Source organism: Anopheles bellator, chromosome 2 (assembly GCF_943735745.2).
Source record: "Anopheles bellator chromosome 2, idAnoBellAS_SP24_06.2, whole genome shotgun sequence".
NCBI lineage: Eukaryota > Metazoa > Arthropoda > Insecta > Diptera > Culicidae > Anopheles > Anopheles bellator.
In genome coordinates this window covers 54,367,091-54,439,179 of record NC_071286.1, presented here as the reverse complement: position 1 = coordinate 54,439,179, position 72,089 = coordinate 54,367,091, and the positions used below count along the sequence as shown (strand labels likewise).

Below are 72,089 nucleotides of genomic sequence, written 5' to 3'. Positions count from 1 at the left end.
TGGAAGATGTTCATTACGAGGGAAAGTATAATGCCTAAATTCAATTGCTCAATAAATGTTAAAGGGATGTTGGAGATTTATCTCCAATGCGAACGACACGCACGCAGTAAAGTTCAAACAGCTACATTGAGGTTAACGGTGAGGATAGAGATGCAGCAACCTGCAATGATTATGGCTCATTAAAATGCATCCGATATGCACGTGTACACACTTCGCACCAACTTCGAGTCGGTTCCGGATGAAAGAGCAGCGAAAACGGCAGCCAAAGAGCAACGCAAAAAATAAATTAGGATGCTAACCCCATCTGGGAATCTGTGACGCATGCAGCATAAGACAGTGACAATGTGCGGCAAATATTTTTAGCACAGCATCATCGTAATGCTGAGCAAACTGCGTGTCCACGTTTACGTTTCATTAAAATTCCTCCAACCTGCGAGGATGGCGTGGTCAGTGACTATTCACTTCGTTTAAGTTAATGAAATGCAGCCCAACGAAATTGTCAGTTTTCGCTAAGATACAGCAAAAGTGTAATAACTTTTGACAAAGTTTTAATGAGATTTGATTTATTTCTTAGCAACGGACGTTATTTCGTAAATTTCTTAAATTAGTCGACTTAACTCCATTAATAAATCTTGCGAGACGCTACATTTCATAATGTATTCATTTCATAACATTCATTTTGTTATCAAAAATCAAAATGATGGACATACAAATTGGCATTCTCCTTAATGCAATTTTGGCGGCAACATTAGTTGTCGTCGATCCATCAATGATCATTCTTGTGCCTTTCGAACAGCAGCGTTGGGAGTTGTGCATTCTACATTCTGCATGTGCATGCATTCTACAGAGCTGAACGGATTGCAACCATCTTTGTTCGGCTCAATAAATGTCTCAATGAGAACGTGCTTTCTGGTAAGAGCGCCTTGACCAATCCCACATTTACAGAATTGCATTTTAGATGCATAGGGAATAATTTGTTACTTAATAGGCACGTGGGATTGGATGAAGCAACGGGAACTATATTTGTTCCAATCTTCTTGTAATAATGAAAGAATAATTAATTAATAATGTAATAAATAGTGAAAAATTTAATTAACAGTTGTTTAAGAATTTACTTTTAACTACGAAAAAATATATTTGATAATGTATCATGGTTCTCATATAAATACCCGATTACAATCGCTGGTTGAAACAAATAGACTTGTAGAGCAAAACATTCGATAGGATTCGATAGGACCAAAATCTTACAAAGTTCGGAAGTACCTTGAAAATGGAATGAAAAATGAATTGAAGCTATTGTAGGTATTTCTTGACCAACAATAAGACATTAAAGAAATCTGCGCCAACTAGCCAATTACCACCATTCCATACCAAATACCACCCTTGCTCTATCTCTTGAAAGGAAAATGATAAAAAAGTAAAAGTTTCTGCAGCCAATAACAATATATTACTGGTGGTAGAAATGTTTAACCATTTGATCAACATCATTTACGCTCAGTCTTTTTCGCATAAAGTATTGAACAAATGAATCATGATTAATTGAGGTAAATTCTCTTCGCATAGGAAATTTTATTTAATGTTATGGTGGTTATAGTTTGAGATATTTTAAGCATGGATCTTTCATCTCTTTTAGTGAATTTGTTGGTTTATTATTTCTGACTGTTTCTTTGACAATTTTGCTTCATTGGTTTGATTATTTATATTTATAATAGAGGTTAGTTTCAAATTTTCTCAACAAATTTAGCTCTCGTACTGACCGACATAAAACCAAATGACACTTACTTATTAAATTTCAGTTGTCTTCTGAATTTTTAAATATATATGAAATGTTTGGAAACTATTGGTAACAGTTTTATTTAAACTGTGTCTTAAAAAACATTCGCTTGTCTACAACATTAGACGTTCTTCGCTCATCCTCTATTTTGGAACTACCGCACTGGAACGACCGGAGTGCGAACATTTTGGAAAGAGCAAACCATGACCAAGTCTTCCCGTTCCAGGGTCATGACAGGGATATGGTACTTTTTGATTCAGCATCCAGCAAGCATATCCTTTCCAACGAATTTTCCGGATCCTGTTACTCGTTAGCGTGCGCCTCGATGTATACTAGGGTACAATGTGAAGCAAGCCGGGCGCATCTTCGCAACGATTTCCTGTTCCGGTTGCACACCGAACACAACTGTTGCCTTCCATTTACAACCATCTTGCCGGAAGAAGACGAACGGATGCGAAACGATTCGGATTCTCGTTTCGAATTCGCTTCCGGAAAATGCAATTCATCACCCTAGCAAGGAGTGGGCTCAATTCAGGCGTAAACTTTGAAAGACGCCACAATAATGAAGACCAGTAGTAGAGGCCAATCATTGGCTTGATCCCTTCACGGAAAAAATGGCGATAGCGGATAAAATGATAACGATTGAATCGGTCGTACTTGCTCGTCCTTAGGATGCCACTTAGCCCTAGATTTCTGGTCGTGTCCATGAGTCATTGCTGTTTTTCGTTTCTTACAAGACATCTGCATTATGCTCCTGCAAAGGGTCCCCCATCGTTTCCGTCATTAGTGGGCTGTTAACGAGGAGCCAATGCTACATGATGTCATAATGTTAGCACGTTGTCAGTACTTTGTTTGTACATGCGAAGCTGAATTTGCAAGCAAGTTAAAGATTATTTAGCAATAAGCTTGAAAAAAACATTTGTTTTAAATAAAAATGTAAGACTTATCTACAAACTAATTAATTTATTCTTATATCCTGGGCGTGTCGATTTTGGGCTAACGTTGTCATTTGGTTTAGAGCATGTCTTCAAGGCGCTTCTAAGTCACGGCTTCTATGCGGATAAACTACTGATGTTGGACCACATTGCCATAATCTATTATCCTGATAGGCGATTGGACTCTTCATTATTCAAATTGAATTCGATTATGGATAGACGGGGATGACAAAAGTTGAAAAGTAAGCTTTGCTATTCTTTACTCTATTGTTTCATACAGAAAACGAACCCGTAACAACATGGGCATTGGCAAGCTGCGAACGACACGGGTTTTTGGTCGTCCGTTGCACGTGTCTGTTGCATTATCTAATATTTCGACACCCAGGTTCCATCAAGCAATAAACATGTAAATATGTATTTGACTCCTTTTTTTACTCATACGTCGTTTCACGTTATTTATAATACTTTTATCACAACCCTAAATGTAGGATTTTAGTTTTGCAATATACATTATTGTACACCTTCTGATACTTTTGCTTTTGTCGAATAGTTGCCGCTCATATGATATTCAAAAGACGTCATTTTCCAATAAACGTCTCGTGCACTTGTGGATGTTGTATTTGGCTTCTGAAACATTTCGCCAGCCAACTTTCTTACAATTCGTTTATTTTTCTATTGCTCTCGAGAAGAGCGACGAATCCCTGTAGCCCTTATCGACAATCCCTTCTGCAATGCTCTGTGTTCGTTTGAGTTTTCCATTCCGGTTAGGGTTTGTGGTTTTTCGACTAGCAACAACCAGACGGTAAGTTTATTCTAACCCTGACCGTGACATCGACTGGCAAACCATACTCTTGCTTCTGCCTCCATCCTCTGTGCGTTGGATTGTGAGTCCGGAACAGTGACATTCGGAACATGCTGGCTAGAACGGTTGGGGTTTTCGGCATGTCCGTTTGTTACTGCTTGCTAGCATCAACATTGCACTGTGTTCAAGGACACCTTCGTCAATCCGGAGTGCAGAATGTGTTGGCCATTGTCAGGGGCATAATTTTTGAAGCGTCACGAAACAGGGTGGGCATCATAAAGGCGCCAATGTGGGTCGCTTTACGCAGCAGCATGACGGTTGTGGGTGGTTTCATGTAGAAACCGTTGAACTCTTTACTGATGATTCTTTCATACTTGCCCTGGGTCGACCCTTTTTGGGTTACAACAGTCAACGGAAATTTTGCAAGTTTTTTATTAATGATAAGCCATTCTTTATTACACGTTGCAGAAGTGTGGATACTTCTGTGTGGAAACGGGATCATAATAAAAATTAATCAGTCATCCCTGTTATCCCTTTCGCGACAAAACTCTAAGGGGAATGATTGTGGCATTCTGATGAATAGAACTGCCATCATGCAACGTTTCGTTTTTGTTATTTCATGATATTGTAATACATTGTGATCAGTTGGAAAGTTGTACTTTTCACATCATTTTCCAAGTTGTTTTATAAAATCATGGTACGCAAAAATAATATGCACGGAAATATTGGTATAATATACATGGAATTTTTTTTAAGTTATGAAAAATTCCGAGGGATATGGTAGTCGCATATTAGATTATAAGATAACTTTTTATCGTGAATCATATTGTTGCTCCCAATTACAGTTAACCAATTGAATTAAATTATTCATGGATCATCATGCTTTCCAAAAATCGAAGGATCATGGTGCCAATAATTGAAATTATAATGTTTATAACTATCCAAATGAGAGTCGTAAGTAAACCTCAGTCCATGCCTCTTATACAGAAAATATAAAATCAGAATTGAAAAGGTTTTTAAATCTTAGAATAACGGACTGGGCCATATTTATTATGTTGTTTGAAATTAACAATTTTGTCATTACTATATTGAAATTTGAATAGTTTCAAATAAAATTAAATAAAAATTTAAATAAAAACGCACCTAGTTCTTCAATAAAAAACATAACTATTAAAAAAGTTCCATGTTTGTTATGTTTTATGTTGCATTCAGAAAGATTGTCGAAACTGTTGGCTTGACACCAACGAAACCATGTTACATTCGTGTTTTAGTTTCAATGAAGTACTACTATTCGGTTTTTCCCCCATAAAGTTCACGAGCCTTCGTTCAGCAATTCATAAATAGTAGATTTGTTCAGCCCTTAGTATTGTTTTATTATTCTGTTACTCAGCTCAAACTCATTACGTGTTTCAATTTCGAAAAACGCTTATAAATCATGCATACGGCCATCAGAATTCAGTGCAGGCAGCATAGTTCTCGGTTCAGTGTGTGTTGAAAATGCAGTTGGTAAAGATGCACTTTTGGTTACGGTTCTTGTGGCTGGCACCCATATCGATTCTGGCCACCAACAACCGCCTGAGGCTGATTGATTTTGTAAGCCAAATAACAGCATCACACTTTCAACACTGCCGGGAACTCGACTTCGTACAGTTAAACGACGTTTCCTTCATCAGCGAAGTTATGCACCGGTTTCCTTTATTGCCCAGGTTCACGAGTGATCGATATTTAAATCGAACTTCGCCCGACCGCCCATCTTGTGCTATGGTTTTTACATCAATGTTTAATGAACGGGTGAGTTCAAGGGTTGCCCGAGGACAGACGCCGTGTTCTGGAAGGTTAACATTCAATTTACTTACAGAACCACGGAACCAGAATTGGGTTCTCAAATCGGGCGCGCTTACTGTACGTTGTGGCGATCGATGACGACCAGGGTGAAGTGTTAGATCCTGTCTACGCCACCACTCAGCTGAGACGCAACCCAAAAGCTTTCCTCTACAACACAATCATAATACTTTTCAATGATTCGTTCGCCTTCTCCGCGTACTATTTCGATCCGGTTTGGAGTCGGTTAATGTCCATCGTGGCCCCAAACTGTTCAATCTACCCACCGGCCAGTGGGCTGAGTGATTTGCGTGGTTATGTGTTGAATTCGGCTTTCATTCCCGGAGAAGCTAACCTCGGGGTCATTTGGACCATCCTGCTCACGTTGGGCCATCACCGTAACGCTACGATCCTGCAGCCGATGGGTGTTCAGGCGAGTCAGCTGTTGACTCTCTCGGCCAAGGCGAAGTGGCAATTTACGCTTCTCACCTTCGGACCTCAAGAGCACGCGACGTGTTTCTTCGTGCCTCGGGCTGGTCCCATTCCGATTGGCTACATCCTTGTGGAGCCCTTCGATACCACCACGTGGATATGCATCCTGCTGTCAGGGGCCATCGTAGTGTTGCTTTTGAAGCGATGTGGTTGCCGCTACCAACAACGATCCTTGATTGGATCGCTCCTGATGCTGCTGCAAAGTGTCCTCACGTCACCGAACCGGCTGGCGAGAAGCCACTTTGAACGACGGTTATTGACCACCTGCATGGTTGGTTGCCTGGTGCTCACAACGACCTACCGATCCATTCTTGTGTCACTCATCTCCAACCCGGCCTACTACTCCGAGCTGGATACCGAAGAACAGATCAACGCCTCTTGCGCTCTTTATATGATTACGGATAGCAACCTGGGACTGAGCGGTCTCCCAGATTTCCGGAACACGTTCGCCGATGAAGCCAGCTTCCGTGCCGGAAGCTCGTGTGCTTGTGGCAGCTGTCGAATAGCACGGATACTACGAAGTTGACCCCCAATTGCCAACCTTTATCGCGTCTCGAGGCTACGCGTCCATCCGTTTCCGATGCTGATCTCGCTAGTGGACTGCCACTATCCACCCTTCAATTCACTTTTGGAGCTGTATGTAAGCACTTTTTTCGAGGCGGGCATCACAGAGAAGATATTAAATGAGGCCAGAGCACGGCTTAGCGATCGAGAAGAGACAGAGAAAGGTCGTGGCACTAGTTTGGGTATCCGGCAGATGACAGTATCTGATTTGTACATTGTTTGGGTGGTGGGAAGCATTGGCATGAGCATTGGTGCGTGTTGTTTCTTTGGCGAGATTTTGCTTCATTTCATCAAACACAAATCTAGAATTCGAGAAACATTTTGGTATACACGAGATATTCTGGATAAAAAGTGGAACAAACTTAAAAGAAATTTGAAGTTACGATAACACCAGATAATTTTTTTCTACAATGTGTAAATGCAATATATTACATCATGTTACATCGGGAGGTTTTGAACTTTAGTTGTACGCGAAAGAGAGCAGATGACAGCAACTGATGACAGTACAGATAGAATTCACTTATAGTCTTCATGAAGAACCTTCACAGGATCCTGAACAGAGTACAACAAAAGGCGCAGCATCTCAGCATAACTCACAAAAGCGCTCTGTTATTGTTTCATCGCTCGACCGAAAACAATATACACACATTACCTGCTGATGGTTGCGTTAACATGCCGAACAAAATGTTTCATTCGATGCTGGATCCCGAAGGTTCTTAGTTTTATGCTAATATTGTGCTTCCGTGAACTGCGTACAGCTCAAAGTTTATGCGTCAGATCGAGCAGCTGCAAGGTATGAGGATGCCTTTTGTTTCGAGAAAAGATACTTCCGTTTGTTGAAGCATAAAGAGCGACGTTTAATGCAAGCAGCCTTGTCGGAAGTCAAGTTATAATTCATTCCTCCTTCGCTGATTTCATCATGCCAGTCACATGTTGTGCTGAATTATCTCAAGCGTTTACTCTGCCATTTCATGTCACAAATGTGTAAACGGCAGAACATAGAATTTCCATTACCGAACATAGAGCAACGACCTACAGCCAACGAGCCCACAGGCTACGAAAACAGTTTGTAAACTATCTCTTCGCTGACAATAATCCTACATTCTCAAATACAAATGCCATACAGACAAAATAGAGCCAAAGGATCAATCACCAATCGATTTTCATCACCGTCAATCACGCGGCATCCAACTCGTGTTAGGACTAATTCTATCGTCTTTGTTGATAATATTGCATCGTTCAATGTCAAGTTTGATTTAAGTTCAACAATGCCCTTCGTTCAACCATGTAGATTCAATTTGTGATGCGTTTGCGGTGTCTACAAAACAGTTTCTTACAGTAGTGCAACGTGTTGGGTATTATCGTTCAATCAATGCTCAATTAAAGATCCAAACAACATTGTTTAAAACATTCGCACCTATTCTAATTTCTCCACGATTCAAAGAGTCGATAAATAACAGAATAATCCGAGCATGATTGAAAAGAGCAGTGAAGATAATGTATTCTAACAGTGCTAAATCCTTGTTCATTGTTCATTACCCTTCCTGATTTATTCTGGTTGTTTCCGAACTGCATACAATGCAAAGCATTTTAATTGCAAACAACAACAATTATGAAGTCGTTTTGTTGTGAGCTGCGTATGTTACCGTTTAATGTTTCGGTTATTGAATTACATTAATAATTGTGCAAATGGCGCATTCGTGCATTATTTTGTTTTGACTTATGTGAACAGCTTTTCGAAAACGATAAAAGTTCGTTTTTCTTCTTACCCGTCAATTACAACCGTTGAAAATGTTTGTTGTATCAAATGAATGATAGAAGAATTTTGGATCAAGCTTATTATGTTCCTTAATTATGTTTGCTCTGTATTTAAGTATACGGTATGATTTAGTCAAGATGACTTCAATCAAAGTCAAAACTAACGGACGGTGCCGTGCTATGCTAACAAACCATGATTTTAACTTTGATTAAGGCATACCAAGACGCGTAATCAAGCAGTTTTAAAAGATTTCCCCAACGGCTGCATCGACTGTCTAGTCTCCAAAAGAACTGGCTCTGTGGAAAACGAAACAAACAGCTAGCGGTACATAATTGCGTTTGATGTGAAGATTGTTTGCAATAAGGTGGCTTCTGTTCAAAGTGCGAAAAATTTACGCTTTCGTTTCGTTACTGACCAATTAGGAGTTTGTAAAGTGTACACTTTGAAACTGATGATTTTTCACAGCTTAGCTTATGTTCCTTACCGTTCCTTATTTTATGGTTTGTCGTGAATAGTAAATTGAAAATTAAAGGTAAATGTCTACAAAATATAATGCGTTTGGGAAACTGCAACGGTTTTTTAAGTTTTGAAGCTCTTTGATTTATTCAGCCATATCCTTTATTTGCTAAAGTACTTTACTTCATTTGGTGGTTTACTACAACTAAAAATTAAGCATTTGATCCTCGTTTCAAAGTCTTTTTTATGAAAAAAATTCTAGTAAATAGACCTAACGCAAACGCCATCAACACACACAAAAAAAAATTCTGAATACATATACTTTTGCTTTCTGCTTCTCCTAGTTATCAGATGGCTTCTGGTTTAGGAATGTAACTTTCCTTAAATCCAATTGCAGTTTTTCTGATCCACAGGACATCTGTACAGCATCGGTTCACTTTACATTTGCATGTCAGTGACACCATATTGTAAGTAACGTCTACTTCTGTGTCGCACTGATCCTTCTTTGCGGTTGAGCCGTTTGCCAAAGCGTCTCACATGCTTGAGACTCACATGCCTGAGAACTGTATTGATCCGTCGCAGCGTCTTGTTGGATCATTCCAACGATGCGTAGCAGAAGACGATTAAAAGACGGCAAACTATTTTCCACCGTAACATAAGCTTATCCTTGAAAGGGGAAGGAAACCTCGAAGGCAGCCGACGGAACTGGTAAAGTGAAAAGGGTTTATCGAAGACCACACGATGTGGTTACTGAAGCAAACACATCGGAACGACACTTGGGTTAATGGATTTAGTTTTGGGAAAGTTTAATTATATTTTACGGGAAATTACGCTATGCAGACCCGAATGAATCTTGCCACTACGGATTGCTTGTATGCAGGGGATTAAAACATCGAACGATAAACTAATCGATAAATATAGAGAAAATTATTAAGTTCCGTAGTTTAATAATGTAACAAAAACAGTGAATATTGATTGCCTACAAATCTTTTCTTCCTTCATTTTTATTTCCATATTTTTAATAAATACATTTACAACATAAATTATGTTATCGTCATAGTGAGAAAACAGTTCTTTAGTAATATTCTTATCAAATTTTTGAGAAAATGATATCTTTACATGCTGGCCCTATTTTGATCATGGAGATGTCATAGCAAGTTTAATAAACTGAGTACGTTAAATGAATGTTACAAAGTTGAATGAATACGGTAAACAAAAAATAGGTTAAGAATAAATGTTTTGAAGTATTGGTTGATTACTTGATTGTTTCGAACATAAAAAAAATGTTATTAAAAAAAAATTAACATCAATTCATTAAATTAACTGAACTTAAAAAAGAATAAACTAAGTTAATGCAGATAACATATTTTTATTTTAAAATGGGCGCAAATAAAAGTATTTTCGACATATGAATAAAGATGGATAGAAAATCAACGCTGATTGTTATCTCATTAAAGTAAAAGTCAGCATAATGGTACACCACATAATTGTGACACACTCTCTGACGCACACATGTTGACTCTAGTGTTCTTAAATCGTTCTCAAAAGTGTTCTTGGCCAATCATACAATCATCAATATTTAAAAAACATTTAAAATAGCCAAACGATGCTGAAAATTGTTCGTAAGGGACCGCAACGCTTCGCACTACTCCAATTCAAAAACTTTAGCCATTAATTAATTATTTTACGTTACTCGATTATCTACGAGGTTTCTCTTTCCATCGTTGCTATTTGTTGGTTCGTTGCAAAGTTTGTTGTTTAAGCCCTGATCACACTTAGTCAATTCAATTAACTAAAAGCGATTTCTACCTCAACGATCGAAAAATACCACAAACCAAACGACCAAAACACGACCAATTTGGGCATCTCCTCATGACTCATGCCATTCCTACTTCTGTGTTTCCTGTGCACTCGTTGTTTCTGGGTTCCAATTGAGAAAAGCTAAAGGACTGTAATCTACCTTTAAAATTGATAACTTATCTGTTGATCTGATTTTTAACAGATAAATATTAAACTTCCACAAACTGAGGAAGAATATTAGTTTATTTACTGTATTGGAACCAGCGTTTTATATTTCAAAAACATGTTTAATCTGAACATTCATTCGACTTCAAATGTGGTACGGTATTATAAAAAGTAAAAATCAGGTTTCTTATTTGTTTTTAGATTTACAGAACCATGCAGCTTAATTAGGTTTATCCGCCCTGCAGTTTTTTATGTTTAAAATTGGTTCTTTATTAGACAAAAAAATGCTTAATTACATGAGAGTACAGAGATATTCCACATTGGGATTGCAGCTTTTGGACAAGTCCAAGGCCTCAAATGTTGAGATGAGAATGTTTCCATTAAAATCTGTTTAGTTTATAGGTTATGGCACGTGGCATTGATTCATTTTTTCTTACTTAACAACTTAACAACATCTTACAACTATTCAGATTCAAAGCTTCGGATAATTAGCACTCGAATTGTCGGATGGATGGAATTATTACATCTAGTCCATCCTGCGGTTTCTGTTCTGTTGCTAATGAAAGAAAGTCATAGCTTGTGAGCTGTCCCTATTCACGGAGCATAATAGCACTGAAATTCTTTACATATAAATTATTAGCAAAAAGTTGGAACCCGATTCCGTTTTCTATTGCATTGCACGACTCAATGGGAATTGTTCTTTAATTGAAAATCTGAGAAATAAATCTAACGAATTGTTTTTAACCGCTCTGTACCCATTTTCCGTTTCATATTTAACACGACGTCCAGAACTGGCCAAACAAAACCCAACTCAGCATGGTCGTATTGGCACCCACTGCGAGAGAAGCCGGTGGAAAGCTATAAATTTTCTGCACATTTATTAAAACGAAATTATTCCCATTATTGTTGGTTATTATTTCACCGAGATGTCCTGCTGCGCTACTGCAAACTTTTCCATCCCCAAACGGAACAAAGTGAATTCAAAGGGAATTCAACGCCATAACCGTATGATGTGACGGTATTTCGGAATAAATAGTGACACTCGAGGGGTGAGAAAATCCTTCGACGATGTTGAAGCATTCAGAGCATTCCCTTATCCAAAGGATAAACGAATCCATGCTTGCCATTATCTCAAACCATGCAAACGGCCCATCGGATGCGAACATAAAAGAATGAAATATGATATAACTCGCTTAACGCTATTGACAACTTTTTACGGGAAAAGTGATGCAATGCTTTCCGCGTCATAACGATACTGCAATCGATAAGGCATTAAAATTGCATAAACGAGACTTTTTCAACAGTCAAGGATTGCAGCGGAATATATAGTGTAAATCGTTTCCTTGATGAAAGCCATAGGACAATGATTGATGTTATGGTCAGTCAAATTTATACACAACTACCCAAACATTTTCTTCAAATCTTGATTCTCTATTAAGCTACATTCGATTCGATTCAGCATCTTTAAATTGAAACGTTTGAAGATTAAACTTAGTTACTATGTAAAAGAATGCTACTTGCAGAAATGCTCAATGGGATGAATATAAACAGGGCGGATAAAACAAGCGAAAAATATGAAACAAATTATGAGAACAATTTTCTTAGAAGAATGGACTGGGCCGTGTTCATTGAACGACTTTTAAGAGAATCAAATATGATCACCCTTTTCACAACTGATTACCAATTATTGACATGCATTTCGAATATTAAGTTCTTATTCAAAAGCTGCTAATGATAAATTGGTCTTCAAGCATTTCCAAAACACGGCCAGGCATTTCAATGATGGAAAATAATAGGCGAATGGAAAATAATAGGCGCTGAGCATTACTTCCATACAAATGCATATAGGATTGCTAGTCCCTAGTCTAGTGAGGAACGAACCTGTTCCAGGCGAGACATGCCATACATTCTAACAGAGATGTCTCGCGCCGTGGCAATTGCAGCTGCAACAATGCACCTGCTCGCCTCGCGGTTTGTTTGTTCTCGCAGCGGTTAGTCTGTAGGACGTTGTCACCTACCACTCGTTCCAATGTTGACGGATTCCAAATCATGCTGGTCGTTGTTACCATGTTTCAGGTAGACAGTGCATTTTCATCAGGATACGTACGACAACTGCGTTCATTGAATGAGCATTGCGTGTGGTACGTGCCACGCATACTTGCAGCACTGCACTTGACCCGCATCTGCACCGGTCCATCACATCGAAAACTCTACCTCAGGTCCTGGCTCAGCTATTTGTGACAATCGATCATGTGAGTGTGTGCGAGCACTATTTTAAATTCCGCAATGTTTCGTCCTGTTCCACAAAATACCCGAGGAATACAGAAGGCTCACATCGGCAGATTGCGCTCATTTTATATTATCGCCACCAATCCTAAATTTCACAAGATTTTACGTAAAATCAATGCTGAAAGTGCTGAAGTGGTTTTCGGTTCGCTTGAAGCTGTCTCACTTAGCCATCAATCAAAGCCGATTACCGAACAAAATGCGAGAAATCATCAAGCTTACAGATCAAATATTGAGTTAGGAGCCAACGTGCACCTTCGGCCCTCATCGTAAGCCAACGTATAGTGGTTTTGTTAGCGATCGAGTTAAAAAATAGCCGTCCCAAGAAACCAGTTGGTTTGTTTGAATAGGATCAAAGGATTGGAGGAAAGCTGTGTGGCTTTCTTAAGACTGAACGAAATTTAATACTCGAAGATGGTGGTTTGTTTACCAATAGATTTAGTTTCACTCTTTTTTCGGTTGTGAAACCGAGCCGTCAAAAACGAATCAAGTTTCGTTCATTGTTGAGAGCATTTTCTTTTAGAGTAAAGGATCGCACAGCCAGGCAAAGATTTCTTTCGAGATTTCCATAATTTGTGAAAGGTTTCATGCCTTTTTAAAGATAGTCATCTGTAGTTTTTGCAATGAAAGGTAGAGTTATCTAACATAAAGAACAAAGGTATGGAAACTCTTAGGCTCCACAAAAATTCGTCTTAGGTTATCGAATAAAGAGAGCACAATAGCAATAAACCACAAATAGAAGGTAACTCTTCCTTATTGACTAGTTTCGAAAGCTAGGACACGATAAATCAGGAGAAATGTAAAAATCCAGAAACTCAATGCTGCACTTAATCCATTTATCCCTTTTTGAATTATTAAAAAATGTTTGGAATTATGAGCATTTCAATTGACACGTGACCAACCTCGTGACGAAATTTATTTAACGTTTGTGTTATTGATTTATTGTCGTTGAAATCCCCAAGTTTGAACTATAATTAAAGCTATCAATGCAATTACTTTTAAGCATTTTCATTTGAGCACATTGGACTCCAAATAAGCCTATCTCAACCACAATCACGGTATTGATTGAAATTACGTACGAAATACAGAATCTGGTTCGTAAATGCTTTCACAACTATGATAAAAATTTGTTAATGATTTGTAAAAATTATTGTGCATTAAAAATATATAATCTTTTATACTATGAAATTCATTTTTTGAACATAACACTATGTGAACTTAAATAAATGCGATGCGATAAAACTTAAAAGTCTTATGTGTCCTTCTCATTTTGTGTCTTCAAATTACGATAATTGAACATGAATGGATGTTTATACATTTTCATTCCGAAAGGGGGAATCGATCCACATCAGGGAAACCGCAGTGGTGCATATATGGTCATAAATAAATTACTAATTATTCCGAAATGGTTGGAAATTATTCAAATTTTCCGCCGTCTGGTAATTCATTTGTGGTTTTCTACCACATTACTGTTGCACATCACCAATGAACGATGTACGCAATGAACTACGAGCTGTGCAGGGCATTTCAAAGAAAACATAAGCCCCTTTCATAAAACAATAAAATAAATTATTGTTTTACTTGTTCTATCTTCAGTAGGTTTCGAGGTACCAAAGAGTCAAAAAGTCAAAGTTATCGTTCTTTTGCCAAAAGCAATATTTTACTGAAAATAATTGAACAAGAATGTCAGCGAAAAGTTGTCGGCAATATACGTTTTTTATTACAGTGCATAGAACAAATGCTTTATAAATATATTGAGCATCTCACAAAGTGTATCAATATCATGTGTATATTTTTAAATTCGAGATTGAATTTCAGACCCACTTAATTGTTCAACGTTCATGAAACAAAATATTGCCATATTCTCCTATATTCACTAAAACCAAAAGCATAATCCTTTAAGTACTGTAATGTCGTTTGGATTGGGTACAAAGTCGTTACTGACACAGATTAAATGGAAAAGTGACAACTTTTGTCCGTTTGTTGGAAGTGCTCAGCGAAATTGAATACACATCTTCTGATAGTAGAAAACCATTCAAATGCTCGCAAGATTGTTGGTCACACTCTTTACTTACCTTGTAGTCCTTATGGACATACCATGTAAACGAGTATCGTTGCACTTTGAAAGCACCGACAGAGAGAGTGAAAGAGACAGAAACAGCACCCAAAGGAGGAAAGTGAGTGGAAAACCAATTTTGTTCAAAACGCTTGCACATGCTATGAATATTAATGAGGTAAAGTTTTCCATAAGGATACTCCAAGGAGCGATTACTCGTCGGAAGAGTGTTGAATGCAAATGTCTGCTTTTCAATAGATAGTTTGCAAGTAAGACCGTTTAGTTTGGCGTTGTGCAAAGCTACGAACCATGGTTTGCGTTGCGTTTTATGCAGTGTTCAAAATCAAACAAATTAAATTCACTCTCTTTAGCAGCAGATACAAAACGTGTTTCATCGACCTGACCTCGTCGCACTGTTTCGGGTTCCAGTAGCATTTGAACTTTAAATTTTATTAAACTCCAATAAGAATGATAAAAAGACCTCGACAGGAAGTTGGTCTTCTACCACAAGCCCTTGAGATTCAAGCGCAGTAAGAACAGTGGAAATGACACAAGCGCTGTCTCTCGTTCGATTACAACCAAATCACGACCTAAATTTGTGTCGTTAGTAAAAGGTAGAGCGTTTGCTTCCCGGTCACGTACGGAAGTCCTTTGTAATGGATAGGTGCAACATGGTACTAGTCACCAGGATCAGGACCTCCACTAGTTACCGGTATCCTTCACTTTTGATGTACGAACGAAAGTATTTAAAGTGGAGATTACTGCCCTAGCCAGAAAGTTTCAGTATGAAATGTGTTGCATTTTATACATTTTTACCATCGAATATCATTCATCATTCTTTCGATCGTTTTTTTGTCTTTCAATTTTATTTTTGTATCAGCTTGTGTATAAAGCTTCCGTAGTTTCACTGCATTCTCAAAAAGTAGTCATCATCAATGTTTGGCAAATTTATGGTTCTTAAAATAGTTTTGAAAGCACTTATTAAACGGTAAGGATGTAAGATCGACTGAAACTACTCCGTCATTGCAGAATTCTGTTAGTGCTGGTATAATTTCATCGCAGCTCCCTTCGCATTCATTCATTGCAAGGCATTGAAGTCATTGCAAATAGTGTCGATTATCAAGGCGATTGCCTCATTAATTTAATTACCGTTCATGAGAACCAGACTCTTACGTTATCTTCGGGACAACAATTTCTCTGAAATAGTGCTGAGCTAAAGTTCAAAGGCAATGTATGACTCATAATTAACACCAATCAACGGGTTTTTGTACTAGCAAATTACAGGCCCGAGCTACAAATGAAGCCATCGGGTCAGTGAAGTAGCAAAATCGATAATTAAAAGCAGCCCGGGATATTTTTAACCTTCGATCTCCCCCGACAGCATAAAAGGCAATTACCATCACAGCAACTACCAGGAATTTCCTTTTCCAAATTATGTTAAGGTTGATACTATACTATGAGTCATGCTGGCACTGATAATTTTAATGAAAAAAAAAACTTGTTATTCTGCTCCGGTTTTAAACTCTACTCTATTCTGATTTTACTTTTCTCAAAATTTTAAATTAAAATAAATGTCCATTAATAATTCTTTCTTTGGTTTAGCTAGCTTTAAATCCTTTGCTTTATCAGTATTGGTTTAATGTTGAAGATGGTCTATACCCTTACGTTGTGGTCAATATACTTACGGAAAGTACTCAAGTAAAAGCCATCGAATAATTAAAAGTCCTTTAGAATGATGTCCTCGTTTGAGATGAAAGTGAAAGCAATTTATAGTCTATCCATTGTTATTGCAAAACCTTTACTGAAGAGTAGCAATAAACCTACTGAAAGTCAGCTTGTTAATTAACAGCGTTATCGGCAACGTAATAAAATTCGTTAATGAGTCAGACTGACATGGCAGAAACCGCACATGGACTCAGTAAAGTTCATTTTGATCGTAGTAAATGGTTTTTATTCCTCTTTGACCTTTATAAATTTCCTCTTTTCTGCCTTTTTTCAAGCTGGTATTCTCATTCACTAACAAAAAAAAAATGTACGGCTTCTTCAATTTTCAATGTGATTCATTCCTTACATAAAATACCATAAATTATCCTTTGTTAATATGAGTAAGTCACACCATGTAACGCTGAAATTTTTTTTTTCAGAACAAAACTAAAACCTAAAATGGTCTTGTCTATATTATGGAAAGTAAGTACATTATGGGTTGTTGTGAAAAGGCAGCATGTAAAATAGTTTTCTGCACAGTTTTGAAAGAATGACATACTCTTTTGAAGGTGGGGAAGGTTGATTGAACAACATAAGGTTATGAAGGTCATGGAAAACAAGTCAAAAGATTGCACGCTGCTTCAGCATTTTAGGAATTGCCCAGTGATTTGAACCATTCGTGGAGCAAAAACAGTATGAAAGGCTGACATGTGTTAAGCATAAATCAATATTCTCATCTTCTTCATCCTGACGGCCACCGATAAGATTGACGGTGCATGTAATTGCCGGTCACGAAAATGATGTGGTTGCGGATGGCTTGCCAGTTTTCCGATGACCATGGAGAATTTAATGATACATTCGAAGCAAAAATGGCGAATGAAAAAGCGATGGCATGAATATGTCAACAAAAATAAACGAATAAATTACTGACGAAAGATTGGATATTTATAACATGATGTGTGTGCTTGCAAAGTGCTCTCTCTCTTTTCGATTTGAAGGATATTAATTTGATAAATTCATGATTAAACAGTGCAATTAAAAGACTAATGGTCGCTTCTTCCCTTGACATGACACGTCTTAGCATGACCCTAAAAGTTTTTTTTGTATTATAGTTTTTTGTTTGGTTTCATGTCACTTTATAGATCTACGAATTTGGAGCGGTAAGGTGATGCGGGTTTGCTTGGCTTATAGGAAAGTACAGTCTTTTAAAGTACAATTTTGGTCATCTCAATCAATCGTCATCTGTTACATGCTACAGATTATAATTGAAATTGAGTTTACTCACAGCTCAAAGAGAAGTATCTCAAATGAACCATTCAAACCATTTGTTGTAAAGTTTAAAGATCTGCTTAGTTGAATAGCATAAAGTTGAAGTAAGTTGGAGTTAGACGAAGTAGAAGGATAATGCATAGTCTCGTTGATCTATGATCGTATCTTTCTTGCAAAATAGTTGCCCGAAAGCGAGAGATCCGTCGCCTTGAAAGCTTGCATAGCACATCATGTGGCAATAGACTTAATGAAGAGGGCTGTAATCCTATTATCTCGATTAATCTTGATTTGCATATCAATGAAGTACAGAAGCGGATCGTTTTCTTGTCTCTAGGCCTTTCTACATTCGACCTGTCTCACACTCCCTGTTTTGCATAAGCTCGATTAGATCTTTCGACTGAGTCCAACAAGTATGACAATTCGAGACGAAGGCAGCAACCAAGAAGCAGTGAAAATGATCGTGTGATGACACGTCAGACTTACAATAATCACTGCGAAAATCAGAAACAAACGATGATGTCGGAAACTCTGAATTATACGATTGATATCAAACATTGTACTATGGCCGCTAGCTCTGCCGATACAAACTAAATTGGATTTGCAGTTGTTCTATTTATTCTTTGTTACGAGGGATGTCGGATTTAGGAAAGCTTGCATGTCGTACGTATATACAATTGTTGTTAGCGAAATGATCCATATGTTCTCGAATCAGTATTGGGTTACGATTAACACGATAAGAAGTAATTTAAGATAGGTTCCGATAGGTGGTACGACCGGTACCATCGTCTTTTCCGCACCGTTCCGTTTTATGATGAGTAATTTTTTTTGTTTTAATTGAAATAACCGACATCATTAAAATTATGACAGTTCCCTGCAGCATCGTGATGGCAATTTCCATCTGTTGAATTTTATCTTATTTCAATAATACATTGATTCATATATTCAATTGATTTTCCGACATTATGCTCACCATCCTTTTACAGGCATTGCATACTTTCTGTAACTTTACACTATCCGTGCTGTTAAATACGATTTAGCCCCTTAGCCAATTAGTATACGAATAATATGTCTTTCACAATAAATTACGATAAAATGCTCAATTTCAAAAGATAGTTTCATGCAAAACAGTTCAGATATTGTTCTGCTTGTGAAGGAAAATACATTTACTTAATCTCTACTAATATTGTGAACAATTGTTAAAAGTTGATCAGTTGGTTCAGCTTGGTGTAATCAATCAACGTTAACAGGCTATATATTAACGTACTGCAATTTTGCTGAAACCCATAATCAACCTTAAATAATGATGTCGCTTTTGCATCATTTGCTGCGACCATACCGAATCCTGTCACGCACCTGTCACAACCGTTTATCGAGTGGTCCATCAATATCAATAACGTAATTATGCTCAGCCGAGTGTATGCTGATTGTGCATGGTGATTGCAGGAGGTTATACCTCGCTAGAAAATAGTCGATGCACGATGCACTTTATTGGTGTACCATCGATCGAACCATTGAACCGGCTCGAAAACGACCACCACGAAAATTTGAAGGGTCTCTTGGTGTTTGTGATAAAGCACGTGGTGCCGCTTGTCCTAATTTGGTGCATGTAGTTGGCGTAGGCCCAACTTATCCTCATCTCCACCCAAAGGAACACACGCATAGAGATATCGATCCCTGATAGATAAATTGAATGTAAATTCGAGCCCTGCCCGTGTCGTGCTGGTGTTTGCATACCCAGGGCAAAAACAAGGTCCTCATCCGATTCAATGCCTATATGCGTTCACAAGAGTGACCCGCGAAATTTGACGCTAATTGCATTAGTTGCACCAATGTTGATCTGCGTGGCACTTTCCAAACCACCGACGCTCGAAGTCACTGGCAATCGGCCATCCGTACTCGATATATTTCGTCCAGATGCTTCATTCAAATTGAAGTGTAGTTTGCATCAAGTGAGTGTCATGAACATCTAAATCTGCCTCAATTGCAGCACTCGCCAGGTCATTAGAAGACCTCAAAATGACAACATGAACCAACACTTCAGCGTTGATTGTCCTGGCATTTTAAGACTCTGTAGGCCATTAGAATACTTCAGAATGACATAAATTACCCCTTGACTATTAGCTGATTTCCGAGTGATATCTAACTTAGAGCCACGCAACTTGTTAGCTTCAACCAAAAGTAGTAGTAGTAGTAGTAGTAGTAGTAGTTTACCGATGCATTTGGTTACTAAATGTGTTCAAAACGGTTGTACATCATTTTACATTATTCCATTGTCACTCATTTGAGATTGCTTCTAGCCAGTATGTTATAATACAAACATTCAAATAACTTCTTGAAGTGGAATGACGGAGTCCGTGGAATCGAAAACGGATTAATCAATTCTCAATTCCCTATAAAATGTATACCTTATACCGTCTTTTATTAAAACTCGATGACAATCCATGTGGGTTTCGTCCTTAATGTTTTTACTGACCTACATCACCCAATCAGCTGGATCCTACATTACCCAAGAATCAGCTGATATCATTTCAGATGATCCATATTAAATCAGCATCTATGTCGTTCTAAGGATATTAGAATAGTCTGTGAAGCAACATAAAAAGGCCCTGAATCCTTGTCCGTTGGAGCACGAACATATTTTTCTCACAATTCAATTCCGTCTCACAATTCCATAATACTCATCATCAACATACTGCATCCTTTATTCGCAATACACGTAGTGAAGAGATCAAAATTGAAAAGCATTCTACAAAGCCGTTGTCTGAATGGGGCTGGCATAGATCTAGGACTCGCCTGAAGATAGGCCTCTACGCCACAACTACAGCATATTTTCACAAACATCGTTAAATCACGTTTTGTGGTCTACCACCGTCTACCATGACGGTATGTATCCATGACATTTGTTTGTGGATCGATTGATCATCAACATTAACATTGTTTTAACATTTAACAATCTTAGGGCGATCCAACCCATATTTTCCTGATCTATTTCGGCTATAAAATTTATCATAAACTAAGTTATACTTCTGAACAGTCAATCTAAAACTGAACCAAATTTACACCAAATTTCAAAATTTAGCCCTTTCAAAAAGCTTAAGCCTCTTTAGAAACCCCTTAGTAAACGCATTTTTGTCCAGAAGAGTTTTGTTTCGCTTATATTTAAACATTATTGTATCAAACCCACGTATGATAAAAACCTCTAGTAAATTGTGACAGTTGAGTAAGGCTAATACAAATAATTCATAGCGGGGCAAATTTCTTTTCGGCCAACAAATCTAGTAAAAATATAAAGATATAAGATGGACAGCAAATAATAAATCTCGTTCAGCTATGCGAACCGTTTGAGACGATGCCTCATCAAATTTCACTTAGAGGAGAACGAAATCATACTTTCATCAGATATTCATCTATTGCTCTTTTCTATGAAATGACCTTGCATTAGTCATGCAACAACATATGATACTAGGAAAAAAAATCATTGCTCGTCCTCCATATTGTCATTTAGAGTTCTATGCATTCTGGCGAGAAGTCACAAATATCGAATGCATACCGTAAGTGAGAAGGTGGTTTGAGTTGATGCACGGTAGTCAACGATGCAATTTGATGAATATGCAAAAATATGATAACGCAGCGAAAGCTCCATGCGGTTTCTGGAGATAGTACAAAAATGATTATATTTGCAGCTTTTTCCTCTTTTTCGTCTACATTTGTCATAAAGTATACAACCTAGTCTAATATTTCTTGAATGTTCTGATGGCTTTGATAATTTAATAAATTCGTTTCCAATAGAACAATGTCCCGAACATTCCATTAGTTACTTTTTTTCATAAAATATATAGATTTGAATACGGTGTCTTAGTAAATATTCAACATATCTTTATTTCTGCATTATAATCAAGGTATGAGGGTTTTTGGAACTTGTAAAAAAATATTAAAGCTTATCATACTTAGTCGATTTTTGGTTTGTCGGAGCGCAGAAAGTAGACAAATCTAATCTTTCGCCTTGCGTAAAAATCAATATTCGGCACTGCTTTGGATTTTCAATTTGAGCGTGTGCTGTTTACGATCTTAAGACTGTACAAAGGTTCACAGCTGTAAAAAAATGACGGAAAAAGTTCATCAACCTACTTTCGCAATCTTCCCAATTTTCTTTCGATATAGCTTTCTTCACACACAGTATTGTCGTTACTATGGGAAAATTGGCACTCGAAGTTTATCAAACGTGTTGATTTCGCCAGGGTCAGTCAGATTGATTAAAGACTCAAAATGAAAAATTGTATCCTGCTTTATGGCATAGGCCTCGATGTTGAAGCAAATGAGAATAGAAAATACGGGACCAAACCATCACTCCTCCTTGGACGAGGATGATGTTGGTCGCTATGCTTACTTTCGTAAGAATATTTACGATCAACAAACATTACAAATCTCATACAACAAAATGAAACATAATATTTTCGATTAAAATCGTTAGAGATCGTTTTGCTCAATGAAGTAACTAAAAATACCAGATTTTTTATTTAGACAGAAAAATAATTAACAGTACCATATGACTAACTATGATTGTATAACAATCCAATCTTCTATTAGGCCAATCTACAATCCAACAATTGTAGATTGGCCTATTAGAAGATGGTTCATTATAAAATAGTTCCATGTGTAATGTTAAATAGTCAAACTGTAAACCACATTTTATTCTATTTTCCTTTGGAATGGTTTTTTTTTATTTTGAATAGCACCGAATTGAATTGTGTGTAGATTGAAAAAAAAAAAAAAAATTATTTATAAAATGTTCATACATAAATTTAATTTAGCATTCTTTGAAATCATTGACAAACCATAATAACAATTCGAATCACTAAGCTCACCATAACAAAAACTTATACTACGTGGTAGAACAACTAATAAGTCCAATACTCACATTCACGACACGCGGCAACATTGTGGTAACAGGCGTAAACCTACAGGTAACCCACACAAGCATTGTTAAGCTCCTCAAGAATTCGTTAATAATCAATACTATTTACACTGATACCATGTTGCATCGATTCCCACGCATTTCTCTTCTTCCTTTTTTTTACTGAACTTGTCCCGGATTTTCATCCGATTCCTTTTGGAACGTCCACTTCTACAGTTGCAATTGGCAAATCCTTTAATGGATGTTGATTTTTCTATTCCCTTTGTTCGGATCGTCCTAAAACAACACCATGCAGTCCCCTCAAATTGATTTCGTATTGTAAATTTCCGTCACATCTACATTTTGCTGTGGGGAGTAAAAAGAACATCAGTAACTACACCTGTGTCAAACAGAATTACGCTTACAAGCGAACTTTGCAAACGACAGAACTATTCGTCTATGGAACGTCAGGCAACATGATTTAATGTTCTGAAGGGTTGACAGATTTTATATTGTTTTAAAAATATTGAACAAAGTTTGGATAATTTTCAAACAAGTAATTCTTAAATTAACAAAGTTTGTTTCAACAGTATTTTCTTTTTTTAATCGAGTACTTTTTGATCGTGTTTAGAAACGGCATTTCAAATGTTTCAGCCTCATGTTTCAATGTTTCAGCATGAATGTGGTAAGGTTTTGTGTTAGCCACGGAATTGATAAACTTCCATATAACATGCAAATCAAGCGCTTTGTAAACACTTTGCCAACTCTGGCCAACCATGAAGTATAATAAGTGCCGACACAAGCGGGTTTTCAAAGAGGATTTACAAACATCGTGTCACACGTCTGATCGGGGATTACAAGGCATTGTGCATACTGAATGCACCACCAATACGTTTGTATGATCTTTGTAGGTGATAGGCGTGAGGAAGCTTACAAATGCACTGAATTCATCAACAAGAGTCGTTTGTCTTTTACATGCACTAGTCCAAGATGCAATAATGTATTCAGTGTACATGTCGTACTAAACATGTATCTACCATAAAAGTGTTGGAATCGACAAACCAAATTATGTCACCAACCAAGACTGATCACTTACAGAGCGTATTTCGAATTAAACATTTTTTTAAAGAGCAAGATTGAATTTTACTCAATCTTATTGTAATAGCCATAGTAAATTGAATTAAAAAAATAAAAACCTCTGTGACTACACATCTGAAAACACTGAGTTTGTGTTAACCTATTAATAATTTTTAAATGTCGTTCAGCTAAAAATAACAAGAAATTAGAAACCCGGCTTGAGAATTTATTTGATGCTCAGAAAAGCATATTTAAAGTAAAATTGCTTTCGGCTATAACTAATTTTATTCTGCAAAAACCTAGGGTACGATCAAACTAAACAAAATGAAGTAATTTCGACAGATTGCTACATTTCTAATATAAATATGATATGATAACATGATAACATGATATTCTTCTAATGTGTTTCTACAAAATATCTATGACAAAAAAGTCTTCACCAGAGCAGTATTCGCATTTGTGGACGCAAAGTGATTTTGGGTTAAGCAATTTCTTTGGGATGCTTACTTGCATTTTCCAATTTTTCACTTCAAACGAAAAATTTCATCAATGAAAATTCCCCAAATTTGGCAAGCCGTTGTCAGCTTCCTCCGGAATTGTAAAAATTAGTACGTGATGTGGATAACCTTTTTTTTTCCTAACTTTTTGCAGCACCCCAATAGTACCAGTTTTGTTCCCATTTAACACTTTTTCCCTCTAAAAGCAATTTGTGGGTTTGTATTGTGTTCGCTTCCCGACCTATCTTTTATCTGCAAGCATCGTCACCTTCAAGAATGCGGTTTTGCGTTGAACTTTTTTTCTTTCACCCAAGACTTCTTTTGCATCAAGACCGATTCTAGCATCGCCCTGCGATAAGCACAAAAATGCTTTAGAAATTTCAACGAAAGCCCCTCGTAGATGGCGCTTCTTTGTAGTCTCGAGAGGTTATCATATGAATGCAGCACCTAACCTGATTTGCAATCTAATAGACATTCCAGGAAGAGCTCTGAGCCTTGGCCCGTGTTTGGTAAAGTATTGAACCAACCCCCATTCGATTAACGAACTCAAGGAGAGCCGTTCGATGTCACGCGAATACTCTACAACAAGGCAGTCTAAGACTTTTCTGGCTCCGATCGAATATGTGCGTCTTGAGATGTGCCTTATGGCGAAACATTCTATTGATACGTTTCGGAAAATTCTATGTGCTCCGTTCTTAGAATGGGGATGTTGCAGGATGAAGGACAAATTCCAGATACTAAAGAAAAGTACAACGGAAAATTCATAAAATCCCTTCCTTTTAATTTGCTTTCCTTCCGTAAAAACCCACCTGAAGCTATGCATTATTGTCATCTTTCGCAGAAGAGAAATTCGCATTCAAACTCTAGTTGTTTTTAGTCAATGATATGACATATACAATCAATCTGGAGAAAATCTAACATCCACTCCTTGCAAATGATTGGATGAAAAGACCTTTTATTTTTTTCAAAGCAAGTATTTTTTCCTAAAACGTTACAATAATTTTGCTCCATTTAAATTAACCGCAACCTTAAAATAAACTGCTTCAGAGACTTAATGCCCTACAATCACCCATCAGCAGCGAAAAAAATAGATAGGTTTTACTCGTATTTCAAGACAGACTACTGACTCAGTGCACTGAGCGCTTTCATCGCAAGGTTAAGAGAAACGAGAAACCCATCTTCCAGTGCTTGATAAGAAACATGACCCTTATTTGAATTGTGATTAAGATGTTTGCCAAGCGTTGACAGACAAACCACCCTTACTTTGCAAGCGATTGGAAACCGTTCGCCATGCCGGTGATCGTGTTAATTTGAAATCGAAAGACGGAATAAAAGTGAAACCTCATCCTCCTCTTGCATAAGGAATGTTCCGCCGACGATGGCGCTGCAGACGTGAGGAGCGAATTAAACGAACAGTTTGATTGGCAGATTAGCAGCGGCCCTGTCAGTGAACGTCAGGACGATGGTGGTGGCCTCAAAAGACATTCAGCAGAAGCCGAGACCAAGTGCACAGCCTTGAAGTCGTTCCCGTGAAGTGTGCCGCGGAGTGGTTGTCGTCGATGCGGAAACGAAATGATTGGATCCGCTGTTTATGTGAATGTTTGTTTTGAATGTGATTGTCATCACATGTGAAACGAAAAACGTTAAGAACAAAATATTATTAAAAGTTTTTGATAAGGCTGAGATAACGCGTTGATGCAAACTTCAAACAATTTTCCACTTTTTAATAGTTTCATGAAGTTTTCCATTTGCAAACTATAGGGCGTTAAATGCTTGGAGCCAAGCATTTATTCAGGTTTTCATGTTTCTTTCTAATGCGTGTTAACAAAACAACCTGACTTAGCCATGTTTTCAATTGCACATTACGATGCACTTATTTTAGCACATTTTAGCACAGTTTTCACAAACATTAAAAAAATTTACAAGGTATGGAAAAAATTAGTATTTTCAACAATCGTTTTTTTCTGCAAACGACACAGAAAACATAATGTAGACCAATGTTTCCAAAGAACCAAACCATCCCAAAAATATGACAATATTCACCAAACTCTCTCTTTTCAGCCTCAATTTGTGAAAACTAAGTCGATTCAAAATTAACCGATTAAAGTTCGGAAAACAGCCGTTTGATTCAAGTGTTGCGAGAAATTAAACAGTTTGAAGAATTCTTGCCTAACAGCAATCTCTTCGTTTTCTGTGGAATAAGCTTCGGTTAAGAGAAAACCTTTTTGGCCGTAAGAATTTCGCTTATCCGGGCGCGTGACTCTTTGACGGCATCACCATTCGAGCATTTAGATTACGCCAACCATAACGATCGACTTGAAATGCACTGAAGTCGTTCCTTCTACTTTGAAAGTAATTATCCAAATATTTAATGAAGCGCAAGTCTGTTGCTTGTGAACTCGAATGCCTGGAGGCCAACCAACCACCACAAGAATTGGTTTACTTTCCGCTGAGAAAGGATGAAACATTCAAACGCTCGAATGATGCTGCGAGGTCGTCGTGGATCCAAAATTGGTAAAATGTTTCATTACCGATACGAGAAAGTTCAAACCAAATACATCTTCAATATCGTTTGCTTTCGTTTTTCTCTCTCTTAGCTATGCATTTGTTTCGAGAGTGACCTTCGGACTAGATTTGAATAATGCAGTTATTTAATAGTGCGCTATCTCAGCAGATACGCCATTTTTCGGAAAACGCCACTGAGTGATTGCATTGACCCACAAAATATGTAACCTCCCTCCTACTTAACATGCAGATATTGCTATTTTCAATATGTCAAAGAAATTTAATCTAGTGTAAGAAAGGCTTGAATTGCACGTTACATATTATTGTACTACCGATTACTGTGAACCGATATTTCACCGATCGAATAGAGGTTAGTAAGCTTTTTCAAACGATGTGCATTCAAGTACATATTTTGTTTATTTTTAGAACACCATAAATTCAATTAAATATACTTTTGTTTTGTTTTAAATCAGAACGAAACTATTCTCCTTTCCGTTCTACTAGAGTAAAAGAAAATTTTCAAACAAACTTTTCAACAAACTTTTTCAATAGCTATTAAAATTAATAGCAGTGCCCTGATATCAATCTTTCTTAATACTATCATAATATTTAGACGGTAGAAAAGACATGAAAAATAAATTACAACAAAAAACTAATGTCTCGCATGGAAGATAAATCGTATCTTGTCTCTCAAATGCTTTACAAAGGTAAAAAAAACCTTACCTGAGAAAATGGGAATAGGTCTCACGTTTAAATACAAGACGATTTATCTGGTAGACAATTTGTTCACCATCTCATGTCAACGCCATAGCATCCAATTCGTTGATCCATTAACCAATATTGTGTGACGTCATCTTTGGTGGCCATTTTCAAACACTTTTCGCCAGCCATCTTCGGCAGACAGAATCGCTACATCGTCGCTACAACTTCGACCGTTCTATCTCACGTAAACGTCCCAAAAGACAACACGTGCTTATATTGAATCACGCAATTGAAACATTAATCTACCCATCTGGGTCCCCAAAGGAAAAGTAACGTAGCACACGCTCGAGTAGGGATTCCCTAATCACGGAAAGATTGGAATACTGTAGCATGGAGCATGGACCAAGGATGGTTTTGTCCTACAACTAGCCTACTCCGCAAACTTCATTCAAGCAAATTTTATATATTTTTTGGAATATTATAAAAAAAACAATGATATCCGACACATCCTAAGGTTGTCAGCATAAAACATGATCAATAAATTAGCATCTTACAAGAAGTGCCGTACACACCGTCTTAGACAAGAACAAAATCTTTGCACGAAAAATTAAATAATTTATGGGAATATTATTACTTCCCTCCCTTTTCCCGCATTCAAGTCTTTCCATAGGGAAAATCGACGATGGTGTGGCATTATGTACCAGACGATGCCGGAACGACAGTATTTCATGTCAAATACGGCAAACGGTAATATACGGTCGATTAATAGCCTTTTCCCAATCGTAAATATTCTGCAACAGTAAATATGGTGCGTGAGCGATAAAAAGATCGTTAAAACGAGGCCTTCTTATACAATACTTTGAGTCGTAGTTTTATTGCTATTAAATTGTAATTTGAAGCTTCAATAGCTAAAGTATTTCACTTAAGATACATGTCAATAGAAGTTCTATATCACACAGGTTCTCTTAAGAGACGAATGTTGGGCCAGTGTAGCTCAAAGCCTCTATAATACAAAAGAAAAAACACAGGACCTCTGTATCACAAGGATTAAATCGTAAAGCCACTTTTTATATTACATTTATGATATTGTTATTAATATAAATTTTTTAAATGTTATATCATACCAATGCGACTTCGTGACTTTTTGTTTCCTTCTTTTGGCTTTGCCAAAAGACGGTACCAATAATATTTTATTTTATCCCAATGAACAGTTACGGTCCCAACAATATTTTCCTACTTTATAATATGCCTACAATTCGGTTTTCTTGCTAATAGTGTTAACGATATGAAGCAATATATTAATCTGGTGATGTTGCAATAGCATCGATGAATGTTCACTGATAAGGCTTCTCTTAACTCTGCCAAGCGAAAAATGTTCCCCTTAAGGATGTGGCACTAATGTTTCCGTTCGCAAACCATATGCCCTAATATAAAATTAACATGTCATTGTAATCCATTACAAGCTGCCATGGGACGTGATTGGCAAGCAAATGATGGAACACACACGAATAAGGCCAAGACATTGTCTTAATCGATTGAGCATCATAGTATAATCATGAACACCGAAACCCGTGTAAAGAGCACATAAAAGCCATGTCCTACACTTGTTAAACATTTGATTGGAGCAACAATGAACGTTTTCGTGTAGCAAAAGAAATCACGCAACAGCTTCTTCTACTTTTGCATGCTTGTTTCATTGATGATCTTGTACCGATCGAGGCTTGGGCACCTAAAATATACACCTTCTACCCTTAAACCCAAATTATGCTGTACAAACTACTGTTTAGCTTCATTAGAAAGCTGCATCAAAACCACTTCAAACAATTTCAAATCAATCAGAAACATTGCTTTACTTAAAAAAAAGGTTATTAATTTCGATGACCGCTTCTAGATTTAATTTAACGAAGCTCATCGTATATCACCGTTAGAAGACGAAGCATTACTCCGCCATCAGTAGTGTCGTCACATTCCGCCCAGCATTTCGCTCAAAAGGGTGTTACCGTCGACGACAGCGGCAGACTTTTGGATGGTTATAAATGTTTGGCAGAACGTCCTGCGGACGCGAAAACGCAGTGTTCAGAGAGTAAGAATCGCCTGCTCCAGTGGTCGCTGAAGCCGGACGCTATATCTGCGGCATGCGTTCAAGGGATGGTCCCTGGTGCCAGAAAATTCGGATAAGAGCAGGAACAAGTGCCAGGATACGCTTGACTGACAATAGAAACCAGATATCGGGCTTTTCTTCAGTGGCCTCTCGAGGGACGGTCCATTAATCACCGATTAGAATGACATTAGCGTGTTCATAAAGTTTTTTGCATGCTATCAAAAGTGGTGGAAGGCCTAGAAACGCCTAGAATGTCAGATTTGGCACGCGATTAGAAACCCATTCGGATAAGTCGTTAAGTTTGGTGGAAACAAGATTATCGAAATCATTGAGTGGCCTTTCGCATTGAGGTGGACTAATCCTGTCGCACATTAAACAAACAAAATGCACTTAATAATGTTTTGAGAAAACAAAATTTCCATTTAAGACATACCATATAATACAATAAATAACATTGGGTGAAATTTGAAATGATAGAAGCTACATACAGCCACAGTTTCCTTACCTATGATAGTCTTATGCTGCTCTCAAGTCAGATTAAAAGAGACTTAAATCGTATCCAGACTGAGAGTTTTCTCTATCCGAACGCCATTTCCAAACGTCAGCCATTTGTCGTACTCACCGTCCGTAGTTGATGCGATTAGAACGTCTGTTGAGCTTGGTTGACGATCTATTTCGAACCGTTTTTCCTACCGCAACGATTGTGCATCAAATCAGATTATAATTTTACGTTCGATGTAGCAGGTCCTGGTTGATTCAAATACGATAGATAGAGGACGTCGCCATGGTCATAGCCAGTCAGTTTGCATCCATGTCAGCATTATTCGGACGATGTCCGTTAGGTACCGAATGAGATTTGTGTGGCAGGTTCGTCATATCATTTTAACTGACCGTAACGACTACTGCCGTGAAGCATTTTAGCAAATTCGCTTCGAAGAATCTTGGGTTCGAAATGCGATTTCGGACTATTTCAACTACTTAGTTGAGTTAAATTCAATTCATCGTTTCATGTGAATTTTTCAACAAAAATTTACGTACCAAATGTATCGTTGAGCTGGCATTACAGCTAGATTTGAAAAAATATTGGAGTGTCCCACACTGTGACGCAGATGCTTGGAAGCGTACCGGAGTTGTTGATTACCTTAAGCCATTATCCTGGGGAATGGATTAAAGATCAAGTCGTATAAGTATGTACTTTTATTATTATTATTATTATTATTATTCGTAACACGCTTGACGAGCATAATGCTTAATCAAGCAACTTAACGTTAACTTAAAAACAAATAACAAATAACAAACATTTTCCTTACACTAAGCCCTACAAATGTCAATCACGGATAAGCGGAGGCGTTGTCGGAGGCTGGACACTGAATAGTTATAATCAAAATATTTGAAGTTGGCATTAAACTGTATTCACTTTTCATTTTAACTGGTGGCTTAAGTACTTACTATACACTATAAAGTTTTGTAAAACACCGAGAAATTTTCAATATTTCACAATTTCTACGTTTATTTTTTCCCCACCTGTTCTCGCTTCACACACCATATATCTAAGTTCCTGTTTTAGACAGGTCCCACCGAGAATAGGGCAACCGCTTACACTCAATTGAGTGGTGATACGGTGTAAGAATTTGACAAAGCTGGCGATTCACCGAAAGTGTCGCAAACAGATGACCAACCATTTACTGGTCACCCTCGACGGACCAAAAGAAAATAAATTTATTAACGATTATATTGACACCAGTTGGCATTTTCCTTTTTTGCGCGCACCAAATGAACCCGTCAAGGATCATTTATTTTTGAAGAAGGAGCGACACGACACGACTGTCGACACCTTTTTTGGAGCACTAACAAGCCCCATAGTTTGTCACCGAGCAGAGTAGAAAGCAAATCGCTTTTTTAGCAATAAAAATTGCAAAATCTTTTTCAGAGAGAACATAATTATTAGGATTCAAATTTTCTAACTTAGTCTTATAAGAAATATTATTCACTTTATTTTATAAGCAGTTTATCTGAACATAAAAAATATTTCAAATAACAATGGTTGTTTGTGCTTTAGGTGAATAGATTTTCCGTTAATTTTACATTTACAAATGTTTGTGTGTTTCCAATGTTTTAATTCGTAGATACTTTAAATTATACAAACTTATTCATGAGAAGAATAACCAACAATTGTGTTAATATCAAATTGGAATAAAATGACTTTACAGGGCTTAAGTACGAAAAAAATAGTATATTTGAATAGTGACTTGATTTGGTATTCAGATTAGAAATACGTGAAATGCAACCCTGTCGCCAACAGATCCTATGAAAGATATATCGACATTCCCCATCGAGCGTGTGGTAAATAAAAGCAATCTTCCATTCCACAAGATCTTTAAAAGAATGGTAAGAAGTCATTCTCACTTTTGTCGAATTGAAATGACTGCCATAAATCATACACAGTCATGCTGCAAAACCTTTCTTTTGCAGACAAAACGTGTCATTTTCCATATATCTATTTTCGGGTTGGGTTGCAGTATATTATAGAGAGTGTTTCGATATGTATGATAACAGGAGACACTTCTTCGTGAGTTAAGATAAATTTAGTGAGATAAATTTAAATGCAAGTAATTGTACCTTGTCTTTTTTTATTTTTTAAGAAGTGGCAGTGATATTGTTGCTACATCTTCTAAAATCAAAATAAAGAATTCAATCAATGAATATTCAAATATGCTGCTTTTGTGTTCTTTTAAAAAACATAGTGAAAAATTTTAAAACATAAAATATAAATCAAGACAATAAATTTTAATCTCTAATGTTAATTAAAACCGTTACAAGAACACCAAAAGTTGCATCTGCTGCTTCGCCTAAACTTTTAAAAAGAATAGTAATCGGAAGCTATCACAATGTTTCCCCAAAAACTTTGATACGAATTTGTGAACGAACACATGTCATTGATGGTTTAGATTCGGTTCTTAGAAATTAATCATGACCGTCGTCTGGCCCAGACATTGATGCCTCTTTAATAAATTTCGGCTTAGCCAAATAATCCGTCTAGAATGACTGCGGTACTGCTCTTGATACGTTGCTTCGATATGGGTTTCCAGAGCTGCTCCCGACATTGATGCTTCATAGTTTGGAAAAACACATTTCATGTAAAGGTGGTGGCAAAAGACATGGCCCAAAGAAATCATAGAACTGAAGAGGAGTTCATGTTGTTCGTGATATTGACAACTTTGTACCTGAATGCCAAATCGAACATACATGTCACATCCAGACACTTGTCAGCGTGACTTCCACAAACCATTCTATAATAGAGGAACACTTTCTGTCCCGAGACCGAACACTGAACGAGGTGATAGACTCCGACATTGCCCCAACAGTGACCCAAAATCCTAGGCACGCAAAGTAAGGCGTGGAGTTGAGAAACGACGATTCGTGTTGCGCAAAATGTCCCATTTCGATATTAGTATCATAAATAACGTAATGAGATCAGGCTTCCCACTTTGTACGCCTTATGCTCACTGCTTCAAGTCCTGGTTTCTAAGCTCTACAGGCCGCTCATATCAAAGACCAACATCGATATACACCTTGCACAAAACAAATAAACACATACCCTAAAGCGAAGGACAAGGAACCTAGCAACAAAGGAATGGTTCATGTGTATCCGGAGAAAACCGTCTGCACTTTCCTCGGTCTTTCGACGTAAGGTTAGCGCTCAACCTTTCCTCAGGAAAACCCAAACACACAGCAAGGTTCCGGAACTGTTGCAACCGTCACAACAATAAAACTAGTAATAAATAGGAAGGTAGAGAAGGCAACTTTTCTGCTGCTCTCTTTACAAGGAATGTGTTCGCAAGGCACTTACATCACCATATCCTGAAACGATAAAAATCCTGCAATTCCAGTAACGTAGCTACTTTGGAATTCAATGGTTGGTATGCTTGTTTTTTTTTTCTTTATGTTGCCCGCATCCACAAAATATAACTACATATGAGATTTGAATTTTTATGCAGTTAACATTTAAGCTTTTGCATGCTAGTAAAGCTGAAGCAACTGTTTGTATTCTTGGGTCGCATATGAAAAAGCCGTCTTCAACTTCACTTAATAAGAAATCATAAATAAAATGCGAGAAACTAGTATTTCATATGTACTCGTAACTCACCACGGTGCATGGAGTATTATCATAAGTCTTGGGAACAGAAAGAACTGCTTACATTCAAGGGTGTAAAAACATCTCACCTGGTATTTTTCACGCATTTTCAAGGACCGGTTGGTGTTATATTGCGCAGTGTACCCGGGACCTAGCGATGTAAATAAATTATCAGTCTGTACAAAATTTCCATACATTCTGCACCGAGCCACATCGCACAACTCTGACCACTCTCAGTTGGAGTAAAAGATTGTTCAACCGTGACAATGGCAATGGCAGGGTTACCGGCAATTTACCACATGAATGGGCCGGGTAAGAAAGCAGAGCAAATGGAGGTTGCATAAATTATGCACGTTACTCCGCACCAGCCATCAGTCACTGTCTGTTCTTCCATCAAACGGGAGCACTCCGTTGCCTTAAATTTTATTCGCAGTTTAAATTTTGAAATTAAATTAACAGGGACATACGGGCCACAGCGAATGAGCAACCAAAATTAAACTCGTAACACTTGGTTGCATATAAACCCGCCTTAATCAAACAAATCTCCTCAGCCAGCTGCTTACGTCTAACAATCTATGGTAACTTTTGCAATGCCAGTGGAGGTCATCGTAACATCCTAAAAATGTGGTAAAATAATGAGCAAACGCAAAAAGAAACCTTCAGAAAACATCGACCAATACTAAGTCCTGGGTTTATCATTCACCAAATGATGGTGCCGACTTAAGGAAAGTTTCGCTGTACAAAACCAATGAAAACTGAGTTTTCTACTTGAGGATGAGAACTCCTTCTGAGGAATAAGCGAAATGGGAAGGAAAACCCGCAAAAGTTTGTCAGATTCTTTTGCAATGAGGTAAAAGTTTTTGGTGAGAATTTGCCTCAACATTTTTGCTGCATCAGCACGGGCAAATTAGAGAGCCCTACAATTTTCTATCATTCGTTAGCATAGTTTTATCCATTTATCTTGTGGGATTTGTTGGAGCGCAGATCGTTACGGATTGATTTTAAGAAGTTTCAAGAAACCATAGAAATTTTTTTTTAAATATAAACGCCACATACAAACTTCGCATTCAGCTTTTTTTTTAAACATAATTCAGTCATAAATATTTTCTTTCAACAAGTAGATAATAAAATCTTTAATGAAGGATCCGAATTTTCGGTTCAAGGCGTTTTTAATTAGTTTCGATTATGTTTTATAAAAAAAGAATTTCAACATATTTTAGAAGTGCAATAGAAAATTGGTAAAAGGAACCATTTTTTCACCATACTCATCTTCGCTCATAAGTGTTTACTACCACTTCGTTTGACTGTCAAATTTCCTTGAAGCTGTCGATAAGTCGGGCGTAATAAAATAAAAACACGACTGCGTGCATAATTCACACATTGTAAATTGAGTCCATTGAGATTGCTGGCTCAGGGGCTGCGTGAAAATTAATCTTACAGCGAAACTCCCAAGGAGTACGTTTCCTCTGCCTAAATTGGTGTGATTTGTTTTCGCTTCAAATCCACATTCGTTTGCCAAATTATGTTTTTGAGTTGAGATGTTGATTCTAATTAATGCAAATTTGGAATGAAGCCAGGCTTCGATCCTTAAATTATATGTTTTCATGCCAAAACAATACTCATCAATACAAAAATAATTCATGCAAAGCTGTACAAAAAAATCAATTAGAACGTGTTTACTTATCAAAATGCAAGTGTTAAGCATGGTGGCAAAAACTATTCTTCCGAGGCGAGGTGGCTTTCACATTCATTTGCATACGTCACTTCTATTATTGCTCATTTTTATTCATTTTCATCATGCGCGGAAACTCATTCTCTAGTAGAAATGGGGTTTTTTGTTCGATTCACAATTCAGCAAATCCTCTTGCAATAGGCCTGCAAAAGGCTGTGCGAAGCGTACGATGAAGTCATTTACGTTATTTCGCTGAGCTGGTTTTTTTTTTCTATGCAACCACATAAGCAGCATTTCGATGCGAAAGCTGCTCCCCTTCTAGTCAGGGAATACCATTTATGGTGAGTAATGCTAAGGCCTCCATCAGCATAATGTGCTGTTGAAGCGATGGATCTGCTGTCGGGATTCACGGTGGTTCCATGACGGCATGAGCGGATAGCAGAATTCTGCCGAACGTTACTTCATCCACTTCAAACGCCGCGTTCTGTTTGGATTTGGAGCTGGAGGGCCGAGACTGGTTCAAATATTAATCCATAAATCTGTCCCCAACGCTGTCCCTTCTCGGTTCATCAGTGTGCGTTTTTGTATGTCCTTCTATAATTCTGCAGCGACGCCGCAATGAAGCCTTTTGAAGGTGTTGCGTACGGTTTTAAGCAGTACATATTAATTAAGGGAAATGTTTCGGGTGTAATTTTTTTGTTGTTGGACAACACGTTACACAAGAGTGTAGGCAAAATAACAGTGAAGCTGATGTATTTTTGTATTAAAAGTAATTTGCAAATATGAACCGCGTTTAATTTGTCAATTCACAGTAATCTTTTGGATACTTGGGTAGATGCGTTCAATAACACATCCTGGTATATTTTACATAGCATCTATTGATCAGTTCGTTTTGAACCGTTTCACTATTGATTTTTGAAATCTATTGGTGAATTGATTTGGGTTTTAAAAGTCAATGTAATTTGAATTGAATTGATTTTAAAGAAATATTTCGATAAATTTAAATTTTACAACCAGAAATTAAATCTCTCAAAATGGTAGTATTTTTTTTTCTTAAAACACTTGCCACATAATTCTTTTACAAAAATAAAATTGCTGTATTTCAAATTCGCATTCTTCGTAATTAAACGTGAGAACCAATCCAAAAAACGTCACCGCACCTGGACGATGACTGAAAGGAAAACTTTTCCGGACAAGGAGTCGTAAAAAACGTTTTGCTTAACGGCGCTAACTCCTTTAACACGTACATCACACATCAACTGAAGCGCGGAAAATTAAAACCACTGATCACTGACACTGACACTGATCTGACTGACACTGATTTTGGAATAATGTCTAAAACATGCATGTAACTTTTCCAATTAAACCTTCAAACTTTACGGGTTGATAGGAAAATGCATCAACGGAAAGAAATTTGATTCGTATTATCTGTATTTTTCTAGTTTATTTGCTAACCATGCGCATGAAACAATTGAAAATGTTGAGTGCTTTTTAGTGGGTAAATTTTATACCCACCAGCAGATGATGTATTATATTATGAATCAATAACTTGTAACTATTCAAAAACTTTTTGAAGGTGAATAATCATTATTCAACTTCAGTAACATTTTTGCAATTTTATAGATTTGAAGAGCTTTTAACTATGACTGGTCAAGGACGGTTTTAGTTGATCCTGTCGAGCTTCAAAACTTTCGGTAAACTAATCCTATTTCCAATTAGTCAAACACAGCTGCTCTTCCGTAAAGGTCATTTTTCTTCGTTGATTGATAGCAGCAAATTTGGCGAAAACTACGGACCAAACAAATCTTAAGCAATCCGAACAGGGCAGCCTACACCACAAGGCTAGATTAATGTCTTTGATGAATAATTGCCCCTACGTGCCTACCGTGCGACGGAGGACGATAGAAAGTAGTTTTATGAACAATCACGTTCAACGTTTTTTTGGCTGTGATGAAGTAAAATACTAAATATAGATATGTTTAGTTACTTTACCATTCGGCGATAGTCGTATTATATAATAATGTAAACTTTTACCATGATTTCAAGAACATTTTCTATGTAATAGAGTGTATGCTACAGAATTAAGAGCAACTTTGTCTGTCTCATATATATCCTTGAGGCATACTTTTGTTGATCGTTTACCTGTACACCAAAGATGTGATATTAATCATTTCCGAATGTCCCATTAATCATTAATTCAAGGTACTAGAACGCCTTAGTAGAAAACCACAGGCATCCGAAACATAGTTCTGTGTCCAATGGACGAGCAACTTTGCACTCATGCGGAAAAGGCGAAGACATGGAAAAGTTATATTGAGAAAAGACGATAAGGATAAGAGATGCTGACACATAATCAGATTCATGATGGAGTGTGGTTTTCGTTTTCGTCGGATCACTGGACACGAGTATCAATGATAAACGTATCAGCGAAGTAGGTCATTGGAGGTTAGATAATTAATTATAGCACTCAAGGAGCATCACTGGATGTTCATGCAAGCCATCGGAGGGCAATCCAAGGCTACAAATTTTCTCATCTCGTTATTATCCAATCAATAATAACGTTGAGTGTCAAATAATAATTAGTTGTTTAATATCAAACCAATCCACAAAATGTCCAATGGTTGAAAAAAAATTATTTATTCAGTTGATTGCAACGGTATATAAGCGTACCGATGCTGCATGTCGTCATAACTCACCTATCAAGGATAATCGATAAGACTAGACAACATATAACTTACCACTGAAGTATGTTACACTTATCGCTTCTGAACAATTAGCCTCTGTTTGTTTTTCAATTATAATCAATCGATCAGTCATTAAACATGTTTTACATGTTTTTTATTTGTTAAGAAAACCATAGCATTTTTTCGGTAATGGTATTGTATTGATAATAGTGTATGTTACGAAATATTTCATTTCGTAACGATCGGTAGTCGCAAACATCGCCTGGCGATCGGTGACAGGTCGCAAACATCGCCTGGCGGCGATGTTTGGGAAAAAGGCAGAAGATATAAGCTCGGGAGGAGCGGGATTCGGGGCTTTTCGCTAACGAAACCCGGAGAAAAATAAAGTAAATTTTTGCTCCCGCAAGGCACGGGCCTACCAGAAAAAACGAAGTAGCCGGGGTTATTCGGGGCGAGGAGTCAAGTCCTGTTAGTAAAGAAATTTTCTAACAGTGTAGTACAGCATTTTTTTAATGTAGTATGAAATTATTATATTTTACAACACCTATTTCAAAGTTTTAACAACAGGTGCTTTAATTAGCACCTCTGCCCATAAATAATTGACAATTATTGACATTATGTGCTTTCCAAGAACCGTGGTCACCAAACATGGTATCATTCGAAAATTAAACGTGTTTCATTAATGCGATGCTCATACGTCATTCTTCAAATGCAGCTTTGTTTTGTTGCCGTTAGCATTCCGCCACATTCCTCAAAACGAACATTGGCGCAAAGCTGTGTGCGTCATGTTTCATTCGTTTCCTTTCGATAGGCCATTTCAATCGTTAGTAAGCTTCAGCGAGATTCAAGGATTCGCTTATCCACAGGACTCTGGAATGCTCCAAATGCCACAATAACGTAGAAGGATTTTCGCACCCCTTGAATGGCATGCTTATATCCGACGTACCACCACACTGTCCGGTTATGGCGTTGTATGTCCCATGAATTCGTTCCAGGTTCAGTTTGGGCCTGGATAAGTACCGCAGCAGGACATCTCGCAGGCATAACCAACAATAACGGGAATAACTTCGTTTTAATAAATGTGCAGAAAATTTATAGCCTTCCACCGGCTTTAGTCGCAATGGGTGCCAATGCGGCTCCTGCTGAGTTGTGAATTGTTCTGAGCAAACCGACCCCAGCCGCTCCGTGTCCTGGTGGGCTTTAAATATGAAACTGGATGACTGAAAAACAATTCGTTAGATTTATTTCTACGATTTTCAATTACAACTAAACCTGTTTTTGAATCTTACTACGCCGGTAGTCGAGCTTCGCAGTGCTATGAATATTTTAAGACAAGTTACATATTTTGAGAAATATTGTTTAGGACTTCTTTTATTGTTTTTAAAACGTGACTGAAATACAGATTGACATGTTGTCGAAGAGTTCCATTCAATATTAGGACAAACAGGTTTGTAAACTAAACCTGTTTATGTCGGGCTATCATTTCATTTCAAATGTAATTAGACATTTGTCCATCAGTAATGAAACTTCCGGTTCGCAGCCAGTGGCAGGGATCAATGGACAAAATTGAAACGAATTCCAAACGACAACTTCCCACTGAGACTTTAGTAATGTCCTATATGTTAGATTGGATTTGTTCCACTGAGCATCCAACTGCGTTTTGCGTTCGATTTTGTCCCAGTGGATCGCCAAAAGCACGACATCATACACTTTTCTAGTACATATCGATGAGGTGGCCAAAATCTTTTGGAGTGCAGGATTGTGGGCAATATTCAGAATGGGAGGCATACGTTTGCAATATCCATAGGGAAAAAAATGATCCATAAATGGATTTTCATTTCATAAGTAGGTACTTTGCAAAATTCGTTTGATAGCAAACGAGTTATTCATTTGGTCGTAATCAAAGTATGAATTCGATAATATACATGCTAGGAAGTTAACATGTACACGAAATTTTATAGCCATAGCATTTCTTTATAGAAATAAAATGGTTTCAACTCAATTTAATGGCTCAGGCGGAAAATATATTGTTGGCTCACCGTCCAAACCACTGCTGACGAAGAACTTTCGATGGCAGGTTCGATTATAAAAGGACGGAAATTGAATTTCTCTCGAGCACGGAAAATGTTATCTCCACATTTTCAGTTATATGGCTCGGAAATGATTTGTGTCATGTGACGGAATGTGTGGAAAAGAGTTTCATTTATTTCATTGACTGCGTTTGATACAAAACTAATTAGAAACTCAGACGATCATGGAGTTGATATCATGTGAAATAACTTTTCTTGAGATAATTTTATGTATGCATTTCATCGATTCAGTACAAAATGATGTGATATGAAATTGTGGCTGAAGTTAATAGCTGTCAGACAGGTTTTGTTTATGACTTCAGTGTGCGACCGCATTTATTTCCCGTAACTTTTCATATAGTGTTCGTGCAAAAATAATTCACAATAGACGATTGAAACTTTGTTAATTGACAAAATTGGTTACTACTTTTCAAGTAATGCCATAAGTTTCATATAAATGCATCAGTCTATAGACCACTTTTACAACATAACGACTTTGAAGTTTTGCTATAGCGAATTGCATCAAAATCTATTAAAAAAAGGCAATTTAAGAAAAACAATAAAAATAACTGGTTGTCACTTACGTCAAATATTTGCAACATATTTCAATACTTATTAACTATAAGTTATTAAAACTATAATTTTCGCTAACGTCTTGACCATTAATCAATTCACCAATAAATAAATCAACTTGCACATTTGCACCAACCATAACAAACACATGCTCAAATTTGGCAGTGTCCCAAAATTATAAATCATTTCATCGCTTTTCAAGGAGAACCATCTGATCCTACAAAAGGCGTTTCTAAAAAATGAACAAGGGAAAACTCTCGCGCACATGTGCGGCTGATACTTTTTTTAAATTTATCCTAATGTCGTCAACAATCGCTTCGTACCTTTCGGCATGCTCCTTTCATTGGGTCAGTCAACCGAAGCCATTTGGAACCATAAGACGGCAAATTTTTCTCACATTTGCCCTAAATCGTATGTCATGCTTCGGTTTCACCATTGCCTCAATTTCTCCGTGCGACGAACATTTTATGATATTGGAATGAGCAATATAAACTTCTAGTCACGCAGCGTTGGTGACCCCAAAACATAGGACCAAATGTCACCACCAGCAGCACAAAGAACGAAAACCCGATAATGAGAAGCTGTATTTCGACAATCAGAAGCAAACTAGAAGGATTCTTTTTTCTACGCTCGATTTTTTTATATACTGCGCTAGATAACGTTCTGTCGGGCAAAGGTTATTTCGCTTGTTTCTTGGTGTGTAAAATATTGTTTTTGTTCCTAGCCTTGCTAAGAATACGAAACGGCACGATTTCCGCATCATTTGGAGTTTTCCACCATCTGCTACTCGTCTTCCCGGGATGACTAGCCTTGGTTAAATGTTTAAACTTGTCTCCCCGAAAAAACTAGTTTCAAAGTGTCAATTCTTGTCGCAGACCGTAGAGCTCCAAAACAGATGCTACGCGGGGACATGGAATGACTACGAATCACTCCCAACTAGATTCTTTTTAAGGCGGACTCTTTTCGATCCAAGATGTTTTCTATAATATGGATCGCGATGGAAACCTTCTAAAATCGGTATGTGTGACTTTATGGTCGAAGGTCTAATACTACCCAATTTTATCTAAATTGTTGTGCATTCTAAAACACTCTTTTGGCAAGATTTGTAAAACCGTTAATCGCTTAAAGATAGCGCAAGAAACCAAACCGATAAAAAGATCTGAAATTTCATTCTCAATCTATCTAAAAGCACAAAGTTAGGAGCATGAACAATTCAACTTACCATCAGATGCTGCGTGAAGCTGTTGAGGAATTTTCAAAACCACACAATCCATTTCTATATCAACGTTTATTGTTCCTCACAATCAGTCTTGTGTCAATAGTGTCTACGGAAAGTGTATATTTGAGAGAACCAAACGTGAAACATAATGTTTGCCTACAGTTGTTACAATGGGGTTTGTCCTATTTGTGATCTGAAGAATCTCTACTAATCGCCCGCCATCACAAAGCCCAGCGCACGAAAGACAAACAATACGGGAGACTAAACAGTATATTACGAATCTTCTTTTAAACATTTGTTTGAGTATTTTCCTTTTATTACTGTTTCTTCACTTTACTCGGTCATGTTTTCACACTTGCACAACGGCGATACATAATTTGGCGTTTTCTTGTAGTAATCGTTTGCCTGTAATTCGTTTTGTTACTTATTTCCCTCAAGCCGAACGGACACATTACGTGTATGTTTAGATCAACCAACAACTCTATTTTAAATATTTATATACGCAATATATTGTTATTTATTCACCGCTACTACTTGTTCCATTTTTGTTTATTGAGTGTAAGGACCGTGAGCGTGAAGACGGTCGGTCTTCGGACTTTAAACCGTCCCTTGTTTTGCCGATCGCCTAGCGATGTTTCTAACGTGGTGCTCAACTAACAGCAACTACTTTACTGGGAAAAGAAAGGTATTTCTTTAAGAATCTAAATAAGGCTGAGCTCGAGCCTTTAAATGGTCATCAGCTTTTGGAGTGCACGGGCAATGTACTATCACGAGAAAGCAACGGATGTGATGAGCACTTTCGTGCCATTATCCTGCTCGGCGGCCAGCTCCAACCGCAGGCAGGGCATCTCGTCGGCCAATTTCTGTAGCAGAAACTCGCAGTGCAGTATCGACATGTTCTTCCAGATGTGATTGAAAGGAATCTTCTGGACAGCGCCGTCGGCCACCGCCGACCAGCCTCCCGAGCAATTGATGCGCAGCGTCATCGCCTCTTTACTGTTGGCGAAGTGGAACGCGGAGCTCTGGCCGATTTGGAAGTACCCCAGCCGACCCTCGATGGCCTTGCAATGCTCAAGCGCGCTCGGATAATCCTCCAGGACGTAGACCCGTATGGGGAAGTCCGTCTCCGGCTTCCGGGCAGGGCCAAACATCACGATCTTCAGCCGCTTGGTGACGGCCACTTCGGGTGCCAAACTTTCGCCGCCCAGAATGTACTTTCCCAATTTGCGCGTCATGATATACGCACTGTTTGGATCGAGCTGGATATAGGCTTGCGGACTTGGCACGTCGTTCTCGGATGAAGCAATCTTTTTCCAGCAGTTCGTCACCTCCTCCTTGTAGAACAGGGACACCTTCCACCCGGCAATGTCCTCCGCGCAGTGTGGCACCTTGATGATGAGCGGTTTGGAGAAGTTACTCTTTGTCGGCCCACACACCACCGTCGGACTGATGTGCGTGACCTGGTTCTCCACCAGTATCGTGTCCTTGGAGTCGTACATGACTGCGAGAAAAACATTGATTTTCAGCGCGGTCGGTAACGCGCCCTCCGGAATCGAGAGCGACGTCTGCAGGTGTTCCAACTCGAGCCAACCGCCGTCTCCGGTGACGACCTGGCGGGCCGAGTTGGACTTGTACATCGCTTCGTTCGACGAACTTGATGTGTCCACCGAGTCCGTGGTTGCGATGGCGTACGTCGAGTTTGCTGCGTGCGTAAACAAGAGGGAACCAGAAATTGAAACCATCAATATTATGACACCCACTCTGGTTGGGAGATGAATGGCGAACAGTGGACACTGGTCCACTGATCTGAGTGGACAGGATGAGGACGGTAATCGAAAACCGACGGCATTACAACGGCGACTTCCGAGCTTTCAATCCGTATCCGAATTCGAGGAATGAATACTTACATGTGTTGGTGGCCGACGTGGCGGATAGCGACTCGCTGCTACGATACTGACCCTTTTGAGATGGAGTGGCTGGCGACGCCATTTGCCGCTGCAGGTGACCCTGCTGTTCCAGGGAGTGGCACTGATGGTGATGCTGATAGTGATTATGTGGAACCGAATCGAAGCTCTGCTGTTTCAACTGCTGAAGGTAGACGTTGTTCGGTTTCTCTTTCATCGAGGCCTGAATCGTTTGACTGCGGAGCAGAAAAACCATCAATCCATCAGAGAGTTGTGGGTCATGTTTTTCAGCAGCAAATCACTCATCGGTGATGAACGAAATTTTAGAATGCAAACACAAGCCCAGGATACCGAGTAAGGCCATCAACTTACGCCGATGTAAATTGCGGCTCATCGTAGTGGTGCTCGGAAACAGATCGGGTCAGGAGCAAGGGTACATTTTGGCTCGGGATCTTGGGCGCCTCCATCGTGCTGCCGTTCGAATACTCGTAGCCGTTCACACGAATGTTGATATCCGGCGGATTCGAGGAGTGCGTCAGTTTCTTCTGAAACTCGTGCGTGTACGTGTGATGCTGATCGGGCGATGTTCGCGTGATTGAATACGTCGGGAGCTTCTGCCGGTGTCGCATGTGCACCAGGAACACCAAGAACGTCAGACAGAGCGTTACGATGAAACCCAACCCGAGGTAAAAGATCCAATCGGAGGCTGTATTTAAAGAAAGTTGTTTCATAAAAAAATAATACACAAAATGTAGATTACAAAAGAGAAAAACATTCAAGAGCTTTACAAAAAATTAACGAACAATTTAAAACTTTTTAACAATGTTCCTGAAATTTTCCTATTTAAGAGCAACATTTGCCTCTGCAATGAGCAGCAAAAATTGCTGAAAAATCATGCCATTTTTCCTTTTTTCCCAATTTTCTGAAAAGCTTTAAACGTTGAAACCACCAGCACAAAACCAGATGCGAAATGAAAAGTCATTTTCAATAGCAGCATCTTCGGACACAAGGCATTGAGCAAACAAGTTTGAGGAGCACGGGCGGATGGCATGCTATATCAGATACCCTACCATGAATGTCGGATTTTGAGTGGAAAGTGTGTAAGGGAACTCGTTCAAATAACGCTACAGGTCCCCTTTGGCTGGTTGAAAAACCACACTCGAGTACAGCATAGGTGCACCAGAAGAACGGCCACCATTTAAGTGTCATCTACTGGACGCCACAGAAGGTATGGCAACATCTTGCAAGCGAGGGTACTTTTGCATGTCTGGAGAATGTGGAGTGCGGCTACCCAGTAAAAGTTTTCTAGTGCAGGTTCTCAGTGTATCTGAAGTTTCTTCATATGAAACATTGGAACAATTCGAATGAAGTACTTCGGGAGGTAAATAGAACCCTCAAGCCATTCGAGCGAGTCCAATAAGTCCAACTGCTTTTATGCAGTAAGAAAGTGCAGCAAATGTTAGGTATTTGGTGTCTCCATTGCTCTTAACGTCAGAGACAGTTCTGTTTCATTTTTCGTTTGATAAGAAGGCAGGCCGAGTGCTCAACTAATACTGTGACAGAAATCGTAATGATCTGAAGAAGGTGTGCAAATGACTTTTTGCTGTCGTTTGGTTTGTGGTTTTTTATTGTTTTCATTATTCCCACTCCGGTATCGTTTGGAAGAGAATCCGTCACGGTTTTTAGCTAACTCAATTGACATGAACTGGAACATGACGAGTGCCCGAACGACAAACTTTGATATTGTTAACAGCAACGAACACGGAGGGAGCTTCAGACAATCGAATAAGTTGGGATAATGGAATGATGGGTAAAGTTTTTCCCATGTACAAAACTTTTCTGGTGTTCGTGTCCTAATTTCCTCCGGAACCAAAGAACAATTACGAAAATAGACATACAAAACTTCTTGAACAAGTTTTGTGAATCAAGCCAAGGATGAAAACCGCGCAAACGAAAAATAGATTGCAATGTAAAATTTCTTTTCAGTCGTTCTAGCAGCCGAAAAGAAGATATTCTCCGGTGAATTGGAATGTTCCATTCATGTCAATTTTACAACGAATCTCTGTAAAAACAGATTGTCCGACTCTATTCATATTCATAAATTGAAGCAACATCAGGTCTCTTGGCGATATCGATTTCGCGTTTCCCTATTCCCTTGTCAGACATGCTGAGAGTCCATCGAGAGTTGGTTCTATGGGCCATCGAAAGCATCGACAGCACAGAAGTGAAAAAATCAGAAGTCTTTTCCTAATCGAGCACCGACCAACGATCACATAATAGCCGGATAAATAATACCCTGGCGAGTAATCAGTGCGATTATTATGATTTCCATCACAGCCCGACCCATTTTCTTCCCTTGAGTGCCGTAAACCCCTTCGACCGTCCTTTGGCACCATCACCGCAGATGAATGATTATGTTTATTGTTGATGCTTTTCACAACCCAGGCGTCTGCAGTGCCACTGTTATGACTGATGGCGTTGCACCATGCTGATAGACAGAAACGCTCCTTCGTCCTCAACGGGTCTATTACTTGGGAAAATGCATCCTTTCAGAAAACAGAGCGTCCCGCAGTGAATAGTGGCAATCCCAGATTGGCTCCATTCATGGCCAATGATTGCGGATGTCTGTCAGAGTCCCGGTCCAGGTAAAACCAAAAGAATGAAACCACGACTGATGTTGCACGCAGAATAATTTTAGCCATCACGAGTAACTGCAGTGTTTTACTTTTTTCTGTAAAGGTTCATCATCGAACTATTGATTTTAGGTCCATTGCAGAGTAGTCGAAGAGTAAAATTGTATGAAACTTATTATAATGCGTGACTATGAAAAAAGCAAAAAAGGTCTGCGGCCAAAAAAGTAAACATAAATTTCTATCATTTTACAGGAACTTTGGATTTACTTTAATGGGATGCTTGAAATATATTGAAATATCATTCTAGTTATAAATACGGCCCGATCCATTCTTCTAAGATTAAAAACAATAATCTTAGTTTGATCGTGGAACTTCTCAAATAAATAAGGTGGCTGCACAAATTTATTGATCCTCTTTCGTTTATTAAATTCCGTTAAGTTCTTCAATAAAATTAAATTTATCCAACTTAATTATCAAAAACATGCATCATACTTTTACGAAAATGATTCCATTTGTTTAAAAATGAAATCGATGTGATACATATTTGTAGTAACGCGTAAAATGAAAATAATTCCAACTAGTCCTATAATTATCTGTCACTATACTCAATTGGAAAACTTCTTATCCCTCATTAAAAAACTTACAAATTAAATTAAGCCAACTTACAAAATTGGAGCAGTAGAACAAATTGTAGTTTACTTTGAAAACATACTCATCATACTAGTGAAGAACCGCAAGCACGATAGAGACATGCTAGGTTCAGTCATCCACCAGCTATCTGCTGGTCGAAGGCTTCGACAACGCCACTAAAGTTCCGTAAGAAATGATCTTCAAGAAGGCAAACGTTTCAAGCAATAAATGACACTCTTGACATATTGACAGCAATTGGAACAAAGTCCATGCACACCAGTTCTTTCCCTCTTCTTCGGTGATTGTCCATTTGATTGCATTGGAATTTTGATTACTCAAATGTCTTAATTTGATGAGTTTGATGGTGGAGTGTGCCTCAAGACTGGCATGGTGACCCAACCCGCATGCCGGGCGCACATTGCGACTGCTACGGGTTTGTCAGATGGGATATGTGACATCGTGTTTTTAAAGGGCTTTACATTCATTCATTCAGTGAATTAGTCGACAATTGAATAATAACATAACCGAATGCTCATTTTGACCGTCGTACAGTATGTTTTTTTTTTGTAGAAAAGAAAATAGGAAACCTTTTTGATTTATGTGGGGATGAAATGTGTTAAATTCTTTTTACAAAAATGCTGATGTGAAGGATTGTAACAAAATCTTTGATGCTCGTGTAGAAGCATGGAAATGCAATATTCGCTGGTTAATTTAATTCAATTCCCTAGCCTGCCTCATTTTTCCCTTGGGAACTTTTAAAGCGGACTGTAATTTGATCGGTTATGATGGCACTGCTTCAGGGGGTCGCCCTTTTTGAAACCCTTTTTTTGAACACCATTCCAAACTATCGTAGGAACTGAGTTGTACCGCAAAACAAATACCGTTTTGTGAGAAAATGGTTCGATTTGCACCGGATAACACGTGTTCCAGAGAAGAGTGTGATTTGGTAAGTTTACCATCATCTTTTTACTTAATTGGTGTTATTCAAATTCAAAACACCGTGCAGGGAACATCATTGTGTTTATATGCACAATGTATGAATGATATTGCCAGGAAGGTTATTGGAAACCCGTGGGAATATATTGAGTGCTGGATTATAGGTTCACAGCAAAGAAAGATGTGTCCCTCGAGAATTTCATAGGGTAATTCAAGGCCAATGAATGACGCGTGTCAAGATGTCATAATTGTTGTGGATAAATTGCCCGTTGCGTTCTCGTGAACACATCTTTTATTTTCCCAATTAAACCACAAAAGAAAACGTGAATGCTGGGCAAGTAAATATGATGTACATAATCATTTAACAGTGAAAAGCATAATCACTTTATGTAAAAGGTTTTTAATGGTATCAATCAAATATTTGAAGTGAAAGTTCTTCACTGTTTTGCTCATATTTTTGATATAAAGAACAACGTAATCATATAAATATGAACCGGTTCATTTTTCTAAAATTTAAAAAAACCAACACTATGATAATTTACAAATAAATGAATGGTTAACAAGACAAAATAGCGCCATAACCAACTGCTTTCAGAGGCATTCCCTGTGTCACATTGAATAAATAGATTTATCGCAAGGCAAGCAATTGAACAGATTTAACGAGAAACTTGCACACAGTTGAAATATTTTTTTAAATTGCTTTTTTTACTTTAAGTTAAATTCCTGGCAAATTATTCACAAAAAACGCTTTTAACGCAAAAAGATCGAAAGAAAAAAATTGTTCAACGACATTATCAACCCAACATTGTAACATAATGTACATTTTTCTGAAATTATTTATTCAGATAAAAAAAGATGAGCTTTGCAAATGTGTGCAATTAATGGAAGCGTGACGACACATTGAGCTGAGCCATTACCAACATCATCGGCGATTTTCAGCTCTCTCAATCGAATCGAGCAGTTGTCCCTGATGACGAAAAACTACGTGTCACTGTATATCATGTAGAATGTCATACATAAAAAAGGAGAGCCTATTGGATTAACGGGGATTGCTGCTCGCCCTTGTTCCGGACCAGCAGTACTCACCTGTGTCATCAATTTTGCATTCGCCACCTCGGCAAACGATGGTCTGCAGATCCTTGCCATGGCAGCCGTAGGCGCTGCTGTCCTGCTCGTCGTGATCCTCCATCAAGGCTGCCAACTGTTGATGGCGTTTCACGAGCGCCTTGTCATAATAGTCTATTCCCTGCGTATGGCAAACTCTTCGTCTCGATTGTGTGCATTTGTTCGTGCACGAACTCCAGGCCGACCACGCCGACCAACGGCGCACTGTGATTGTTGTGAATGATAAGACGCAAAAGAGAACTCACAGACGATTAGTCCCATTTAGAAGTGAGATGCATTTCGATTTGGAAGGACATAAGGAAGAAGTGAATTGCTTTCAATTGGCAAAAGTGAACTCTTCGTCAGCATCTTTGCATGTTTCACGTCTAACACTAACACGTGCCTTAGTTTCAAAACTCCCTCAATCGACTTCAGAATGCGATAACGTTGTAAGGTTCCTCGGAACGGTGTTGAACCACAGAGGAGCAATTCGAAAGATGAGAATCAGTAGGATTTTTTTGTGCTACGCTTATTGGCTCGGAGTTCGTACCAAAGAGCCCTCGTCGAATCCGTCAGCAACCAATTTCAAACACAGATCAAATCTTTCGGAATGAATGGGAAGAATTTCGTCACTCCGAGACACGTCTCAAAACGTGAGAAGTAAACGAAGAGATAGGCACTTCTGTTGTAGAGTAGTTTCGTGTCTTGTAATGCTTCTTCCTGAATTTTACATTCCATCCTGGCTGAGGCAATGCTTCAAAATTCTACCAAAGAGCAGCTGGATTTCGGTTTGTCGTCTAAAGAATTTCTATTAGATTGCAAATTCTGGCGAAGGTCGCATTCATATGCTAACCTTTTGTGAGAATCGAGACGCTTCTTTCAAACGTCCTGAACAATTTAAAAGCATTCCTGAATTTGCGTGGATGTGGTGCTGCAATATGTTTAGATGCAACAGATGTGTCACATATTTCAATAAAGACACAATTAATTCAATAATTCAATTAGTAAGGCACAAAACTTAAGAAAATAGCAGAAAATTCCAACCTAGACCAACAATAACTTTGCACTACACACCGTCGTCACAAAATGTGACGAGCTTAATGGTTAATAGAACGTAAAATTAAAAAAATATTTAAAGAAAGTTTCACATGTAAATAGAATAAAAATGTTATTCACCTATTCACGCTTAATTTTCGAAACTATGTCCAAACTTACCAAACGTGTTGTCCTCAAATCCGTTTGGTGTGATAATTTGAGTGTCCTCTACAGATGGGTTAGCCCATTTGATGAACATATACAAATAAAGCAGAGAGAAAAGCATCAAAGTAAAATATACGATTTTATAAATAAGGAAATTTAATTGCATAGATTAAACTACTTTTTTCAGTTCCATTCAATTATGATTTTTTGTCGAGAACGCTGTTTGTCTCTGCTTACCCGGACAGGTCACACAGTCAGCTGTCTTCTGCTGGTTTGGGCCAATACAAGGGGAGCCTCCATACAGAGGAATTGGATCGCTGCATGTTCGCGTGCGTTTTCTTCCTTGAGCAGCCTTTCCAGGACAGCGACATTCTAGCCACGCGCTCCACTGACTCCATCCTCCATTCACTGAAAACAGTGAAAATTACAAACGAAATGTACAAAAGGCGAAATTTCATTGAACACATTTACATAAAAGATAATTTTTAAGGCATTTGTTTTAACCAAAGGATGAACGAAAATGGATGTAGATTGGATCCGAAATAACCAACGATTAAACCTTGTTACTGTAACCGTTGTTCGTTAACGCTACGATTATTTGAAACTAACAAAATTACAATCCGCTTACCGAACCAGGCGAAGCTTTTTCACATCACTTTTTGTGTTTGCAGAAGTATCTACGCTCGTGTACCTTAAGAAAATCGTTACCAACTGTTGCCAATGTGTTCTTTTCGATTTGCCGCCCTTCCAATGCATAAGACAGGAAGGAACGAATTTACATTTTTTCCGGTCTATTGACAACAGATGTGCTACTGTTCGTTCAACTCATCTCAATATTCAGAGCTGAGGATGTAATCCAAGCTGTTCATCATGTTGTTTGTAAAAGTTTTCCAAAGAAACACGGTCTGAACATGGCCAAGATCTACAAAGCTGTTTCAAAAAATCAATATTTGAAAACTTTCTAACGTGCGAAAAAGATCAATCTTAACACACATGCGTTATGTTGATATTTGACTGTTTCTACACACGCATAAAGCACATTTGACAATCTTCTATTGCAATGGTGAATAGTGCTTATTTTATCAAGTGCCAATAAAATGCTTGAAGCATCAAAAATGCACAATGAAAACCTATTACACATTACTACATCTTTGAGTCCAGGTCCAAAAGTCAAACGACTTTTCTCGATGAATTCAGGTCATTTGAAAGCTTCCAAACGCCCTCAAATGTCACATAAACGCATTGGTTGCACTTTGCTATGCACAATGACGTTTAATCTTTAGATCAGACGTGTGGGTCGATGTTTGCAAATTCTCTTTGTAAAGCCGCCCATGTCGATACTCATCATTTTCTCGTTTCTTAGTAGTGAAGTTGACAAGGTGTTCGCAAAGCGCTTGACTTGCATATTAAATTAAAGTTTATAAATGCTATGGCCCCATCTCTTCATCACTGTCCAACGTAATACAAAAACTTTACTTTATCTAGTTTAGTTTTAAAGAGACTATTTGAATCGATAACATTTAAATAAACAAAAACTGATCACTAGGTCAAAATTCAGGGAAAGTATAAATAATAAGGTTAGTGTGAAAAATCAGGTCATCAAATGACGATTATATTGAAGTAGCAGAAAATATATTTTTTAAAGAAATAGCCGAGCATTCAGGTTTCATTTTATCCCATTGACTATCAATTTATATTGCTTCTATTACCAGCCATTTTTATATTTAATATTTTTTGGCGATGTTTAAATATTGTTTCAGACAGGAAAAGAAACATAAACAACTTGCCAGTGTGTTTAATTTTAAATTGAAAGATTAAATGCGAATTTTAATATTTAAACTAAAAAAAAACGTTGCTTGTGCATGAAATGCATGGCGTGGAATGTTTGGTATGCAAACGCATTGGTTATGCAAAGGCAAAGACCGATGAATTTATACACACAATGGTGTTTCCTACATAAATTTCGTATGCAGCCGCTTCCTGAATAGTTGGATCATTGCCGCAACGCGTTTCACGAATAGCGTACTCTGTTACATTTCGGAATTTTTAGGGTTTTCACTGTTTCTCCAAAGTGTACAACAGTATTTCTACATCGTCGCATTTGTTGTAAATGTATTCCCAGCAATATTTATCTCTTAGTTTATACGGGCTACGTTCAAAATTTAGCGTAAATATAGGACCGCATAAATAAGGTTAGGTTTGTCTTGAGTAAAATGTGAACTATTACAAAAATATAGTATTGAGATTTCGTTAGCAGATACGTTCCCAATACAAAAGCATACGTTAAAAAACTCTTAGTACTAATTCACACAAAAGAAAGGAGAATAGAATTTAAATCTTGTTTAAATTCGAAAAATGTCGAATCTTCGACAAATGAAATATTTTTGCTTAGCTTACCATAGACGATTACTTCAATCGACTCTGATGTCCGTTTACCGGCAATGTTCTCTGCGACACAAGTATAGTTTCCGATGTCCTTTTATACCACACAGCATTATGCCCGATGTGAAGGCAATTTTCCACAAGTTCGAGGGATCAGCACGGTGTTGTTTTAGGACGATAACAGCCAGATGGAAACGAAACGTAAAGTAAACGTCCATTAAGGGATTTGCAAATTTCAACTGTGAAAATTCAAAACATTTCAAAAGGGATCGGACCAAAATCCGGTACACGTTCGGTGAAGAGACAAAGAATTAGAATGCGTGAGAATCGATGCCACATGGTGCAAGAGTAAATAGTATTGAATATTAATAGAATCCTGAGGAGCTTAACTGCACGTGTCTGGGTTACCTGTAGGTTAACGCCGGTTATCACAATGTTGCCTTCTGTCGTGAACGTAAGCATCGGACTAGCCGTAATAGTGAAGTTGTTCTTCAACCACGTAATTTCAGGTTTTGGGTACCCTTTGGGAGCGACGCACTTGATTTCCAGTTTCTCTCCAGCTTCAGCTCGGATCTTTGTTTCAGGGTTGTCGAAATGTTTCTTCAAATCTGCAATGAATTTAAATATTTATACACAAGTCAGGAGAAAATTGTATCATATTCCCAATAGGAGCAAACGTCATTTGTTGCCAACGAAATAAGCAAAGTAATTTAGTTAAAAAGTGTAATGTAACGTATTTTGGATGGTTTGACATTTTTTTGATTTTAATCTAATAAAATTGAACATTATGTGTGGTACTCAACGATTGAGAATGCTATCAAGATGTGGAATCTGAGTGTTGGTAAAGGATGATTCACTATCTTTTGTAAGCAACGTTTCATTCTCCAATGTTGGTTTCGTTTCCCCTTTTTTCTTCCGAGCCTTATTCGAAAACAAAAAAAAACAGGAGATGAAGGCAATAAATTAATGTTCTATACCATGCCTCAGTATTTTATGCATTCTCCAATATGTTGTGTTGCCTTACAGACATTTTGTTGCTAATATGGATCTTTGGAAGATATTTGTCGCCTTCTCATACATGTTCACTATTCTACGTTCCGCGTAATCTTTGAAAATTTGATAGATGTTTTTAAATCTTTCATTGCTTAATATGAAAGGTTAATCGTTTCTTTAAAAATAAACAACATTAAATGGAATATCATTTATTAAGAATCAAACACAAATTAGTCTTGGTGCCATCTTTTGAGGTATCTTCATAAATCACAAGAAAAGGGTTATTCCATTCACACGCTTTGCGACTCGATGATTTATACGTTTGATTTACGACCATGTATGAAGACCTTGTAACTTGAAACAGACAAAATGCGTTATAGTTTAATTTTAGATTGCACGATCAATGTGATCGCACGATCATATAGCATTAGATTAGATTAGATTAGATTAGATTGCACGATCATATAGCAAAGCCGTTTTTTGTACATTTTCAGTTCCTTCGTAAGTGGTCGTGCAGAAGAAGGTTACAAACTGCGTGTCTTATTAACGGCTTGTTGAAAGACATGCTGGATGAAAAACATGTCTCATTCCAATAAATGTAAAGTCTCTGACAAGGAGGAAAGAGATTATTAGCAACAGGATAACTACGTTGTTAGCAAGGATGTCAACACTAGGCTCCCGAACTACTTTCTTTCGTTTTGTTCAAGTAAGTAAGAATGTTCAAAAACAGCTCTACATGCTAAACACCACCGCACTGTAAGAGACAGAATTGTAAGAAAATAAACTCGTGTCTTAATCGAACAACTCCACGTTGAGAAGTTGATCATGAAAAACGCATAATTTAATTTATGATTACCTCTAGTCTCAAACCTCACACCTAAAGAAGCCTAAAAAATACTCAATGTATCAAGTTGCAAATATTACACTAGTCTCCCTTTTTGCCGTGGGTCTAAGCGTCACCTAAGAATATCCATGAGCCTCACACATAAAACCACCAAACAAGCTGCCGTTCAGTTCGCCGGTCGTTTGGCTTCGTTGCTTTTCGTCCCAAACTCCATCGTCGTTCTTTGAAACGAGTCTTGGGGTGGCATACGGTCTGCGTTACAGACAGGAAGTAGCTGCCGGAAGCAGAATGCTGGTGAAAATACTCCCCAGCAACATGGCAGCAACAAGCCCTGCCAGAAAAGTATTAACCACATGCTTTGAATGTCTTTAACCGCAGCGAAAGCCAATAAGAGTTTCGGGTTTAGTTCCGGCCGCAGCGCAAATACCAATCGTAACAAAGAACGGTGAGGAGCACATGAAAAGGCTTCCGGAAGGAAACAATGAGTAATACCTCCGATGTGCCGATCTAAGGTAATATGAGCTTTTTATGGGTTTAAATTAAAATTTATGCCGCGCATAATACGCATCCCATAGTACTTACACCGCAGCCCTCCATCTTTATTGTTGCTCCTAAGGGTGTAAGCATCCTCGTTATATTTGGCGACGCTTCATTACGACGCTCTTCATAAGGACTAACGGTGTGCTGTAATACCCCTAGAGGTACAGCTTAGCCCTAACCTAGTTTACACACCTTACCTTTGGTAGACCCATTCCATGGAAAACCAAAACATTAGTGTTATTGGTGGTCACATGAGAGTTTGCTTGGTATGAAATTATGTCTCAGGTGTCTCTGATATTGCGTTAGCGTACCGGATAAAACCCAAGTTTTTATTCAAACACCCATAGCTAAACAGAGATGATCAGACTTTAAAATATCCCTCGCCAGCTGTTTCAAGAGAGCCCCTTTCATTATCAGCGACAGAACAACTTACTCCGACAGGACCTGCTGACTTCCACTCGACTTCTTGTTGGCTTTACGATAGAAGGGTCTCTTAGGAGAAAAGATTCTAATCATTTTCAAGGTATCCTTCACGATGAAGACAAAGTTTAAAACCAGCATGAAATATTGAAGGGTCTTACGTTTTTCAACGCCTCCAGCACCGACGAGTAATTAATGACGATACGGGCGTTTTATTGCTTTCTACTTTATATCGAACCATTCTTAAGCACGCCCAGCAACTGGTTTATTGCTGGAAGCTTTAAACTTAAGATTCAGTCCTCGTTCAACAACTGTTGCCGTTTAATAGACCTGGAGACCTGAGATACCCCTAGGGAACCTTGAAACATTCTCGCGTATTTCAACACCTTCATTATTTCCTATCTTCAGGAGCAGTCATCGGGCTTCATTCTTACTTCGTGCAATTTATAGCGGTTCTGTTAAGAAGGTATGAAGCAAATGCTGGTAATAAAATGCACTTCAATTTCCGCTCACAAGGAAACCATTTCTTCGTTTTTAATGTGTATTGTTAAAAAATAATGGCGATACTTACAGGCAACCATGATGGAGGCCGGCTGGCTAACGGCTTTCCCACGCGGGGACCACGCGTGACATTCGCACCTGAACGGCTGCTTACCGAAGTACTCGTAGACCAGATCCCGTGAAATGATGGCCGTCACCTCCTGAAAGTGTACCCCGCTGTGAGGATCTACGTGTGACTCCTCGAAAGACGGCGGCGGTTTGATGCTGCCACTGCACTTGAAGTGAATCTAAGTGGAGAAAATTGAAAATGCGTAAGAAATTGGAGCACATATTGTAGCGATCAAACATCAGGAAAAATCCAACCCTAACTTTTTGACAAAAAAAAATAGAGTCCACGAATCTCGTCCACTGAGTGTCTGCTAAAATGACCAGAAGAAACACTATTATCACATTCAACACTGAATAAAACAACGTCTGTGATCTTAGAACGCTGCCTAATGATGGTCACCGCCATCCGAAAGGGTTAGAAATCCATTAGAATGTTGGATTCGTCACGACGTTCCTTCGCATTCAAACAAATCTGCCAGTTTCACAGCTTTCGAGCAAAAGAACCCGCCAGAAATGGCCCGTTCGCTATAAGCTGACCTGTTCAAATATTCATGGGCTAAAAATGCTCGTAACCTCATAAGTGGCTTCGCAACAAGACATCGAACGAAATCGACTTAAACCAGGAAGCTTGTGTCTTGCCACGCCGAACAAGGCTCTTCTTCCGGCTTAAATCTTCCAAGAAACATCCCGTTGGATGGAAGAGCATGGAATTAAATATTAAGGATGCTGTGCTCCTTTCCCGCCATGTCCTTCGTTCTTTCAATGGTCAACTTATCAGGTCTCTCGGAGCGGAAGGAGCAAGAGACACATTTGAATAAAATAATTCCGGTTTTTCGCTTTCTTGCAGAAGTTTCAAGAACCTTACCAAGAGCGTCTCAGAATCCGGCCTTTCTTGTGAAAATTCTGGCTGCAGATTGTGTTCTCTTATCTAAGACGTGTTCAGACCATCGACGGGATGGTTTTCTCTGCCTGCGAGCGATTGTCTTCCCACAGTCAACTCTTCACCTCTTGCAAGGTGTGGCAATCCGTGAGGAAAATCTTTTCCACCGTAAATCCTGAGAAACTCGCACCAAAAACCCCAATACAAACCACTTGCTTCGGTCGCTGAAGTTAAACAACCGAGGGCACCAAAACTGAACAAAAATACATAAACCATTGTGGTCTGTTGGTGTGTATCGTCAGAATAATCGTACATTCCGAGACGCGAAGTTCTGTAAGGAAGCCTAAGCACAACCATAGGCATAAGCATATAAGCATACACGAAATTTGTGCGTTCTGTACTGGCCTCGATGTCGCAAGAGATAAGAAAACGCCACAAGGGCATGTTCGGAACCTTTGTAAACGCATTATGCAATGCGAACCCACAGAACCAGGAAGAAAGTTTGTGAAAGATTACACGTTATTTGGGTTGTTATTTTATAGTTTGCTTTAAATTGTTTCATCTTTTACTAACTGCGTGAAGAAATTTTCATTTGTTTAACTTTGATTTGACGGAAATAATTCCTCTTTTTTATATCACGTTCCGTTAAACAAAAGAAATAATCTGTTCGTTTTTGGGCCATCTCTTCAGCTTTAATCAGTTGAAAAGATGTCTGTCAAACAATAAATATGGTTTTTCAATTATTGGTAAATTATGATCAACATTCACGAAGCATTTAATGAAACTCCATCAGAGTTTTTCCTATAGTATTTTTTTATAAAAATACAAAAATATGAAAACAGTAGACAAACAATAATCTTGGAATACTCTCAAATACATTCTAACTAACTACCTTTCATCTGCTATTTTAAAAAAGGAACATTGAACATACAGACTTATTCCGAATTGACCAAGATTTATGATTTGACACGACGACATGAAATAAATTTTTCGAAAGCAAAACCCACAAAGTATGGGACGGAATGTCTATCAATCAGGACTCTTTAGCGTGTCGTACTCACGGTCAATGCTGATTCATCAGCAAAAATAGCGATCAACATATAGCCACGGTCAGGGCGCAATTTACGATGCTTCGGCATCAAAAATGTCCCTCCGGTGCATAAATTAAAGCACTTCACGTCACGAGCCGAAATCAGCGTTACCAACCTGCAGCGTGTTGGCAGCTTTGCACTTCAGAGAGGCCGGTTTGCTGCGCAGGACGAAAGTGCTCTGCGGTTCCACGAGAAAGTATGGCGCCTCTTCCACCCTCACTCCCCCGCCACCACCTGCCGGTCGCCCACCGAAGCTATCAAACGCTTCACTCGGCGGAAGCACATCCTCGCCGTACGACACCTCACCGTCATCATCCTCCCCTTCATCATCGTCGTCATCGTCGTCGTCCTCATCATCATCATCATCGCCGACGGAATCCGGCGTCTGGTCGTCACCATGGAGTCCGCCATTTTTAACGTCGACGCCACTTCGATGTTCGTTAGGGCCTTTCATATCGAATAAGCTGTCCAACGAAGCCGGATTGATTATTTTGCCATCCTCATAATTATCACCGCCACCGACTGCCGAAGTATCGTAGTAGTCATCCTTTGCGGCGTCTACTACGTCATAGTCCTCATCATTGACAAGCATTTTTCCGTCCTTCAGCTTTTGACGGGAAAGTTTCGCTTCCGGTTGATTGTTTTCGGATTTCGTTGGCGTTAAACTGGCGTCGGCAGCGTATGGCAGTAGATGTGCATCCTGATGGTTCCTTTTCGAAGGATTAAAAGTTGTTCGTTGCGAACCTTGACGATGAATCTCTGCGGACTGGAAGAATCCATCGAAGTCATCGATTGTGAACTGAGCCTTTAGCCGGGAGGGATGATTCTTCGATAAGTGTCGGTCGGCTGGTGACTGCAGGGTTTTATCCTTCGCCACACCGATATTCTGGTGCGGTGCTGTGGTCCGTGACAAATGTGAAACATTTTCAGGCAGATTTTTCACAGCCTCGCCATTCTTTTCCTTGGCGGCCACCAATCGACCCGCGACTGCCAGTACCGCGATGGTGGTGAAAAATACTTTTAGGAAATGTGGTAATTTACAGGGTAATTTCATTGTACACTGTTTGCTGTTTCCGCAGGCACGCGTAGGATAAAAGGATTCGTGAGGTATTCCTTTCTCTTTTCGTCGTTTCAACGATTTAAGGAAATTCTTCTTTTCCATGACTTGCCCTAAGGCTGCAACTTAAGAATGCATTTTTTTAGCGGTTCGCAGCAGGTCCGAAAGAAACGATGTTTCGAAAGAATCTCTAGTGCGCCTTCGTCGTCTTTGGTTAAAGGAACCATCAAAGATCCGCGGAATGTTGCCCAGAATGTTGCCATCCGTCGTTTCACTGGCGGCGTAAATTGCTGTATGCTGTCGTTTAGTGTCGTCGTAAGGACACTCATAATTCAAAAAGGACACGACACACCGTACAAGGGGCCTCGAATGATAAAGCGATGACGTAAAAAGCTTTACTGTGAAAGAGAGAAAAAACGAAAGAATTGCACGTTAAAGCGACAATAGAAAAAACGATGAATTAAGAATTCGATTGGCTACATTAATCTGGATATTGCATGGAGAAACGATGAGAAATGCCTCTATACATTCTGAAAAAAATCTCTCAAAAATTAAACATTCGTTAAAGAAAAAGTACGAAGCGAAAGCACATTTACTAGTAATTGAGAAACTAGATTACATATTTGTTACATAGCTGTTGTTTGATAGAACCCTTCGAAAAAAAACGGCAAACATAAAGTGGGAAAAGAATTCATTGCATTTCGATTGCATCTCCGGCGCAGCAAATTATCTTTCATACGAAATTCCGATCCGCATCTTATGGTACCTTATGATCCACTTCAATGTCTTATTAAAAATTGTGTGGAGCAGTGGACCATCTTGATACACGAAGTCTTCGGCTAGCTGCAGGGCAATTCCTCCTCTTATCTGCAAATAAAACTCGACCCTCATTGAAGCAGTAATGAAGCATGATTGTTCAATTCTCTGCCTATAGTATTTTTGTATTAATTTTCCCAAAGCCATTTGTGCATTTTGCAGCTTGGCATTCTTTTTAAATTATTACGCTGAAGAGGTTACTTATAAAAGTTCCTTCTTACAAAATACAACAGTACCCTATGTGTACTTTGATTGTTTGATTGTTTTTAAGATTTTTGTTATCGTTTATTGGAATGGAGCCGCCTAGTCGTCTGTTGCAAGGATTCTTTGGAAGTAACATTAAAAAGGTAAAAAGACCATAGAATAAATTCCGTATGCTACATCATCTTTATGCTGGTACTTTATACAACAGCAAAAGTTTACTGCAGAGAAAAGATTTAATTGGTAACAAACTTTATCACAAACCACAATAAAGATTCCTTAAGAAGCGGGCTTTCCTTAACAACTCCGTACGGTAGGTAGGAAACAATTACTCTGCACAAGTGACAGAGCCACTCCGCAAATAAAAGCGTGGGCAAGTTTGTGGTTCTACACCATCTGCTGCAGCTTGAAATGGTTTGTGGACAAGGATTTCAAAAACATCGCGTCCTGGCACTAGCTGTTAAGGCGAAACATCAACGAACGTGCAAAAGGATAGAAGAGCGTCCCACCACAAAATATGGCACTAATTTTTCGTCGTGGTTCGTCCATCCGCGGCGAAGCCAAGCCTGACAGATGCAGCTGCCTACCATCTGCCGAGCAACCGTCACTTGACGATTGTGGGAGTTATAAATTTCCATCCTTCGTCCTTCGGCGACAACAACGCGAAAAAGGTGACAACCAACGTGGAGTGCCGTCTTTTTTTGGTGGACAATTTTAATTATCCGAATTACTTATAATTAATTTTTCACTTTACCCCACCACAAAATCCGTATCATGATGGGCCGAGAAATTGGCAAAATGAAAAGTTGTCGAAGCGTCAAGCACCGAACCAAACGGTTGACTTTTTCGTCTACTTGGGCATGTCTCTGTTGTTCTTTCATCTCTCGAACGGAACATGTTTGAACGGTGACGCTAGAACTTCACCTTCCATCACTGTAAATGACAGTAACCAAACGTGACAGACAGCACGGTGAAGCTTCTAGTTTTTAAATTATTTTTAGTTTGATTGTTTTTAAGATTTTTGTTATCGCTTATTGGAATGGAGCCGCCTAGTCGTCTGTTGCAAGGATTCTTTGGAAGTAACATTAAAAAGGTAAAAAGACCATAGAATAAATTCCATCGTAAAAACAAACCATTTAAAAAGGGGTGGCATGTATTGGAATCTACAATTTGAAAGTCTATCTTTATATCTATCCTTTTCGTTGACCATCCTTTGGGTTTGAAACTGGTCTCGATCTTTACGGTTGAAATGGTGGTACGAAAGCAGCGAAATGGTTGAAATAAAAATTAATTCCAAATCCCAAATGTATAACCAAATGGTCGCCAAATGTTTTATTTCACTGTCCCTGAGAACGAGAAACAGTCCGGAGAACGCACACAAGAAGACTACCACCCGGTAAAACCGGACTCTAGGACCTAGGATCTAGGAAGGAATTTACAACAAGGAAAACGATAAAACCGACTAGGAAAAAATCGATTTCTGGTATTTGTTTACGTACTTTAAGAACTTCCAGACTGCAGAGCTTCATCAGACTTTTCCCAAGCTACAAAAGCCCATTCAGCGCTGCACACATCTTTACAGATCGAACTTCTCGCCAGATATCGAGAATTATTTCCGATGAATCTCATTTGCTTGCAGTGGGACCAGAAGCAATTGAAGACCAGCAACGAGAAACCTGCATTGAACGTGGTTTTGATGGTGAGTACGGCCATGGCGAGAAAGAACCCTTTTCAACTGAATCGGTGTACATCATTTACCGTACACCTAGTTCAAAAAGATCCCCAGAGCAAAGAACGATAGTGGAGTTCTCTGGCAAACTTCCAGCCGATGGTGCTTGACGGGTGTCACAAAGACATAAAACGGAACAGTGGAACAGCTCTCGAAACAGCAGGAGGTCCACTGAGTCCAGCAATGGTGGCCAACATAACAACGACGGGAAACGGTGCCGGTCTTCTACAAACCACAACCACTACAGCACACGTGAAACGAGGCGTAAATCAGGATCCTTAAAGAATAATTTGTCTAATAATGGGATCAACAGTGCGCTTGGCGCCATTCTGGGTGTCTCAGAGTATGAATGTTCAGACCTCTATTGTGGTCACCGACAATCGACAAATAGTTGCTTAATGAATGCCGAAAACCGCTTCCTCTGACCAGCTTAAACATCAAACTATTTTAATACGAAAAGAATTAGTTGGCCAGTTGTTCCTTCTTCTACATAGATCACGGCATGCTTGTCGTCCTTCCAGTAAAAGTAAGAAAAAGACTCGAAAAAAATGTGCACTGAGGCGCATCTCAACGTCTGTGGAGAATGAAAAGATTGTGGCAAAAAAATAAAATAAAGGATAAGAGAACCAGAGAATCAGACGGTCATAAGATTTTGCTTCTGTTTTCGGTTAACGGTAGGATACTTTGTATGCTCCTTTCTGAGAAGAACGAAACGAAGAGCAAGCAAACGAATAACTGTGGCGCACTGAAAAAATGCCACGGAACTATTGCTTCTTTTACGGAAAACGAATGATTTTCGTTGGTGTTCTTCGAACGACCCGATCATGCTTTCCGAGGTCCTCCGTACCGAAAACCGCACGAACCGTGTGCCAAATAGATAAAGCGTTCCTTCGTTGCTTAAATCTTCTACATAAAAAGTAGTATGGTGCCTGGTAGACACTCAGCCCAAAGGCCAGCTACTGCTTTTTTGCCTCACCGATTCGTGGTAACCAATCACACACAGAAAATAGAGAAACTCTAGAAATATTAGAGAAACTATTTGCTGTTGAGAATCATTTTCTTTGTTGGTGGTGGCATCCAGATAAGCATAATTTTATCCCCTGCCAACGGGTCGGTGCATCCGGTTGAACAAGATTCTTGTTCAGTGGAACGACCAGCCGAAAGGAACAAAAACTCAAAGGACCGATATGCAGCCACAAAGAAAAAGCCATAATTTGTTTCACATTTCATTGGACAGCTTTTCACCACTGTTCCGTACCGCTCGGTTTTACGCAGAAAGTAAAAAGAGCATCGATCTAGAAAGGAACCCAAACAAAAATACAGTAACACAGAAAAGAGCAACAAAATGAGAACAGTTAAACTTTTCCTGTTGTCCCGTTATCGTTTCAGCACGCAGAATTGCTTGAAAGCTGTTGCAATGTTGTAGCTCTCAGAATCAGAGTCTTGCCTTGTAGAGTGAAATAAGTTGTTTTTTTCTCAAGCCCGTTATCGCCTTCGCGCTTTGCCAAAGTTTTCCCTCCACGAAAAAATTCTAAATCAAAACAATGCTGCAAAACCAGCAGGATGAAGATGAAGAGGATGAAGCAGAAAAGCGTCTCCTCTGAGTTCAATTTTGTTTATTTTTGCTTTCGATTCTAGAAACTTCATGCCCTTCGTCTTATCTTCTTCTTACGACTGTCAGGACAAAGACAAACTTCCTCGAAAGACGGATCGAAGGTTCACCGAATTACTATTTCAACGATTCAATTTTTCATTTCAACGATTCTCTCCGATAGGTTTCAGATGGAAAGATGAGAAAGAAAAAGAACTTTTAGTCGGAAAAACAGTGAAAAACGTCCGGAATTGAATGTTTCAAAACACAGTCCGAAAATAGCAAAAAGGAAGCTGGCGCAAAACATTTGCTCAATACATCGGAGCATTCCTGGAACAGTGGAAATTCGTTTTCACTGCGCATTAAAAAAAAAGAAATCGAACGATGATATGCAACGAAGAAACTTCCAACGAGAGAAGAAAAAACCCGAAACAAAACAAATCACATTCCAATATTGCAAACTTTCAAAAACCACATTGTCAGTAAGAAAACGAAAAACAGTGGCAAAAACACAAAACCAAACGATTGCAAAACATTCTCATCAGCAACCGAATATCGATCGGTACCCAACTCAACTCAACAAAATGTATATTGAAATTGAAGCGGAAGAAATGATAAAAGTTGACGGTAAAATCCTCGTTATTTTTCCATCGCATCCTCCCGTGATCACGATGAGAACATTGAAATTTATCTTCGCATTCGCATTTCCATTCGCAAAACCGATAAAGGAAGGAACCCCCGAAGTGCCACCCACGCTCGCTAGTCGTGGGAAAATCGTTGAAAATTTTTACGATTCCGTCCTATCCGAATCTCAGCTGTGGGCGGATTTTTGTTTGAGAAAGGTTTCGATTTTCAATTTCGCTCATTACGCCCATATTTTTTTATTTTATCGATAGCCCCATTTTATCTATTTTATCATTTCGAGAGGACAAGGTTAAGGGAAAAACGGTTCGTTTTAACAACCAATAAGGTCACAATCGCTATTTTATATCTCCAGAAACCGCAAAGCCCATAACAGACATTGGGTCTTCTAAACCGCCTGTTTATGACGTTTGGTGTAATATGGCGGCGTTTTCACTACGTATCGGTACCGTCATTATTTCCATAAAATGTTGTAATTTCATGGAAAAAGGAAAAATAGTGAAAACGGTTTGTGAAAGCATCACTACGTATAAACCTTCGGATTTTCATACAAACTTGAATGTACTTTCTTAAAAAAAAATGGAAGTAGCGCGCTTCGACTATTGCCAGTTGAACAATCTCTGATTGTCAAATTTAATGTTGATCATTCTATTGTAATATATAGTAAGCATTATCGTGCGTGAGCCTTCAAGACAATGAGCTGAATTAACCAACTTTATCTAATATAGCAATTAAAATTTACGTTTACCTCGTTCACGACTTGAATAAAATTAGAACTATCTTTTTAGCTGAAAGGAAAACCTCATTGAAGCACCCTTTACATATTAAAAACGAGGAGCAAATCGCTCAAGGCTGACTCATCCATACAACGGTTTGGTGAAAATTAGCTTCCCAAGAGGCAATGATACTCCGGCAAGATTTGAAAGCTATCATGCTTCCTCTTCGATAGATTTCCTAACCCCGCTCAACCTGTGCTGCTTCACCTCAATTATGCAACCGAACCGGCCACTAATGGAGGGAGTGCACAGATGCAACTGCATTGCCGACATCATTCCACAAATGGAATGAATGGCAATGGGTCCTCTAAGCCCATCAAAAGCTCTGCATCATAGCCACTGTGGTGTGAAAAGCCCCATTCTAGACCAGAGACCTTTGCAGCTACCGAGACTCCCAGAGTCGAGAGTGGATCGATCGTAATGAGGTGAAATTGAATTATGCTCACATTGTTAAGCGCAATCTTCACGGGCACGGGGAGCGACCCTTCGTCGACACCCCCTTCGGCATTCAGATCACCTTAAGTAATGCCGTCAGACAGACAGACAGGCGGCAAACCAGTCTCGACTGCGAAATGGGTAAATTGCAGGGTATTTAATGGAACCACGCGTTAAACCGAGACCAGTTCGCGACTACTCCGAGGAATCCGCCATCTAGTTTCCGGTAGCATAATTTATGCACACTGCATTTTAACCCCTGCCGAGCTACCACAAGCCACACATTTGTGCATTTGAGGGAAATTCGAGGCTCCAATGTCGGTTAGACGCTGGGAAACAGGAATTGATATTAATTTCACCTCGACATGCAAATTGGGTATCTGATGTGATGGTTACGCTTGCGAAACCCTCAAACCTTACGTCAATTTGTGGAATTTCAACCATTACCCGAAATTATGACCACCAACTGCGCATGGTCCCCCGGAATTCAACCACACAACCTACAGACGAAGTTCAGTGTAAGGCGCCTTGTGAGAGCCCAGTTGGCGCCAGGTGTTGAGAACCATTGTAAAACCGTAATCTTGTCCGACATCCGGTAATATGCGGCATAATGCTTGCCTTCTTCTTCTAAACGGGTCTAATTTTCTCGTTCCACGAAAAGCGCGGGCATCGTTCGGATAATTACTCCATTCTAAACGCTATCCGATTCTGAGACGGCCAACTCCCAACACAAATGTGAAATTAACGCCCGACCCTATTCGAGGTCTTTAGCATTATCCGCTTCGTTACTGATCTGCAATTAAAAGCTGCTTGCGAGAAGGATGTAGAGCTGTTGGCCACTGTGTATTAACTTGGCTAGGAACTTACATGTTTCGAGTTCTTGCTTCCCAAATTATAACCGCGAAGAAATGCGCGATTCTATTTAACCGCGAAGGAATGTGTATGAAGGAAAACAAATCGTAAATCTTTGCCTCATAACATAATGTTGGTAACAGAAATTACAAAATTTGTATCACTCTTCTAAAAATTAGATCTGAAACTAACTGTTCGTCTACGAACATCAGCCGATCTCTTCGTCTCAATTCATGAAACAATGTACCTAATGTACTTAGTCCATTCCAAAGCGCACTTTAGAGGCATTCATCACTTAATTACGATTCGATTTACTTCGTGATCTTGAACTGTAGCATTAACAGAAAGAACGGTGTTCAACGTTCCGACAACAACCAAAGGTAATGTTCTATGATACGGAGGTCTATATTGCTTCATCTACTCTGCAAATCAGTATACAGATGTTCTCTTTCAGCGTTGTACGGTGAATCAGAAACCTACACGATCTGAGTAAAACTAGAAATTTGCTGTTCATGTATGAAATGGATAAAGTAAATGGCCTCAAATGCGCTATGTTGTCAAAACATTTTGCAAAATCAAAAGTCAGTTCCTCAAAACACTTAGAAGTTCACTTCACAACCATTTCACAACAATCACAATTTAAATAATTGTTATAGCTACGTCATATCCCCATTCGACATATTTGGAATTCAACGAACCGAATTTCACCACATGAAAAATTTCACCGATTGATCTACGTTTCAGGAATGCAACTACAACTATGTGGAGTAATGCCTCCGAGGCGGGGGATTAGATGCTTAGCTTCAGACATAAAACTTCGCACTGGAATGTTGGAACTTGCTCCACTACCATCCACAACCCAACTCCCAGGGGGGCTAACGTGCCACAAATTTCCAAATTTCCATGCAAAAGATCGATAACGGTATCTGAACTCGAACTTCTAGCACTGCTGTACTGCGGAGGTCGACATTCGAAAAATTGCTCCCGTGCCATGAACCGTGTGCCATCAGATCACGAAGGGTTCGCATGCCGTTCGAGTTTCGCGGAAAGTGGCGATACCATCGCACGCGGCGAAAGAAACACAACAAGGGGAACCCATTTCTAAATCCGGACCGCTGCTCGTCGATATCGGCCCATCGCAGGCGGGCGTTCGGGAGTCGAGTCATTACCTACAATTCACCCGTTGCAATAAGTCTAATGAAATTCTAATCTTGTCTCACGTTGCCTTCTGTTCGATGTTACACCAAGCTTGCGTCGACTTCGAAAAGTGATTACAGCCAGTTCGCTGCAATGCCGGTATGCGAGAGGCAGCGCGACTATGGAAAGAGGCAGAGTCAGATCATTTGATATAATCTCGATGGTCGATGCTAACGTAACCTACATTTGCTATTGGGTTTGGCAGCATAAAGCAGCCGAAAAAATAAGACAAGCAAAATAAGACCCAGTTGAATCTCACGTATTACAACCTAATCTCACAACAATACAATGAGAATTTAGGGGAAATAATTTTGCACAACCCTGTGACCGTTTCGTTATCAAGTAAGAGGTAGTGCTACAGGACTATAATTAAATTACTCCCAGAAAGATTGTTAAAATGTCTATGTAATTAATTTTCTTCAATAAAATACAGAACGGTGACAAAATGCTGCTTGATGGGCGAAGGACCAAGGGTCAGTTCATCAGTATCGGAACTGGTCACTGGTCAAGGAGCAAGGAGGTTGAATCACATTTCCTGTTTCTGTCTATTTTCCGGCCATCACACCAAGCTCAACTCTAGGATAGTGACAGTTTGACCCTTCAACTGCATTAGAGCTGCAATTTAGGGAGGACAGTGTTTCAGCGGTTTGTTGATCTATTTGATGCTTGCCAACTAACAGAAATCCATAAGACAGTTCCCTCTTCAATCGACCGATGATATCTTCCCCTACATCCGGCGGTGCTCGCTCGCGGAGTCGCCTTATCCGTCGGATGCGAAGTAAGACACATACACTAGGGGGCGTTTGATTTACTGTCAACAGAATATCGCGGTACATCCTACATTCACGGTGGTCTAGCGCATCCGATGAGTCATCGATCCCGGCTAAGCTGAGACGATTGAAAACCGGTTGACAGTTGGGCGGACAACACATCACCAGGGTCATGAGGAAAAGGAAGTTTTCCGACTAGATCCCTGGGAAACAACATCAGCATTTTGCTACCACATTATTTTTGATTTACACATCCTAAACATTACGTTCCTTACGCTGCGAAATGATTTATGAGCCTCCCGTTGCCATAACCGTATCAGAATCATTTCTCAATTTGTCTCTCCGCTTCACTATCCGTGTATCTTTCTTTTCCAGAAGCTTCATACGACCCGAAGCCGAACCCTAACGCTCGAGTTCGGTTTCGGATGTAGCGAATTGATTCGCACTGTAAAAAAGATAAAGCCCGCTTCTCGAGAACCACGCTTTACGGTGCTGGCGGATTCAGGTCTGGCCAACGAGCTATCAGCACCCTGTGCATTATTAATCACTCTGGTAAACATCATAAATATAGAGACAACTTTTTATTTACCACTTCCGGTCCGGCGACCACCGGACGCAGTTACCGACCGTACCGTAAGTGACAGTTACACAGCAGTTCAAAGCAAGCCTCAAATGATGGTCTCGTCCCGTCTGGTTGGGGATAGGGCCGAAGGTTAAAGAAAACTTGGCTCCCCGTTGTTTGCTCGCTAAATTAGTCGCTTTTTGCCATCACAAACCGGAAAGCAACGCCATAAAGTTTGTACCGATTTTGCTCGAACCAACCAACCAAACCCTGGAACTCACTACCAACCATTTCATTGCTCCTTTAAGAAGTCATCACAGTGAAGCTCTAACGATTCAATGCCGCCCTGCGGGAATTGGAAAACTTTATAATAGGTTTATAGTTTATTGTTAAATACGATAACGATATAAAGATAAACTGAGACCTTCCAAGAACCGAGCACCGACGAGTGGATAAACCGCTCAGGAACTGATTGTCCTGCATTCGTCCTCGAGGGCTGGAGTTTTGCGAGAATTGCTAACTCCAAATACGATACAAAACCCTTCTATAGACGAAGCCATTATCCTGCTGGGCAAAATGAATGACCCCAAGTGGTGGGAAGTGCTAAGAGCACTTTAATTGTTATCGTTGTAGTTTTGCCAGAGTTAACTTGTGATAAAACTTCATCCTATGGCTGCTTACACCCCAATGCCCAAGTGAGTCAATTGTTTGGGTTGTTCACTTGTTGGCTAATTGGATACTCCACTTGGAGCCCATTCAACCACCAGCACCGTATACTTTTATACTTTTAATTAAAATTCCAAATACGTCATATAACGCACTAATCAATAACGACTAGAAAAGGAGGTAAAAAATTACCCTCTGGGTACGATTTTCACCGATCGTGTGCAATCGGAAAACTCGGACTTGTTTGATGAATTTATAGAACAATCACCCTCTTCCGGCGCAACCGGCGTCGAATGCAATCCACATTCCGCAAGCATTAGCATAAGAAAGGTTAAATATCTGAATAAAACATCCACTTCTCGTCTGCGGCGTTCAAGCATCACGTGTCTGGCTGCAGAGGTGTAAACTTTCAGTATACACGTCAGAACCGAACCCCAGCCCAAGCGAGCCCATCCTTGATTTCCGGGGTCACTAGGGGCCAGTGAGTTAGATTTATCGTTTCCGCACGAGAGTGGAGAGAGTCTTCCTCAAAGCTCTATGCAAAATGCAACGGAACCCCACAGACGAAGCCTGGGGGATGATGGAAAAGGGGAAAAAATCAATCTATAAAATCAAGCAAATCGCGGCCACGATATCCAACGACGAAGTTCCGAAGCCCGGGCCTCTCCGCGGAACGGTATCGCCATAAATCTTTTAAATTTTCACTTTCAATAACAGCGACACGCAAAACAACACCACCCCATGGCTTCCGTCAGCCCAATATAGAGGACCCCGACTTGTCGAAAGTCGGAAAAAAATCTCCAACCGACACTCGATTTCCACTCGCGAAGTCCAAACGTATTTGAGCCAAAAGCCGCCCAAAAAGTGAATGCATAAAATTGAAACCATTTCTGCTGGCCTTCTGGACCGGTGAGGGCGGCCTAGTTCAGCGGTAGCGGGCCAGGAACATGGGTTGGGCATAAAGGGAGCTTGTCGAAAAATAGAACTAGTCGTTCGGCTGGCTCGCTTTGGATTTGGCTGTGAGGCGTCGAGCTGGCAGGCAAGCTTTCGACACGAACGCTGATTGAGGGTGGAGCTTCGTTGGCCCTCCTCAAGCTGGTTGCTTGGGGTCCAACTTCAAATGCAACTTTTCCGCCCTTCGAGTCTAGAAGCGACAGCGAATTGTGTAATAAATTTTCTCCTCGCTTATTTATGTATGTGCTTCAATACCTCCTGCTGTCGTGAATGTGCGGAAATCGTCTTTCCACAATCGCTGGCTTGGCTACAGGTTTTTGATTCGAGCCAAGCGTCGCACTTGGTGGTAATGTCTGCCGACAACATGCACTTATGAGCCTCGAAAAGCGAAAGGGGTTTGTCTGTCCGTCCTCGCTCGACTATGTGTGTATTTTTGGTTTTCCGACTTTTCCTTTTCCAACGGCCCTGGTTTTGGAGTCATTTCCGATATTGTTTTCAGAACACGGAGGTCACGGAGCGTCTGTGAATTAGTTCCGACTTGCAACTGACGGTTTTAGGAGGCCAAAAGAAAGAGAAAATAAGGAACGAGTGCATTAGTTTCCTTTCTTTGGTAATGGTAATAACAGCTACATCCAGGAGACGTTGAACAGCACCAACATCATGCTGTGACTTATTGCGCAATGAATTGAGCTTCGTGGTCTATAAATATTCTGAAGGAAACCGGAAGCACGATTTTCCTCTTTTGGATTTACCCCTTTCTTCAAGTGCCCTTTTTTCCGTAGAATCCAAGGTTACGTTGGAAAATAGATATTTTAAGGCGATTCTAATGCTTTGCCAGTTCCATATTTGAAACATACGGGGGCTGTTCAAAATTTTTTGCGACATTTGGATTTCTGTGGGCTACGTGTATCCGATCTTCGATTTTTTAATGCCATTAGGTTACTACACATGTCAGTGACTTATGGTGAAAAATTAACTGATTACTCAAAATGGCCGAACAACAAAATAACATAATTAAGCTATCGGTCAATCTGTTACGAAATGACAATCGCGAAACTTCGCATTGTGTAGTTTATATCTTACGAAGTAAAAAAAAATGGAGATATATTAAAAAGGTTTAACAATATTTAAAAAGTCAAACAAAACATGACTGTGATGTGGAAAAAGTTAAAGAGTCCCTCAAATCCACTAGTGGAGATTCGAGTACGCTGAAACGACATTATTGGACGCAACATTATCATTCATCAAATATTTGCATATGCAAAATAAAAAGAATCAAAAAAATGCTTGGCATAAAACATAACTTGTTTAAAGTGAAATAGTCCGTGTTAAATTAAAAAAAAAAGTTTAATTGAAACAATTTTAAAAATAACAACACAAATTAGTTGGTTCTGAAATATCGTTTCCCTAATATCATTTTCCTTATATTGTTCATAAGACGCGAGAAACACCGGGAAATCCAACCGGACCGACAGTTTCGCCCAATTGCACTCGAAGTGAATTGACCCGCTGAAGCAGTGCTATTCAAACTACTTCTGTGTTTTAATTCTCTTCACCTCGGCGACGTTTACCGAACGAAATAAGCAGCACAAATACATATTTCAAAGACACCGTACCTGCGGTTCGTCTAGACGTATTTATGCTTGCACCGTTCGCAAGGTAGA

The 72,089-nt window shown here is 39.0% G+C and overlaps 1 protein-coding gene across 1 annotated transcript; it reads right to left on the bottom strand.

Moving 5' to 3' along the window:
- Positions 1-42,132: 42,132 nt before the first annotated feature.
- Positions 42,133-59,231, bottom strand: LOC131207734 (netrin receptor unc-5-like). The gene is made up of 10 exons (XM_058200358.1): positions 58,293-59,231; positions 56,169-56,385; positions 53,209-53,408; positions 52,816-52,894; positions 50,656-50,826; positions 50,434-50,481; positions 49,201-49,443; positions 44,288-44,621; positions 43,919-44,151; positions 42,133-43,713 (listed from the first exon to the last, which is right to left on the bottom strand). Exons 1-10 carry the CDS (start codon positions 59,229-59,231, stop codon positions 42,779-42,781), a joined length of 3,399 nt encoding a protein of 1,132 aa, XP_058056341.1. The 3' UTR covers positions 42,133-42,778.
- Between the last annotated feature and the right edge of the window lie 12,858 nt (positions 59,232-72,089).

Coding starts and splice junctions, on each gene's coding strand:
- LOC131207734 (XM_058200358.1), bottom strand. CDS start 59,231: ATGAAATTACCCTGTAAATTACCACATTTCCTAAAAGTATTTTTCACC. Junction 50,827..52,815: donor GATTGAAGTAATCGTCTATG/GTAAGCTAAGCA, acceptor CACTGTTTTCAG/TGAATGGAGGATGGAGTCAG. Junction 43,714..43,918: donor CACGTCGGCCACCAACACAT/GTAAGTATTCAT, acceptor TTACGCACGCAG/CAAACTCGACGTACGCCATC.